The 72,089-nt window shown below is 36.1% G+C and overlaps 5 protein-coding genes across 5 annotated transcripts; 3 read left to right on the top strand and 2 right to left on the bottom strand.

Moving 5' to 3' along the window:
• Nucleotides 1-7,907: 7,907 nt before the first annotated feature.
• LOC104907412 (pentatricopeptide repeat-containing protein At1g11290, chloroplastic) lies at nt 7,908-10,837 on the top strand. The gene has a single exon (XM_010696338.4). It carries the CDS (start codon nt 8,060-8,062, stop codon nt 10,502-10,504), a length of 2,445 nt encoding a protein of 814 aa, XP_010694640.2. The 5' UTR covers nt 7,908-8,059; the 3' UTR covers nt 10,505-10,837.
• A 23,905-nt stretch (nt 10,838-34,742) lies between these two features.
• LOC125496628 (uncharacterized) lies at nt 34,743-35,153 on the top strand. Its single transcript, XM_057394050.1, has 2 exons — nt 34,743-34,856; nt 34,932-35,153. Exons 1-2 carry the CDS (start codon nt 34,743-34,745, stop codon nt 35,151-35,153), a joined length of 336 nt encoding a protein of 111 aa, XP_057250033.1.
• A 313-nt stretch (nt 35,154-35,466) lies between these two features.
• LOC125496956 (uncharacterized) lies at nt 35,467-36,521 on the bottom strand. The gene is made up of 2 exons (XM_048643081.2): nt 35,975-36,521; nt 35,467-35,826 (listed from the first exon to the last, which is right to left on the bottom strand). Exons 1-2 carry the CDS (start codon nt 36,122-36,124, stop codon nt 35,467-35,469), a joined length of 510 nt encoding a protein of 169 aa, XP_048499038.2. The 5' UTR covers nt 36,125-36,521.
• Nucleotides 36,522-36,580: 59 nt separating this feature from the next.
• LOC104907413 (nascent polypeptide-associated complex subunit alpha-like protein 1) lies at nt 36,581-38,923 on the top strand. Its single transcript, XM_010696339.3, has 4 exons — nt 36,581-36,761; nt 37,553-37,634; nt 38,199-38,332; nt 38,418-38,923. Exons 1-4 carry the CDS (start codon nt 36,702-36,704, stop codon nt 38,748-38,750), a joined length of 609 nt encoding a protein of 202 aa, XP_010694641.1. The 5' UTR covers nt 36,581-36,701; the 3' UTR covers nt 38,751-38,923.
• Nucleotides 38,924-69,708: 30,785 nt separating this feature from the next.
• On the bottom strand, nt 69,709-70,242 carry LOC125496627 (uncharacterized). Its single transcript, XM_048642141.1, has one exon. The coding sequence runs from the start codon at nt 70,240-70,242 to the stop codon at nt 69,709-69,711; it is 534 nt and encodes a 177-aa protein (XP_048498098.1).
• Between the last annotated feature and the right edge of the window lie 1,847 nt (nt 70,243-72,089).

Raw genomic sequence — 72,089 nt, 5'->3', positions numbered from 1 at the left:
CTACTCGCGAACAGTACTCAAACAAAATTGAGTAAGATTCAAGTCATGTCGATCCTCATATGTATATTCCCACGTAAAACTCAAGTGAACGATATGTCACCTTACATTCCTAGTAGGTTGGCATCAACGATTATCACTCCAAAGCTGCAAAAACAAAATCCAAGACGTAGTTTATTTTTTCGGTTTTTTCATCATATACCCCTGACAATTTTTTTTACACCATATACCCTTTCAACTTTTGAAATTCATCATATACCCCTTATATTTTCAAAAATATATCGACTTACCCTTTTGACTAATGGTGTTAGACTTCTGTTAGTCACTAGGCCCTAATCATCTCCTAACCCTAATTAACTAACCTAAATAAAACCCTAATCCTGACCCTAATCCTAATCTAATACACTAACTTGGGCCTTAATCCTAACCACCCTTACCCCACTGCACAACCACCCCCTCACCACCACCCCACTGCACCACCACCCCACTCCCCCTTCCCCCTGCTAAACCCCCTCCCCTTCCCCCGTCACCACCATCTCCCCTCCTCTTCCCCTGCTACGCGAACCCCCTCCCTTCCCCTTCCCCTTCCCCTGTCGCGAACCCCCCTCCCCTCCCCTCCCCACCCACCTGCAGGTCGAACAATCTAACCACCTCCCCATATATTATTGAAACAAACTCGAATAATCGAAGAAAATTTGCAGAAATTCTTGAAACAAACTCGAATAATCGAAGAAGAAATTGGATTTAATCGCACGATTGCAGGTGGGGGGGGGGGGGGTTCGCGCAGCCGGGGATGGGGTTCGCGCAGCAGGGGAAGGGGAGGGGAGGGGGTTCGCACAGTAGGGGAAGGGGAGGGGGTCAACGGGGAAAGGGGAGGGGTGGTGGTGGTGGTGGTATGGGGGTAAGGGGTGGGGGAGGGGTAGTTAGGGTTAGGGTTAGTGTATTAGATTAGGGTTAGTGTATTAGATTAGGGTTAGGGTTAGAGTTAGGATTAGGGGTAGATTTAGATTAGTTAATTAGGGTTAGAGGGGGATTAGGGGTTAATGACTAACGGGGTTTAACTCCGTTAGTCATTAAGGGTAAGTGGATGTATTTTTTTCAAAAGTGGGGGGTATATGGTGAATTTCAAAAGTTGAAAGGATATATGGTGCAAAAAAAAATTTGTTAGGGGTATATGGTGAAAAAACCGTTATTTTTTCCATAAATGATCTACAAAGAGTGTTGTACACTAAACATTATAAGAATTTATTCATCTTGCCACTTTGTCTTTTTGTCTTATAGTTATTTAGATTCAAGATTTGTGTATATAGGTAGCAATCGAGTTATTCAGACTGGATCATTTTAGATGTATATTGATTTCAATGCAAGTTGGGTAAATTCGAGACTAGGTAAAGTTTAAGTATTATGGTGCTTCAGATTGGGTCGGGTCATATTCAAGTTTAGATGAAATTCAAAATTGTGATATTATTCAGCCTAGGTGAGATTAATTTTAAAGTGGACCAAATAGAAATAAGCTAAGAATTTTAAATAATGTAATGGGTTAATAATTAATTCAAAATTAAAATTCAATATTTAGATATAAGTTCAATGTAAATTGCAAAAAAAAACATAAAACCATATAAATTTACGATATCTTTCCCATTCACAGTAAAACATTTGAGTTTATTTAATCAGCATAAGATCTTTCTTCATTAATGAATTTGACTATCAACCAAATTTGTTGTCTCATTGTATTTTGTGTTGCATTTGTATGTTTTCAATCGAGAGTTCCTCTACCACACTTCAAATATATTCCTCTAAAAACACTTCAAAAAAAAAACCTTCATTCTCCATTGATCTTCAAGCTCCAAGATTGCTCTTCACAAAGATCAAATATTTAAGACCAGACGACCTTGATATATTCCTAAGGGTCCTTAATCTTTCAATTTTAATTTAATTGTTTGAAGTTATTAACATTTTTTCATGATGTAGAAATTTAAATAATTCATGTCTTGTATATTCTGATCTCTCAGCTTCTTTTTCTTTCTTTCTTATATATATATATATATATATATATATATATATATATATATATATATTATTCATATGTTTTCATATATGGATGACCATTGACCACATGCATATTGCTTTCATTACCCTTCATATCTTTATTTTGCTCATCAAGATCTAAATAAAATGTTCTAAATAATATTAAAGACATATAATTTAGACAATTTGATTAGGTTCCTAGTAATTGATTTCTTAAAGAACATATCATAAAAAATTAGTCTTTTGCTTAATTAGTGTACCAACATAGTGTAGTTTTCAGTTTGCTTGAAAATATTGTCTGGTTATTTAATTGCACAATTCTAGAATTGAATCATACTTCCTACATTTCTTTTAATCTACACAATTTCCTTTTTGTTCCGTTTCTTTTTAATCTAGAGAATTTTGCTTTCTCTATTCTTGGTAACATATCTCATGTATTGTCTCCTCTTTTTCCACCCATGTCATTCACTTTTTAGTTTTCATCTCTCACTTTTCACTTTCTCTCCCCCCCCCCTCTTCAGTTTTCCTCTCATACTTTTGGACTTCCTCCTTGGTTCTCCCCCCAAAATGAAGCGAATTATCTAAAAAGAAACATATGGAGTATTAAATGAAGACCAACAATAATAGGCGAATTTGATCATGATCATATTCATACCCTTATCCTCTGGACTAAATTTGTGTTTCATTGACCAATTATGAAGCAATGAAGGGGAAATCTACATTGGATAAGTACTTAAGGTGTCCTTATGGTTTTCCAAATATCCAATTAGATTTATGAATCTTACTTCAAATACTAGTTGACGACATCTTTTATGAAACGAATTTCAGAACTAAAACATTTACAATGAGGTAGTCAAATCCGCATTCACACCGCGTTGACAATAAAAATGTGTCTATAATAATCCAGTTTTGAAACAACTTCTTCTAATTGTTTATAAGTGAATTCAAGTCTTGATCACTAATGTGATGTGATTTATGTAATTACATACAAGTTTCTTAGCCAACATAATGGATAAGAAATACATATTCCCTTTATTCTTTGTGACGATTAAAATAAGGAGTGTTTTTTTTTTATAAAAAAAAACGCCCACCAATCCCATTGTGTGCTCTACATCTAAATAATTGAGTAATAAGTTGGTAATTTTTAATTTTTAGCGGGTCAAGTACTCAAACCTAGTAAATAGAGTAGAGAGTAAACCATATCAGGTGACCATTGAGCTTTAAATTAACGAGTTAGCCAATAACTCGATTTTTTTTCCGGATTTTGTACATTGAATTTATAGTTATTATGATTTTGTTTATTTATTCATATTTTCGATTTGATACTGAAATTTTATGGTTGATTTCATGGTGTTGATTCTTTTTCCCCCCTTCACATCTCACCTATAATCAAATTACTATTGCTGATTACATGTTTTCAAATAGGTCCTTTTTCCTTCATACCATCACTCTATTAGCCTGTTGGCAAGGATGATAGAAGTATTATATCATTAGTTCGCACTTGGCAGTGAGTTTGGCTGCTGAGAACGTATTTCATCTCGGGTGCCCCACGACTCGATACAAGAAATTCGGGTACCTAAATCACATAATTTTTCAGATTTAGTCATGGACTGAATTTTCTGTTGGGTATATGGTTTATATGAAGCTCATGGAGGTGTATGGGGTGTGGAGATAAGGTTGCGTAGAAGAAATGCGTCAAAAACAAAGATTGACGGTTCGCCCGATCGGGCCCGCAACGGAACTTGGCAGCAGCTGATTTGAAGCCTCACTCGATGCATCGGGCCTACTCGTCCGATCGGGCAGCATCATCGATTACAACGCGGGAAAGAATCACACGTTCGGTCATAAAGCAATCTTGGAGTTTGGCATTAAGTGCCCGATCGGGCGCGGGTTGCCCAACCCGATCGGGCGCGGGTGCTTTTGTGCGGTTTTCGATTCCGAAAATGCGTTTTTCCAAGGAGGAGTATAAATAGATGCCCTAATACGTCTTTTATTATATTATTCATCATTATTCACATATTAGAGAGAGAGTAGCTATAGAGAGAGTTCTTGAGCGCTTTTGTAATCTTTCTTGAACGTTCATCGGTTCCTAGTGCATATTCGTGGTTTTTCTCCAAGTTCTTGGGTTTCCACGTAAAAGTTCTTGTGTGTTCTTTCTTGCTTTGTTATTTGTTGTTCTGGTATTGTTTGCTATTATTTCTAGATTGATAGTCAATATAACTTACCCTTTCAGCCAGCGGCGGATCCAAAATATGTATTAAGTGGGGTCAAAATAAAATTACTACTTTTTAGAGGGTTCAAACAATCAAATTAATCATAATATTTACAAAATTCTCAAATTATATAAGGAAAACATCCAAAATTTTCATATTTAAGTGGGGTCAACTGACCCCACTAAGGCCAACATACCTTCGCCCCTGCTTTCAGCTACACGCAAGACCGGAGTATGCGAATATGAACAACCCAAATTACAATTGTTATGGACACACACAGTATGGTAAGGAGGAGAGAGATAATCTTGTATGGGGTAAAGTAAGGAAAAGTACATTTTTTTTAAGGTAAGATGAAGTCCCTTGCAAGGAATGGGGGGAATTGGAGAGCCCTTTTTGCAAGGGATGAGACTCGACCCCGTGACCTCTGGAATCAGAGGTGATGTTAATACCACTATGCTATCACCTGCTGCTCAATTAAGGAAAAGTGCATGAGAAAGAGTAACGTTATGTGGGTAAACCATGGAAAAATAATAATATACAACATCTTACTTTACTTCAAAACAAAAGGAAAACGAGATGAAGTGGGTGAGTTAAAATCAAATAATAATAATAATAATAATAATAATAATAATAATAATAATAATAATATATTGTCAGAATTAAAAAAAGTAGAAGTCTAACCATAAAAAAAGAATTAAGGAAGTATGTATTTATAGTTTTATTACTTTCCTTTTAAGTATATAGCATACATGGTTTCATGATAAAAAAATTTGTTTATCGAATGTTCCACTTTTTCAAGGTGAAGAGAAGAAATTCTAGTTAGATAATGTCCTACAAACGATCATGCAACATTTAAGATCGATTTTATAATTAACATAGTGTCATAGAACTAACTTTTGCTTAATACTTCATCAGATAGCTATAAAGTTTAGGTAGAAGATGCTTATAACTTGTTTGCTTGATTATGTTTGATCTTGTTGTTAAATACTTCCTTCGTCACATAATAATCGATATAGTTTGACCTACACATAGTTTATGGGTTTTATTTAATTTCTTATTTTATTATTGGTAGTTGGTATTGTGGTATGTCTTTTAAATTATAATCAGTCGATGTGGGGCCTTAACTTTTAAAAAGATGAGCGCAAAAATGTGTTTCTTTATTACCGTTGGGGCCTTTTATGAGAGAGATAAATAAGTATAACATTAATAGCACCTTATCATTTTAAGGAGTGTATCAAGTAATATGGACGCACATATATGAAAAGCTTCAATAAATATTTGGTTAAATATTTCCTACACCTATGACTTAGACTCTTAGGCTCTGTTTGGTTGGGTGAAAGACATTTTTAGTGTAAAATAATTTTCATGGAAAACAATTTAAAATGTAAAACATAATTCAAAAATTAGTTTTCCGTTGTTTGGTTCTATAAAAGAAAAATGATGAAAGGAAAATGAAAAAGAAAGTAAAGAGGCAGTGAAAGAAGTGTCGAAAACATTTTTCCCTTCCTTTTGAAGGGAGAATGGTTTTCCATAATTAGAAGAGCAATTTTACTTTGAGAAAAAATAATTTTACACTTATTTGCAACCAAAACCGAAAAGAGAAGAAAAAAGTTTTATAAGAAAATATTATATGTCCTGTCAAACGGAGAATAGGTTTGATGGGACTATGGGAGTCTTGGTTTTGAGTATGAACATCAGATTTTTGGTAGATATTTGAGTCAGATAAGCGATAATATGCTGGACGAATGTCTTGTGAGTTGTGACTTGAGGGCCTGTTCTCCCCAGCTTATTTTCAGTTCAGTTCAGTTCAGTTCAGTTCAGTTCAGTTCAGTTCAGTTCAATTCAGCTCAGTTCAGTTCAGTTCAGTTCAGTTCAGTTCAAGTTCGTTCAGTTCGCTCATTCTTTATAACCATTTTGTTAAATATTATTTATGTTGGTATAATTTATTTTACTAATTACTCTTATTCTTATTATTATTTAAATATATATTATTACTATTTAGTATTATTATTATTGTTGTTGTTTCTATATATTATTTTTTTATTATAGCTTTACTCATTTATTACTATTATTATTAGGAGAGAACATGGTTTAAGTCAAAGCACAAATAAACCCACTTTTTTTAGCCCATAAACCAATCAAATCGCGTCAAGACGGTTTATGATGTAATTTTTGCGGTCCAACCCAATCATTATTTTTATTACTAAATATTTTTATATTATTAAATTTAATTATTAAAATAGTAATATTAATTTACTTATTCGATATTATTGTTATTATATATCATCATCAAATATTAATATATTAATAAAAATAATATAAATAATTATTATTAATTATCATTATTATCATTAATTATTATTATTATTATTAATTTATGATTATTAATATTATTTATTTATAACTATCATTCAAAAATATCCAAAATACTATTATTATTATTATTCATTATTACTTATCATTATAATTATTATTTAATATTCATATTATTCTTGTTTAAAATATTATTTATATGTTTATTACATTCAGTTTATTTCAATTTAATTTAATTCAATTCAATCCAATTCAATTCAGTTCAGTTCAGTTCAGTTCAGTTCAGTTCAGCTCTGATAAGTTCAGTTCAGTTCAGATCAGTTCAGTTCAGTTCAGTTCAGCTGTTTTATGCCGAAGAGAACAGGCCCTGAGTCTTGGTAACAACTAGCCTTCATATGCACGCGATGCATGCGTTAATTTCAAAATTTGTTATTCTATTAGATACTCCATTCGTATTTTATTTATGATTAAACTTAAATGTGAAAAATTCAACAGTTAGATGAATTTAGATATATTAATTCGCTAATGTAAAAAAATAAAAAGGTTGTGAGTGATTGTTAACATTATTTTTTGTGAATGAATATTGAACAAAAAGAACAAAAATAATGAGTTGGTTTAACTGAATTAAAGAGTATCAAAGGTAGTGAATGTTCAGACTTTTCATGTGCACGTTATGTATGCCATCTTTTTTTATAAGGTATAAATATTTTGTCCATTTAATTTTGGAAAAATTGTCAAGAATAAGTTAACCTTTGCGTTGACCGCTTTTGACGAGTCAACCTTCATTTATTCCAGTAGCAAGTAAAGCTTGTACATGAATTATCTTTTAACGAGTTTTTTTACTTATAACCTGAACAAACCCCTACAATTTTGTTCAGTTTTAAGTTTCTCACGGAACTTTTATAAAATTCAAGCAGTGCAAATATGTTCTAGAGAACAATTTAATGAGTTCTAGAATACACACCTGTTAAAACTGAACAAAATTGTAGGGGTTGTTTAGGTCATAAATAAAAAACTTGTTAAAAGCTAATTCATGTACAAGCTTTACTTGCTACTGGAATAAATGAAGGTTGACTTGTTAAAAGCGGTCAACGCAAAAGTTGACTTATTCTTGACAATTTTTACTTTAATTTTTGATTGAAGTATCTGATGCATATACCATTTTAAACTTGTTTTAAATGGCAAGTTCGAATGAGAATTTTTAAATGATTTGCTTTTGTAATTTTTTTCATTCTATTAATTAGATCATTAAGGGTATTTTAGGCATTTCAAAAAAGGACACCACACCTCCTCCTTTGTCTTATATAATAGAGAACTGTTTGGCTCAAACCAAACTCTGACCAAGACTTTATTTTCTTATGCTTCCATAGCCTCCATTACTCCACCACCGTTTCCGACTTCTAAAATCCCCACTCAAACTTTTAAAAAAAACTCTCACCAACAAACAAATAATTTGATTAGTATATGATTTCAATTCACTCCAGAAATAAGCAAATTCAAATAAACAAATGATTTCAATTTCAATGCAAACCTTATCTCTACCATCTGCATCCACCATTAATCCATCATCACAACTTTCTCTCTCCAGACCACCCCTCTCACAAAGAGTCTACATTCCCTCTCACATCTACAAACACCCAACTGCAATTCTCCTCGAACTTTGCACCTCCATTAAAGAACTACACCAAATTATCCCTCATATATACAAACATAACTTATACCATGAACACCTCTTTCAAACCAAGCTCGTTAGTCTCTTCTGCAAATTCCAATCTTTGGATGAGGCGGCTCGAGTATTCGACCCAATTGAGGATAAGATTGATGCTCTATACCATACTATGTTAAAAGGGTATGCTCTGAATTCTTGCATTGATGATGGGTTTTCATTCTTTTGTAGGATGAAGTGTGATGGTGTTGAGCCTATTGTGTATAATTTTACGTATTTGTTGAAATTGTGTGGTGATCATTCGGATATTCGGCGAGGAAGGGAGATTCAGGGGCACTTGATTGTTAGTGGGTTTGGGTTGAATTTGTTTGCAATGACTGGAATTATGAATATGTATGCTAAATGTAGGGAGGTTTCGGATGCGTATAAGATGTTTGATAGAATGCCTGAGAAAGATGTGGCTTCTTGGAATGCACTTATTGCTGGTTATGCTCAAAATGGGTATGCTAAGATTGCTTTGGAATTGTTTGTGAGAATGCAGGAGGAAGGACAGAGGCCTGATTGGATTACTGTGATAACAGTTTTGCCTGCTCTGGCTGATATGGGATATCTAGTTGTGGGAAAATCTGTTCATGCTTATGTGATAAGGGCCGGTTTCGAGACTTATGTGAATGTTTTAACTGCATTGGTTGATATGTATGCGAAATGTAGAGCAGTGGGGACTGCTAGGTTGATGTTTGATTCCATGGAATCTAAGACTGTTGTTACTTGGAATTCCATGATTGATGGGTATGTTCAAAGTGGGAATCCTCAAGAAGCAATGACACTTTTCGAGAAAATGTTGGAAGAAGGAATTGAACCAAGTGATGTGTCGATCATGGAAGCTTTACATGCATGCTCTGATTTGGGAGATATTGAGAAGGGTATGGTTGTTCATAAAATGTCTGATCAACTGGGGTTTGGCTCTAATGTTTCTATTACAAATTCCTTGATATCCATGTATTCAAAATGTAACAAAGTTGACAATGCAGTGGAATTGTTTGACAACTTAAAAAATAAGACTAGAGTATCCTGGAATGCCATGATCATTGGTTTCGCTCAAAATGGTTGTGTGAATGAGGCTTTGAATTATTTTAGTGAGATGCAATTAAGAGGTATTAAACTGGACTCATTCACCTTGGTGAGTGTGATTCCTGCTTTAGCTGAGTTATCCATTTTACGCCAAGCAAAATGGATCCACGGACTTGCAATTAGAACTTGCTTGGACACAAATGTATTTGTAAAGACTGCTCTTGTTGACATGTATGCAAAGTGTGGAGCAATTGAGACCGCGAGAAGGCTTTTTGATGACATGGATGAAAGGCATGTGACAACTTGGAATGTCATGATAGATGCATATGGTACACATGGACTTGGAGAAGCAGCACTCAAACTTTTCTCTGAAATGCAGAATGGTCCTATCCAACCAAATGAGGTGACATTTCTGTGCATAATATCAGCTTGCAGTCACTCAGGTCTGGTTGGAGATGGGAAATATTACTTTGGAATGATGAAGGAAGAATATAGTTTGGAGCCTGCAATGGATCACTATGGAGCTATGGTAGACCTTTTAGGTCGAGCTGGTCTTCTTGATGAGGCTTGGGACTTCATCCAGAACATGCCTATAGAGCCTGGTGTTAGCATATATGGAGCAATGTTGGGAGCTTGCAAGATCCATAAGAACCTTGAGCTAGGAGAAAAAGCAGCTAATAGACTGTTTGATCTAGATCCAGATGATGGTGGTTACCATGTACTGCTGGCTAATATATATTCTGCAGCATCAATGTGGGATAAAGTAGCTGAGGTGCGATCAATGATGGATAAGAAGGGGCTCCGTAAGACCCCTGGCTGTAGTTTAGTGGAGCTAAGAAATGAGTTTCACACTTTCCATTCTGGCAGTACAATGCATCCGCAATCACGAGAGATTTATGCTTATCTGGATAAACTTCTTAAAAGTATAAAATCCATTGGTTATGTTCCTGATACCAATTCTATACATGATGTAGAAGATGATGTTCAGGAGCGACTGTTAAGTAGCCATAGTGAGAAACTAGCCATTGCATTTGGGCTTATTAATACAAGTCATGGTGTACCTATACACATTCGCAAAAACCTCCGCGTTTGCGGTGATTGCCACAATGCTACCAAGTACATTTCACTCGTGACAGGCCGAGAAATTATAGTGCGGGATATGCACAGATTCCATCATTTCAAGGATGGGATCTGCTCTTGTGGTGATTACTGGTGATAAGTTTTCACTCTGAGGAGCTAAAATATTTAGACGTTATGGTGCGAAGCCATCTGAGGTCTTTGACATCTTGACATCTCATGCACACCTACCTTTTGTTGTATCTATATTATCTGTTTTCTCTAGGAGTATCCGGAGTTGCTTCTCTGGGTAAAATACTATACCACCAGCAACAATTTGAAGCATACTTATTAGACAGAATGGAATTATTTAGGAATTATTTAGGATCACAAGCTGATGATATTTGTGTTTTTATCATGTGATATATATATTGTGTCTGATCAAGGGATGTAGTGGAAGGTCTACAAGGGTGTGTTCCTTTGTATTAACATATTCTGTAGAGCCTTGATTGCGTTATTGGCGCAGTAGGTGCAGGTCCATGTGTCAGGCGCACATAAGCGCTCCTGACACGGTTTACCCAATCGGTGTTGTGCACATGTAAATGCGTGTTTAAAAGAAAAAAAAAAAAGAAACTTGCGTCTTACACAGGGTGTGCAATAGGCGCAAGACTCCGTATGAGTCACAAGTCGACATGTTAGGCGCACATTGGCGCGTTTGATGCTGTGTGGCCAATGTGATGGACGCACATGGCACACTGACCTCCGCGTTTGGCGCATTTGCCATCTTTTTTATTAAACGCGTCTGTATGCGTGTTTTTATTTCGCCTACGCGGGATGAACGCATATTACATTTGACTACCGCACTGTAAAAGGTTTTGTATTGAAAATTGTTTTGAAGTCGGCAACAATTCTTTAAAGTAAGAATCATAAACCTAATTGGATATGGGGAAATCGTAGGGACAAATCAGAGGATACAACACAGTCTGGAACTATGTTGCCGGTTGCTGGTCTTTACTAAATATCGATTCATGTCAATGTTTATGCAAAATAATAACCAAATAATGTTTTAAGCATCCTAAAGATAATTAGTCTAAGTTGGTTCAGGAAACACATAAAAAAACTATTTTTTAGTGATATGTTATTATGCAATCAATATGACAGGGAACCTAACAGGTTGTCCAAAGTAAATCGATTAATGTTAGAACAGTTCTTTAGGTATTTAATTAACAAAAATAACACGTGGGTGATAAAAGCAATAAACCAGGACAATCATGTAATATTCATAGAATAATCAGGCGGACATATAATAATGTATAAAAATCAATAAAAAGAAATTTAAAAGATTTAGAATATACAGTAGAACGATTTATATTACAAATCTCCATCATGAAAGAAAACAGTTAGTAACTTCAATATAAAAATAAAGAATTTATTTAAGGACTCTCGGGATTATATTGTGGCTTGGTTCTACGAGATTGACAACCTTCAGGACGAGCAATCGTGAAGCCTGAAAATTTGAATGTATGAAACCATGTAGGTTAGATGTATTTGTGTCTGAAAGTATGAGTTTTTGTAGGGAGGTTATGTGTTCCTTAGAGAGGTTTGTAAGGTATCCGTCGAGTGTTATGTGAAAAATCTGTTCTCAAATATGTACGGAAATCGATCCTATATATATATACGGAAAACGGCGTTGCACCTCCTGCGCCAGCTGCGTATGGCGCCGGATGACGTGTTAAGCGCATGTCGCGACATGTCCATTAAAAAGCGTACACGTGGCACACGTTTTGAAAAAGATAAGAAAGAAACTCCGTGGAGAATCCCAAGTTTTAATTTTATTTCATTAATAACTAATCTTAATTATTAAACTAAAAGTGATCCAAATTTAGTAATTAAAAATCACTAAGCTAATTTTAAGTATTCGTTTAATAATTTATGATTAATAAAGTGTATAAATCAAATTACTAAAATCTTGTAGTCATCCTTGCAAGAAATTTGGGTGTAAGACTTAATGTTTTCAACAAAATTCTGATGTCCCTTTGTTTAAGTTCATGAGCCTAAACCAGCAAAAGAAACTCAAAATGAGAAAATGAGCCCAACTTCAACCAAACATCACTATACAAAAATAAAAGAAAAAGAGGAACACCATCTTCCTCCTTTGTCAATGGCATGCAAGACCAGAACTCCCAAACCATGAATTTCTTCATCTTTGCGACCCAACACCACAACACCACCGTATAACCGCCCTCTGCCGCCCTTCTCCGACGTGAACCGCTACCACTCTGCCGGTTTAGTACCCCATCCAGCTTCTCCTCCCCTTACGTGAATGTGAGCAGTGAAGGAGACCAAACCTTGGTCTTCTTCTCTTGTTTTAATTTGGGTAAGTTTTGTTTATATGAAGTTATAATCCATAATTCATGACTTATAGGTTTAAATGACTTATTTACTAAACTTCCTTGTATTCCTAGAATTGAATGTCCATGACATACTTTTAAGTAATATTGATATTAATATATGTTCAAATTTGGTTTAATAAAATCACATATAGAATTTGAATTACCAATTTAGTAAATATTTATAGGTAGACTAATGTTATCAAGTTTTTAATTGTTTAAGACATAACATGTTTTAGCATATACTTATAAATTAGTCCAAAAGTTATAATCACTTATAATTTTTAATACTAACTCACTTACATGAGTGTAACTATTAAATTTTAAGCTTATAATATAGTAATTTGACTAAATGATGGATAATACTTTTAATCTGATTTCTAAATAATATTTACGAATTTTCGAGAGTTAAGTATATAAAGGATTCTTATAAACTATTACAATATTAAGATATCCTAGCAATTCGCCATGTAATCGCTAAATAAGTTGAGCTATATAACCTCTATAAATAATATTGTAAACTAAGAATCGTACTTAAAGAGCACTAACACTAATGTTTTCTATTGATTTCTAACTTATAAAATACTCGTATTGAAACTTAAAAGAACTCGTTCCCCGAAGCTCAGTAACGACGATATCAAGGACATAAGAAGAGGGTTATCATACTGCAATTGAAGTAACAACTACTCCTAGTACCTGCAACTCCCTTGAAATATATTTTATGAAATTAAGGCATGCTACTGAAATGGTAATTATTTATGAGCAATGTTTCTGAGTTACAGGATTATTATTCATACATGTTTTAATTAAGTATTATGAAGTTCATACGATTCCAATAAATTGATATGTGATAATAATTGATCACTAAAAATGATACCGTTTATGAGATATTACTAAATGACTCGAAGTTACTGAATTATACTGATCACTGTTCAAGTAAAAGAAACGTAACATGATAAATTACAGTTAAAGGACTGGTTGACTGTATCCACTGACTGACTGAAGGTCGTGGACGTACCGTACTGTTTCCAGGGGAACTGACCCACTACTGTTTACTGGTGTAGGGTAATGCCCGGGGTCCAGGCCCTTGCACAATGGTGCATACACATACTGGGAGACATCCTAGCACTAACTGATGTACATCAACCAGAGTAAAAACTGATAAAATGGAATGATAGAATATTAAAGTGCAAATAAATGAATATTGTTTTCTTAAATGTTTGAATTATTTTATCCTACTATTTGCAAATAAAATGGATTTACGCTGATAGAGTAGCTTGTTACTGAGCCTCGGCTCATAACGTTTTGTATTTATGTTTTAGGTACTACTGGGGACGATGGTACTGCGTAGTGGCAAGGGTTACCACCTTATTAAATCATCTAGTAATAGTGCTACTAACTTGTAAGCTAAGGTTAACTTAACTAGAATGTAAGACTATATACTTTAATATAAGTTATCGTTGTTATATTAAGTAATGTTAACGTTGTCTGGTTTCATAAAATATAAGATGTTTAAGTTAACACTATTATATCTCTTAATGTCTGAATATCTATATGATTGTAGCCTTGCACTTTCCTAACCGAAGTTGCGGCAGTATTGCCTCGACTAAGTAGGTATTCCACAGCTAATTAGGCCATCTTAAATGGTGAATCAGTGGTCGGGGCGTTACACTCCGCATCTCACGCAAAGAACTGCGCTTAAAGCAGGACTCTGTATGAGTTAGAAATCTAGCCTGGCTCCTGATGTGCCTTTGCCAGCTTTTCTAAAAAACACGTTGTAAAAGATATCTTTTATCCCTTAATTTCCGGAAACATGATTTTGCGGGATAAAATCTGATTATAACTATAAAAAATATCTTTTGAAAATAATTATTTATTAAAATTAATTAATTAATTATTGTTAAACAATTAATTGAGATTTTCAAAGGATTTGACTCAAAATACAATTAATTATCATGAATGATTCATTGGGCTTTTAAAATAGGACTTTATCACTTTTGAAATGATTTTGAATGGCTTTTCAAACTACTCTGCCTTTGAGTCGGACCAATTAAGACCACGATATGTTTCATCTTCGGATCCTTAAATGGGGAGACACGATTATGTGTCTACAGAAGCTCCCACTTTGACTGAGGTTCAGGAAATCGAAAGTCAAAGGATACGGTGTCGGGACGGAGAACGATTCTAAACGCTATGCAGTTTAAAACTGGTCTACATGCGCTGGTCTCTGCAAAATAAATTTAGTATGCAGGACAATAACTACAAAATTTGATTACTTGCAGAAGAAGATGTTAGCAGATAAGTGCAAACAACTCACATAAGCACATAATGATGTAATAATATAAACTCAGACTCTCTAAGGATGCATGAGACGCTATGCAAAGATTAAGGTTATACAAAGCTAAGGGATGACATGTCATGTAAGGTCAGGGCTATGCAAGTTTAGAATGTATGTAATGCAAGGTCAGGGTTTGGCAAGGCTGCAATGCAAGGTTAGGGTTTTGCAATGGTTAGAAGATGTGTATAATGATGGAATGATTAGAAATAAATAGAATGATTTTCGAAAATCGTTTTTTGTAAATAATCAGGGTCTGTAAACGAGGTCCGCGGATTACAACTTTTCGGGAGTTTGATTTGATTTGGAGGAACCACCACATATAGGAAGCTCCCACTTTGGGTGAGCTTGTCTTAAATTTGTCATGTTGTATTGATATGATATTGAATTGTAGTTGATCTGTCTTGAACGTGAAATCTATCACTGGGGATTGTTTATTGGAAGTTGGTATAGGCAAAGTCAGTTATTGACGGAAACCATGGGATTGTCGGAGAGTCCTTCAGGGAAAAGGAGAGCTTGGATTGAAATATAAAAAGTTCAAAAATTTTGTGACTCAAATGAATGTAGGTGGGAAAAGGCTTTAACGAGGCTAGGTTCATACTCAAGTCTATGTCGGGATCTAGAAAGGATATGCTCCTAAATTCTAGAAAATCAAATCATTAGACCATGAGTAATGTTATTTTTATTTTAGCGGTCGGACCTCGAGATGAGGATTCCTACATATCCTTGCATAATCAGACTATTCGTAGTTCCAAATTTGATTTCTTTTATTTTTGTTATATTTTATTTTGAGCCGTAACTTTTGCCTAGGCCGCCCTCTCGGGTTTTCGATTTAGCGGACTTGGACATACCGTGAAAAAGGAGTTAGGATTGATGAAAGGTTGAAAGGTTTGATGAATGATAAAAGTTTAATTGATTTGGCTAATGTAGGATCAAGAATTATAATTATAGGTTAAAGTTTGATGGGGTTGAAGGATTTGAATGAGGGGTAGAACTTATGTGCAAGCCCCCTAGCTTGTATTTTGCCTTTGGCTCTTTCTTTTTGCATTTTTATGCGTTTCTCTTTTGCTTTTGATCTTTTTTGTTTTGCACTTTGAATTATTTTCACTTTTTTTCGTTTTTGCTTGGCATTGTTTTATTTTGATGTAGTAAGGCATGCACACAAGTTCATATGGATTAAGATATTTGAAGTTTGAATGCTATTTGTGGAGCTTTGATTTTATATGGATCATTTCGCTAATGGAGATGATGGTTTATGGATGATGGAGGGAAGAGGGGAATAACTCTTAATCCAAAGTATATCCATTTTTCATTTTTCTTTTTTTTTTTATTTTAGATCTTTTTATTATTATTAGTCAAGTTCGTTAGGTGATTTAAGTTTCATCATTAAATTATAAGTATAAATAAAATGATGGTAGGCCAATGAAATGAAAAGAAAATGCGATTATTTTACTAATTGAAAATGAATGAAACAAGGCTGGTAAAGTCCTAAAGGACATAGACTCGACAGGAAATGAAATGAAGTATCTAGGGGAGGGACTCTCCGACTCAGCCTAGAAAACTGACGCTAAATGACTAAGCCCCAACATTATTTAGGCACTGCCCAAGTGGTTGTCGTTGTTGCTGACTTCTGCTCCAGGCGGAACTGGTAATCTACCGTCTTCAACCATATCCTGCAGATTATGCTTCAAAGTCCAGCAGTGTGATGTCATATGTCCATTTCCTTGACGATACTTACAGTAGGCATTAATATTCCATTTACTAGATCTTTTCTCATAAGCAGGGTCTGGAGTAGGGCCAAGAGGCTGAAGTGCTCCTTTTGCATGAAGCGTAGTGAAGGCTTCTTCTAGGGTCATGCCCAATAGAGTGAATGTCCTTTGAGGGCCTTGATAACCTCTCTTTTCAGTTGTTAGGGCATTGACGTTAAAGCTAGAAGGGTTACTATTACTCTTCTTGAAAGAGTTGTTATTGTTGGAACCCTTGTTTTTGTTGGCTTGTAGCTCTTGTACAATCAATAAGCCCACCTTATAAAGCTTTATGACACTAGTAGAACAATTGCTTATTGCTGCAATTTTACCCATACGCAGCAATATATCACGTAAAAAGAAAAAAAAAAGATAAAATAACCATATTGCTGCAGTTTCAGCCGAAAATCGCGGCTATATGGTTTCACGGATATTTTTTGAAAAAGTTTGACTATTTGACCAAACATTGTTGCGGTTTCTGGCAAGAACCGCAACAATACATTAAAATAATATAAAAAAATATTATTTTAATATATTGTTGTTGTTCTTGCCAGAAATCGCAGCAATATGTCTACGCCAAATCTAAAAAAACATGAGTTTTTTTTTTTCATTCATTGTTTCTCTCTCGACTCTCTCTCTCTACTCTCACACTCTCTCACACTCTATCTGGCAAAAAGGCTTCGGTTTTCCGACGAAAAGGCTTGGTTTCGCCCCTCTCCTTCACTTCTCACACTTTTTGGTTCGATTTTTTGCCCCTCTCCTCCGCTTCTTGCTTGGTTGGTTCGTTTGTAGCCCCTCTCCTCCTTTCACCGACGGGTTGTTGCCGCCACTTTCGTACTTTAGCGTCGGCGCCACCCTCTCCTTGTCATATTAGGTTAGTTTTTCATAATTTTTTTAATTTTTGTAGTTTTCTTAATTAATAGTGTTTTAAGGGAAAATTTGGCTTAAATAGTATGTAGTTTAAAATGCTTAGTATAAAGTATATATATGATTAGTTATAAGATTTGAGAATTAAAAACTGATTTTGTGATGATTTTGCTTAAGTTTTTGTATGCCTTAAAATGTCATACAAGATCGTTTTTGCTTAAGTTCTTGTGATGTTTTTGCGATACTTTATTTCAAGTGATATACAACGCCTTCATATTGATAGACTGACCAATGGGAGGGGAAGGGGATTCTAAGGAATGTTTGGTACTTGTTGTTTGGTGATAACTTGAAATCGCTTGATGAGATTGTTGTTTGGTGATGACTTGGAATCGTTTGAATGCGATTGTTTTTATGTACATCATACTACCTAAATACTCGTTCAAGACTTACTCATTAGGAGTAAGTCTTGAATAGTCCCCGTTTTGGGTCTTAAACGTCACATCTCATTTAGGTAGTGAATGTGTGTTAATTCTTTGATTCTAAATGAAATACGGTTAGTCATTTTCCTAATTTGTTCTCCGGGTACATATAAGATAAACAATTATTTTCATCGTGTACTTGGAGAACTGAAGGAAAATGTTACCGAATTTTACTTAGAATCAAAGATGATACATGCATTTACTTGTGGGATTGGACACTATAGCTACTGCATTAGGTACGTGGGTGTAATGGCCAAAAAAATTAGGCATATGTTAGGTGATGAGGTAATTGTTCAAATCTTATCCATTTTTGTAAAAATAATAGCATTAAATTTAAAAATTACATAATCTTATGCGCGTTGTCAAAAATAATTATTAGGTTACACCGACACCTAAAAAACAAAAGGGGATTTCGGGGGAGGCTGTTAGATGTTCTAGCCAGCAGCTTTTAGCCGGTTCGGCTACTCGTTATAGTCTAGTTGTCGATGATGTATCGTTCTTGGAATCCCTCACTGAATACTGTAGGGAGTTCGCGGATACGGTTGCCTTGCCGTCGCAAACGATGATGCTATTGGTGTTAACTTGCCGAGCTCCTTGTTCCATTATTCAGGAGATGCCACCGCTTATCTGACCAAGGAGGATATTGCTGAGAACCTAAAAGTGAAGATGTTTAATATTTCTATTATCCAAGTGTACATGAGGTAACAATAATCAAAGTTATGATTTTTTTTATATTTGATTGTATGCTAGTTGTATTTTCCACATAAAATTTACATTTGTCTATTTTTTTTTAGGGCAACGCAGTCTGACTTGGATGGATTTGGGGATACTTTTTTGTTTATTGGATGTGTTCGGAGATAACGCGGATGTGAATGCATTGGAGAATGTAACGACTTTCATTCATTGTGCTTTGACGAGATCCATCGTTCTTGGTGCTAGTATCATCTTCGCGCCAATGTTTCAAGAGTAATATTCTATCTTAATAGTTTTACAAATATTGGTTGTTTCATGACATGTGAATTTCATTAGTAATTATTGTTATTCAATCTTACAATAGCTATCGTTGGATGCTCCTTGTCATATGTCCCACGCTCAGGATAATTTATGTCTTTGATTCTGCTAGCTTTCACAAGTAGTAGAAGTTAAAGATTAGACTGCCTATGATAGCGTAAGTTGATCAGTTTGATATATTTCAAATGAATTGTAATTATAACATACAACAAATAAAGTGTAAACCATTTGATGTTGTGTTATGTAGTGCTTTTAGGAGGTTTCGGTTGAGTGGGAACACAAAGCTTCTTTGGAAGCGTGTTGAGGTATAATAGACTTATTTTATCCGATTAAAAGCCTATGTTATTCTCATTATATGATAAATTTCCTCATTTTCTTAAAACTTTTGATGAAGTGCCCACAACAACAAGGAGGCACCGAGTGCCGTTATTTTGTCATGCGTAACATTTTTGACGTACTCACTTTATATTCTGGTCTAGAGGATTTCGATGAAGTTTTTGTTCACTTAGTTCATTATATATTTTATATATTTAACTATTTGAGGCTCACTTTGGTGAATTATTTTCAGGTTTCTCGTACCTTTACCCATGATCCTTATACGGAAGATCAAATCAATGAGGTGAAAAATAAGTGGCAAGATACTTTCTTGATAATTGCATTGTGTAGGTTAGTTGCTATTAATTTTCTTTGTTTCTCTATCTTTACAACAAATACAATTTAGTGCAACTTGTACCAATCAACTTATGGGTTTATCCAATTTACAAACGAAACATACGTGCATAAAAATATTTTTTTTTAAAAATCATTATATTGCTGCGATTTCTGGGGAAAACCGCAGCAATATTATAGCGTATTGCTGCGGTTTCTGGAAAACCACAACAATATTTTATTTTTTTTATTAAAAAATACAGCATATTGTTACAAAACCGCATCAATACGTTGTATTTTTCTAATAAAAAAATAACCATATTGCTGCGATTTTCGCTAGAAATCGCAGCAATACGTTGAAATAACCGCATCAATAGTTTAATTACCTATTGTTGTATCCTTAATTGTTGCGCGGCCAAAATCGCCGAAATATGCCACTTAATGACCGAAGCAATAAGCATTTATTCTACTGATGTGAAAGACTCTATAGGTTGGAATTTAATACGTTCTCCGTACTTAGGTTGTAGATTATGGATCACCATTTAGACTTGGTCTTCTTAAGATGGCATGTTAGACATTTGTGCAACTTTTTCCCTCCATTTGTTAAGGAAGGTAACAAAGTCTTCGTTGGAGTTTTGTTTACTTAACTCCAACCTACGAAGGCCAATGGGAAGTTAAGTATAGTATATGTATTGTTTATGGAACTCTTCTCTGATGTAGTCCCAGTCATTCAACTAGGCTTTGTTTATCGATCTGAACCACTTGGATGGATGTGCATCCAAGGCTAAGGGAAAGACATAAGCACACAGGTCCTTGCTCACGCCGTTGAGAGCCATAGAGATGGAAAAAGATCTCAGATGATCATTCGGGTCTTCAACCCCCTTGATTTTTGGGAGGTTACCCAATGTTACCTTTTTAGGGAGCTTACCCCTTAGTTCAGGATCAATGATGTCATGGCCATGAGCCTTACTCTCGAGTGCGGGAATTGACTGGATGAATTGCTCGAGTTTTTCGAACCTCAAATCCGTGTTGGACTTGATTGGTGATGGTGTCGCCTTGTTCGTCTTCTTTAGTTAGCTTCTCCCTCAGTGCCTTAATCTCTTTGTCTTGTTCCTCAAGACGAGAGTTGATCAGTGTAAGCTGATCCATAATGCACTGAGTTGTTCATTAGGGTCCCCCATTTCAAATGACGACTCAGAAGAGTCGGAGGATTCATCTGAAAAAGCGAGGATGCGTTTGACGAGTCTAGGAGTAGGCTGACCTTGTTGCCTCTCTGTTGGACGTTCCTAAGTTTTAATCTCACGACTTGTCCCGAACGGAAATCGAATGGACCTCGTAAATTTTAAGAAACAACATTTTCGAAATGAAAAATAGAGATGAGAAATGGGAGATAAGAGATGAAGGTGAAAGTGAGAATGGGAATAGGAAATGATTAGAAATGGGGTATGATTATGGTTATGATGACGACATGGGCCTAGCTATATGCATATGCAGACATGGATTGGACTGGACTGGTCTATGAAAGAAGACTGAATGATTGGACTTTACTGATGAGTACTAGACTTTGCACTTACAATAAGCAGACTAGACTCATAGCAGGATAGACAAGAAAAGTTATTTCGACTTAGGGGATGAACTTTTATAGTCTATAGAATGACTAGGGTTTACATATAATGCAAACTAGACCTAGGGAAATTTATAGTCCTAAGACTGACTAGTGTTTATATATAATGCAAACTAGACCTAGAGAAATTTATCGTCTTAAGACTGACTTTTATAGTCCAAAGACTAACTAGGGTTTACATATGATGTAAACTAGACCTAGGAAATGAATTGGGCCTAAATGGACCTAAGATTTGGATTATACTGGACTTAGACTTAGACTTAAATTGGAATGGACTATAATATTGATTGGTACAAGTTGCACTAAATTGTATTTAGAATGGGTTGATTGGATTGACTTTTTGTATCTTTTGTTAGGAAAAAATGATGGATTAATTTTGAATATATATATATATATATATATATATATATATATATATATATATATATATATATATATATATATATATATATATATTTGTTGAATAAATGGTATGATGATGATTAGTAAATACTTTTTGAAAAAGGTAGAGTAGGAGGAGGTCTACGATTGATTTTGAAAATTGTAAGTGTATTTTTTGAAAGTGATTGAATATGTTAAGGTAAGATTGGGTATAGTTGATAGGAAAGATTAGTTGAATAGAAGGGAGAAAGTGGAAAGAGGTATACATGCATGACAACTCTAACTCTACAATGACCACTTTATATGAAATTTTTAGGACAGACCCGACCTTGCATGAAAAGAGTGATTTTTTTTAATTAGGTGAGACTTCTAAATGACCATATTTTTTTACGCAAATGCAGACAGACAAACATAGGACTAAACGTAGGATCGTCCATTACGACGACTAAATCAGCGAAAAGCGTGCGACGCACAGAGTGCGTGCCACGCAGCATTACTGCAGGCAACGTACATCCGTGCGTCTGGTGCGGGAGTGATGCACCAGGCGCAACTTAATGCGCTTGGAGCACTACTCCCCGACATGTTTTCCGGGGATTTAGGTGACGTATTGGGCAATTGACGATTTTTTATTGTTCATTAGAAGCGATTTTAGGAACGACGCATAATAATGACAATTTGACAATATAATAACAGGCAAGAATTGCAATCAAAAGCATATGTCAAATAACATGGATGCAAAAGTTCCAACCTAAAGTCCAGTTCTATGTTTGAAACTATTGGTCACGTTTAGGTTTAGTCTGAAAAGGGTCCATGACTAAATTATTGATCTCACACTTCGTACCCCTGCTTAAAGAGGTGGCCACATGTAAGACACACTCCAGTTCTCAAGTTAGGAACAAGAGAACAAATCCATGGTTTGGTAGGCTTGCTTATAACTAAGATTTTACACTATTGCTCAGAAGCTTCTTGGAAGAACAAAGAAAAACCCCTTCTCCCTCCCCCAGGGGTGACCTCACACATAGAACATGTGCTAATGTGGCAAGGTAGATTATCATGATGGTGGCTTAAACAATAGCCATGCATATGCAAACCTGTAATGTCATTCAAATGCATAAAAAGAGTATGGATCGTATTTTTCGAGTTTCACCCACTCATTTAATTTTTTTTTAAAATCCTCCCTAGTGGAGTCGCCAAATTGTAGGCGTGTTTATATTTCGCCTACACGGGATGAACGCGTATTAGATTTGACTAACCCACTGTAAAGGTTTTGTATTGAAAATTGTTTTGAAGTCGGCAACAATTATTTAAAGGAAGAATCATAAACCTAATTAGATATTGGGAAATTATAGGGACAAATCAGAGACTTATCCAATGTAGATTTTCTCGTTATGACTCCATAGATGGTCCAAATGAACCAAAGATAATTAGTCTAGGTTGGTCAAAATGCAAACCTGTAATGTCATGTTGCCCATTGTTGGCCTCTACTAAATATCAATTCATGTCAATGTTTATGTAAAAGAATAACCAAATAATGTTTTAAGTGCCATAAAAATAATTAGTCTAGGTTGGTTCAGGAAACACATAAAAGACTATTTTTTAGTGATATGTTATTATGCAATCAATATTACAGGGAACCTATCAGGTTGTCCAAATTAATTTGATTAATGTTAGAACAGTTCTTTAGGTCTTTGATTAGCAAAAATAACATGTGAGTGATAAAAGCAATAAAGTAGCATAATCATATAATATTCATAGAATAATCAGGCAGACATATAATAATGTATAAAAATAAATAAAAAGAAATAAAAAGGTTTAGATTATATAGTAGATTGTTGTATATTGAAGATCTACATCATAAAAAAAACAGTGTCCAATATAAAAATAAAGAATTTACTTAAGGACCCTCAAAATTATATTGTGGCTTGGGTCTGCAAGATTGACAATCTTCAGGACGAGCAATCGTGAAGCCTGGACATCTGAATGTATGAAAGTATGTAGATTAGATGTATTTGTGTTTGAAAGTATGAGTTTTTTAGGGAGGTTATGTGTTTCGTAGAAAGGTTTGTAAAGTATTCTTTGAGTGTTATGTGAAAAATTCGTTCTCAAATCTGCACTGAAATTGATCCTATTTGTAGGGAAAACGGTGTTGCGCCTCATGCGCCATCTGTGTCTAGCGCAGGATGACATGTCAAGCGCCTGTTGCGACATGTCCAGTAAAAAGTGTATATGTGGCACGCGTTTTGAAAAAGATAAGAAAGAAACTTTGCGTCTCACGCAGAGAATTGCGCTTGACACAGGACTCTGTATTTGTCAGAAATCCACGTGTCAGGTGAAGATTAGTGCACCTGGCACAGATGAACAGAGTTACGGCCGAGTCACAGACGTGCACTAGTCGCACCAGCCTAGCTCTTGACGTGCCTTTGCGAGCTTTTCTAAAACGCGTTGTAAAAGATTTCTTTCATCCCTTAATTTCGGAAACCTGATTAACTATAAAAAAATATCTTTTGAAAATATTTATTTATTAAAATAAATCAATTAATTATTATTAAATAATTAATATGGCTTTTCAAAGGATTGGGATCAAAATACAATTAATTATCATGAATGATTAATTAGGCTTTTAAAATAGGACTTTAACACTTTTCGAAATAGTTTTGAATGGATTTTCAGACTGCGATGCCTTTGGGTCGAACCAATTAAGACCACGGTATGTTTCATCATTGGATCCTTAAATGAGGAGACACGATTATGTTTCTACATAAGCCCCCACTTTGACTGAGGTTTGAAAAACCAAAAGTAAAAGTATATGTGTCGGGACGGAGAATGATTCCAGATGCTCTGCAATCCAAAATCACCATTTTTCTTCAGTACCTACGAAATAAGAAAAAGCTTCAGGAACAAGCTTGTGTGGAACATATTTCTAAATGTGTATAATGAGAGGGTGTGTGAAAGAAGGTTTCATGAGTTATTCGCCTGACTCATGTCGGAGTTATGTTGTCTCGATGTGTAATGGTCCTTAGACCTGGCGGTTATCCGTCGCCTTTTTAGTTGATGATGCTCTGGCAGTTTGTTTGTCGCCTTTCAGATTGATAATGGTCCGCAGACATGACGATTTATTTGTCGCCTTTTTGATTAATTATGGTCCGTAGACGTGACGATTTGTTTGTCGCCTTTCAGAATTATGATGGTCCGCGGTCCTGACGATTTGTTTGTCGCCTTTCAGATTAATGATGGTCTGCATACTTGGCAGTTTGTTTGTTGCCTTTGTTAATTTGAAACGATCCGTAGACCTAACGATGTGCTTTCGTTGTTAATTTGAAATGGTATGCAAACCTAACGGTGTCTTTTCCATTGTTGATACTCATGAGTACTTGTTGTCTCTTGAGCAATTTTTGTTGAAAATTTATAGAGTATCGCATGTTGGAATATAAAAATGACAAAATTGTATTTTTGTTGCGGATTCGAAAATCTGTTAATTTGCCGCGTGTAATATCGTAAAGAAAATTTGAATTCATATATAGTTGAGCATGTGCACCCTACTAGGCTAAGAAGGCCCTAAGGGTGCTGTATAGGACTGTGCGCAAGATGCACAGACCTGCCCTTGGCGTGGGATGCTGCGGTGAATGCAGAAGCGTATGTCAGGCGCGTGTTTTGTCGGTTCACCTGGTGCACTGGACGCAGGTCTTCAAATGACCTAACAAAGCACGAGCGTCCAGAGTTTCTCCCATTTGTCCTTCTCCGTCGTTTTCTTCATTTTTCTCTCTCTCTTAAGCTTGAACAACCATTGTTGAGATTTCAAAGCTATAAACTCGCTTGATTCTTGAGTGTTTCTTTAGATCTAACTTAGAGGAGTGATTATTTTCACTTGGTTGTCTCTTTTGTGAGTTATTTTGGGCGATTTTGCACGAGTTTTGTTAGGGTTTGGGGTTTGACTTTTTCGAACCATTTCAGACCTTTTTCCAGCGGGTTTTCCTGCCTCACCGACCATATTCCTGCATCACCAAGTGGGTTTTCTTCTCCTCTATTTTCTAATATGCTTTTTTTTTCGCGATTTTCCGTTGTTCCTCAGTGCCTATGGGGTGAAAATGTTGATCACGTTTGGAATTTTGGACCAAGTGATGTGCGCCACCTACGGCGAACTCCTACGAGTTTTGAGGTATTTTCTTTTTTCAGATCTTGTTCCTCACGAGTTTGATACTCATTCCATGTGTGAGTTCACATTACATTTGTAGTTCGATAATTCTTTATATCATGAAACTAGAATTATATTCTGCTTAATGTAGATTCTAAATCTGGAACTAAGAAACATGTTTAGGGAACTTTGAATTTGATGATAATACTTATATCATCAATCTTAGAATCAGAATTAGCGTAGTTTCCAAGTCTGGAACCTAGAAACATGCTTAGAGAACTTTGAATTTGATATTTATTTTTGGATCATGAATCTTAGAATAGGAATTAGCGTAGTTTCTAAGTCTGGAATATAGAAACATGCTTAGGGAACTTTGAATTTGATAATAATTCTTGGATCACGAGTCTTAGAATCAGAATTAGCGTAGTTTCTAAGTCTTAAGTCTGGAACCTAGAAACATGCTTAGGGAACTGTGGATTTTTTGCTGGTAGAAATCGTACTTTAGGTGACGATGTATGTTATTTTGCTATGACCTGTATGTTGCAACTCAAATGGATTCCTGAAATCTTATTAGATGTGATGGTAGTGTTTTTTAGGAAAATGAAATCTAGTAACTTATATTAGAGTCAAGGACTCTTTGATTTTTGTCTTATTTGTTGTTTTTGATCCGGTTAGTAAGTCGTTGAAGGATTCTGGTAGGGAGGATGGTGGGTGGTAGGGCTGCTCCGCATCCCAAGAAGGCAAGGAAGGTTGTGGGATGGACTTCTAAGCAATTGCGCCTTGATCTGAAACATCACGTGTCCCAACGACCACTTTCGGGTGTTGTGAGCATCTGCTCTGTGCCGAGTTCCTTTTAGGTTAAAGTTTAGGCACCCTTGTTGATTGTACTTGTATTTGCAAGACGAGGGTAAGACCCGTTATTTTGGCACCTTTGACTGGCTTAAGAAGGTCCGAAATATTCAAGATCGAGTAGTCTTACTTGAGCAGAGCAGGCTATCTCGCTTCATTCACGTCTACGAGAGCCTAGGAGATGTTCATTCCTCCTAGATTGTAGTTTGCGGTTTGTTGGAGTGGTGGTGGGATACTTGAAACTCTTTTCACATACGCCAGAGGGAGTTGACTATTACCCCCTAGACTTCTCCTTGATTTGCGACCTGTCTTTCACCAGCACCTCAGTGTCGTTAGGTGAGGCGTTGTCGTTCAACACCTCGCAGGTCAGATATTTTATCGACCCGGTTGCCGATGCTCTTCCTACGGGTTTGTCCTATGCTCCCCGCAAGGTTGCGGCTAGGGGGCTTTCTATGCTGGGGACATCCAACGAGCAGAAGGTGTGCATTCTGTTGTAGCTAGCTGTCTGCGGCCTGTTGCGTACTGATAAGGGATCGCGAGTATCAACGCGATTCCCCATGCCTCTCGCAGATCTGTCTCTAGTGTCGACTTATGATTGGGTCAAGTTGGGTTATTGCAATCTTCTGTCCTGCCTGCAGGCAGTTGAGTGATGGTGTATCAATCTCCCCTTTTGGTCCGTGGAGACTTATTGAGGTTTGATCGTGCACATTGTCTTTTATTTCGTTACCTCGATTTGACCTGATGTGGTATTGTTGCTACATATCTATTTTTTGAGTACTTTTCGGGCTTGGCAGATGCACTTAGCAGATTACATCATATTCTTAGAATGTCAAATGTTGTTCCTCAACTGTTGGTCCACAAGTACTTACTGATCACCAACGTATTCTCGTATGGAAGGAGGAACTAATTTCTCTCACTTGCAGAAGACAATGAACTTCACTTATTTTATTAAAAAATTCACTACTTTTGTAACTCCCCCATAATGGTTGATCACCTTTAGGTCATCCAAGGGTTTTCGTGGCTTTTGATAAAATCCAATTATTTAATATGTGACCTCATGAATTCGATTAAATTTACTAGTATTTTGTTTTTATTAACCTACAGATTATAATCAGCTTCTAGGAAAACGTTTATGGTCACCAAAAATAACATAATACAATAATCTCCATTAATATTCCTATTTACAGTTAGATGATTAAATTCAATTATAAGAAAAAAATCTTCTAGTATTAAGGAGTGGGAAATGAGGTGGAATGCTTAAGCAATTTACCTCCTACTCTTAATTTAAGATTAGGCAACGCTCAAGCCTGAGACTTAGAAGAGAAAGAATCATCTCTCTGAATATAGTGACTATTTTAATCTATCTAATGACCAGTTTAATCCATTCAGTAATCATATTCTGTAATCCATTCAGTAACAAGTTTATCCCATTTAAGACTAGTTTAATCTATTCAGTAACACGATCAAGTTATTTTTAAAACTGTCTGTTGTAATGAAAGAGAAGAGAAGGGATGACTAGGTTGGTGAGAGTTGTTTAGGGATAATGTTGGATTAGAGTAAGATGGAATGAGCTTTTTGGGAAAATGTAAGCTTGAATTTGTCTAATTTTATGTTAAATTAAACCACCTATTCTAATAATTTGTATAGCTTATATATATATTCAACTAACCCTAAATTTGTTAATTTGCTAGCATATATGAATGGTACACTCTTAGCCTTCTATAGTTGATTTTCGAGCTTATTTACTTTTCTATTTGTGTAAGCTATCTTTTCGTGAAAAAACTTTTGTAGTATTATGTTGTACATACCTTTGGGGCTTTGTCTTTGTGAGTATTAGAAAGTCATTATCCCACAAAAGTCTTGTGTAAAAAGGAGGTCATATAGTAATTAGTGAGTAAAGATGAACTTAAAGATGATTGATAGTTTCAATTGTCAAAAATTTTGGTCTTGCAAAGGGAAGGGAGGGGAATATAAGGAAATGGAATAAAGAGGGAAGGAGTGAGAGGAAAGAGTGGGAGGAATGGAGATGTGCACTGGTATACTATACAAGATGATACTAAGAATATATAAAGAGGAGAATAATCGTTAAACAATAAACTGAAGGGGGGTATCAAGCTAAGCTTGATCTAGTGGAAATGATTTCACCTTCCAACCTTGAGGTTGGGAGTTCACTCCCCGTTACGGAAACATGGGAAATGGGCTTCCTTTATTCTTCCCCCACCCCCAAAGTGTCTAGCATGCTAATACTGGTCGAGTTTGTAGGAATATAGATGCACTTAGCAGATTGCAGGAATCATACTCTTAAAACGTTAAATGTCATTCCACAACTGTTGGTCCACAAGTACAAACCGATCACCAACGTATGCTCGTATGGGAGGAAGAACCAATTTCTCTCACTTGTAGAAGACAATGAACTTCGCTTATTTTATAACAAATTCAATGCTTTTGTAACTCCCCCATAATTGTCGGTCACCTTTAGCTCTCCAAAGGCTTTTGATAAAATTTGATGTTTTAATGTGTGAACTTATAGTAATCGATTAATTTTACTAGCAGATTGATTTTATTAACCTATAGATTATAATTAGCTTTTAAGAAATAGGATCACTTAAAATAACTAAATATAATAATCTCTGTAAATTGCCTATTTATAGTTAGATGATTACACTCAATCGAAAGAAAAATCTTTCAGTATTTTAACATGCGAAAGGGTTCGATCTGATAGAGCCCTTAAAGAGTGGAAAATAAGGTGGAATGCTTAAACAATTGGATTTTTTTAATGACAATAATTCAAACTTTTGCCGTTCTATCGCAATAATACAAACTTTTGATTATTTTTAAATAATACAAATTTTTGCCTAAAATTTCTCCAGTAGGACAATGTGACCTTTAACATATAAAACAGGTAAAAGACAATTTAAAACACCCAAAATCTCTTTCTCTCTCCTCCCACCCCCCTACGAATTGAAACCCTACCATGAAACCACTAGACTCTCCCTCTCCCACACCCCAACCACAGACAACATCACATCTCCCCTCCTCCACCCCAAAACACAACTCCTCCCCTCGACTATCCATGAAATTAAAACACCACGTCTCTTTCCCCCACCCAACCACCTGTTCACCCCTGAAAACCACTCCCTTCACTCCTTCACCCCGGAAAACCAACAAACCCAACCAACTCACCCCCCGAAATCCATAAATAATACCAGCCACCCCAGCCTCGAAAACCATCCCCCTCCACTCCATCACCCTCGAAATACACAAAATCCAGCCACAACCACCATGATCCCCACCCACCAAATCTTATCAACACCACTCTCACCACCACGAACCTCAATTCACCCACAAAATAAAAAGCCCAAACCACCCTAACAAACTGCCAAAGCAAAATATCACCATCATTATTTCTGGATGGGGCTGATTTTGGGGTAGGACGGTGGGTTTTAAGGAGGGGGCTAATTTCTTGTGGGTGAAGGGTTGTTACAGGGGTGGGCAGTGTGTAACGGGTAGGGGGTGTCTGATTTCGGGTAGGTAAGGGGTTATTTTGGGTGTTGCGGCTGTTTATAGGTGGATGAAGGGTTGTTTTGAGGTTGGAGGGAAGCTAATTCGACTGGGTGAGGTGCGATTTTGGTGTTGGTCAAAGGATAGGTGGCAGTGGGGGGGAGGGGGCGACAATTGTTTAGGGGGAAGGGGACGACTCTGTTAGGGGAAAAGGGCAGTGGAGGGGTGGGGTCAGGGTTGGGCAAGGGAGAAAGACAATGGAGAAGGGGCAGGAGAGAAGAATGAAGCAGAAAAAAAAATGGAGGAAGAAGAAGTGCCACATAAGCAATTTACCTGCACCAACAAGTGACTAACCAGTCATGCCCTATTGCAGAAATTTTAGACAAAAGTTTGTATTTTTTTAAAATAATCAAAAGTTTATGTTATTGCAGGAAAATGGACAATAGTTTGTATTATTTTAATTAAAAAATTCTAAACAATTCGGTTGCTACAAAAAGAAAGGAATTATTCCCCTCAAAAAAAAAAAAAGAAGAAGGAATTAAAAAAGGAAAAACTGTTTTAAATAAGTCAACCTTTGCGTGGTCTTCCAATTTCAAGTCTAACTTTTGATTATTTCTGTTCAAGTTTACCTTACATTAGTATTAACTATAATTAAGGTTTATGACTACTTACCTGCACAATAGGTAATTAAATAGGTTGGTTGGAAGTCTGACTTTTATTAAAGTCCTCCACAACTAACAATACCCACCCAAGTAACATTACCCACCCAAAAACCCACCCACATAACCATACCCACCCAAAAACCCACCCACATAACAATACCCACCCAGAAACGAAAACCCCCAAAACAAAACAAAACAACTTCTATCTCTCTCCTCCATTTTATTTCATCAGAGAAACAACAAGAGAGAATTTCGGAAATTAGCGAAGGGATTTGCTGAAATTTGCGAAATTGTAGGTGCGTTTAACAGCGAATTGCGAAAAGGGTGAAAGTTCCCATCATCTTCATCATTGTAGGTGCGTTTAATTCCTTCTTTGAAGTTTTTTTTTTTCGATTTCAACATCTTATGATTTTGAATTTTAGTCTTGATTCATGGCTTATATTGTTGCTAAAATGATTAAATTTAGCTTATATTTTACCTCACATGTTGAATTTAGGTTAACTTTTTATTAAATTCATCTTTCATGGTTATTAGGTTGCAATGTCAGATAGTTTGTTCAAGAATGTAACTTTACGTTTCTGGCATGGAGGGAAATTTATTAAAGCTAATACTGGGGATGATATACCTAGGGGGTAAAGGCAGAACCTTTGAAGCAAACCCAGATGAATTATGTTATTGGGGGGTCCATGAGATGGCTACTAAAACTGGAAAATATGATGACATAGAGGGGGTTTGGTATCTTAGGCCAGGAGAAGCCATGGTGGTTGGGTTGACAAAAATTGAGGGTGATGCTCAGGTGTTTGAAGCTGGGGAATTAGCCATTAAAAATAGGTCAATTGACTTATATGTGCAACATAAAGGCAATGATGTGAGTAGTTTGAAGAATATTCCTGGTCCCCAAACAAGTAAGAATATTATTTCTTCCACCCAAAAACCAAAACCAATTCCTGTTCCCAAACCAATGTCTGATTCTCAACCCATTAAAAAAAAACAAATTAACACCAAGAAGGGGTCCACCTGATGTGGCAACTAGACCTAGGTTGAGGAGTGATGATGTGTGCATATTGTTGGACTTTGGCACATCATCTTTGACTGACACCTCACCCAAAGTAGATAAAGCTCCAAAACATGTTCTTTCTAACCCTAAAATCCCACAAAAAACACCAGAGAAAAAACAACAAAAAACACCACAAAAAACACCAAAAAAAACACCACAAAAAACAATAACTCAACCCTTAGTCACAGAACCTCCTTCTAGCAATGATTTTCTGGAAAATTATCAGTGGATTGACCCTAGACCTAATGACAGTCCATTGAGGTTAGATCAGCTGATAGAGCAGTACAGTGATGCATCTGAGGATTCATTATATGAACCAGATGAAACTTGGGAAGAAGAACAATATGGGGATGCAGATTTGAGTGAGGGAGGTGAAGATGAAGAGGAGGAATTAGGGCCAGAAGATGAAGAGGACCCTGGGTTAGAAGAGTCTGATTGCAGTGATGAGGAGTATCACATTGCTAGGGATAGAGTGAGGAGTGCTAATAACAAGTTATTACAAATAGCTAGGCAACTACAAAAAGAAGCTGCTGAAGGTACATTAAATACCCAATCAAATCCTACAAATGGTATATCAACTGTCACAAGGGAGTGTGGCTATGAGAGTGAGTACTTTGACAGTGATGAGGACCTAAACACACCTCCAGAAAGTGGTGATGAGGCAGAGGGAAGTGTTAGATCTAGGAGAGGAGTGTTAGTTAGTCCTCAAACAGATTTTAGTAAGTTTGAGTGGAAGCCAGGGCAAAGGTTTGCAACTAGGGATGATTCTAAGCAGGCAGTGGCAAAGTATTCTATTTTGCAAGGAAGGAACCTCACTTTTTTGATAAGCAACAAGTCAAGGAGGCAGGAACTTGGGGTGAGGTGTGTAAAGGGGTGTTCCTTTTACTTGTATGGGTCTTGGCATTCATTGAAAGCAAGTTTTTTTAGTCAGGAAGGTGAAGGGAGTGCATAAGTGTCACAGAAACATGAAGAAGAATAGGCAGTTAAAGGCTACATGGGTAGCTAAGGAAATGCTGGAGGTTTTCAAGGCTAGGCCCCATTGGCCAGCCAAGGACATTCAAGAAACAATTAAGAGAGCTTATAAGGTGCTGGTGAAGAAAAGTTTTGCCTACAAAGTGAAGTATCATGCCCACAAGCTACTTCATGGGTCAATGCAAGATCATTACCTCAAGTTGGGGAGATACATTGAAGCAATCAAGCAAACAAGCCCAGATACAGTCTTGGATTTGGTGGTTGACACAAGTAAGAAGTCAAATCCACCTACATTCCAGAGACTTTTCACTTGCTATGAGGGTTTGGCCATGGGGTGGAAGGAAGGGTGCAGAAGGATCATTTGCATTGATGCTGCATTTTTGAAGACCTTCCTTGGTGGTCAGATCTTGTCTGCAGTAGGGAGGGATGCCAATGAGCAGATGTTCCCAATTGCTTGGGCTGCAGTTGAGGGAGAAAATAATTCATCTTGGGTTTGGTTCATCACTCACCTCCAGCTTCCCTTGACTTGGGAGATGGTACTGGATTGGCCATTGTCAGTGATGAGCATCTTGTAAGCCTCTAAACACACTCTCATTATGTTACTAATTTATTATGTGAATCTCAATTACACACTAATGTTATTGCACACTAATGTTATTGCACACTAATATTAGCTTGCCTTGTGTTGCTATTTAGGCTATACTACATGCTGTTGCCACTGTGTTGCCAATGGCAGAGCACAGGCATTGTGCTCGCCATGTCTTTGCTCACTGGCATAAGCATTTTAGGGGAGATGACATGAAGTTAAAGTTCTGGAGCATAGCTAAATCTTATAGCATGGCTGACTACAATGAGTCCTTGGATGAATTAGAGAAAGAAAATAGTGATGCTGCAGCTTCTTTTAGGGCATATAACCCATCTTGCTTCTGTAGGGCTTTCATGAGTGATGAGATTAGATCTGATGCAATAACTAATAACATGGCAGAGACATTTAATGGTTATATAGTCAATGCTAGGACCAAACACTTAATCTACATGTTGGAGGATATTAGGGTTGCCCTAATGCAAAGACTAGTGACCAAAAGACAAGAAATGGAGAAGTGTAATTCAGTTTTATGCCCTAGGATACAAGCTATGTTGGATAAGGAGAAGGAAAAAGCTTCACTATGTGATGTTATCCCCTCAACAGATTTCATTTTCAATGTTAAGTACTATCTTGATCAGTTGATAGTAAACCTTGAGGATAGAACATGTACCTGCAAGAAATGGGACAAATTAGGTGTACCCTGTTGCCATGTTGTGGCCTGTATTGAGTTCCTTAACAAAGAAGCAGAATTTTATGTTGATGAGTGTTACAGAAAAGAGGTTTATCTGAGAACCTATGCTGCTGCCATACCACCTATTGAGGGTGAAAGACATTGGCCTCGGGTGGAATGTAAGTTGGATCCCCCTCCAATTAAGGTGGGACCAGGGAGGCCTAGAAGGAATAGGATTAGAGATCCATATGAGGATCCCAAGAGGCCAGGACAGCTAACAAGGCATGGCATGGAAATGACATGCACCTTGTGTAGGGAAAAGGGACACAATAAGAGGGGCTGTCCTAAAAAGGATACTGCACAGCCACTTGAACCCCCAGCTAAGAAACAAAGAGGAAGACCTAAAAAACCTACTTCAACTCTACAGAAGCATCAACATCCCACCATTCAGTCACTGCACAGCCTACACAACTAGGCAGGGGTGGGAGGATGATATTAGGTGGGATAGGAGCTAGAGGGTCAACAACTGGAAGGGGAAGAGGTGGTGGCTATGCTGCAAGAGGGGCTACAATTGGAAGAGGCAGAGGGAGAGGAAGAAATCAGGTATAGCTGCACTAACTTCTTTTTTGTCAATTTATTAATTCATTAACTGTACTAACTCTTTGTTTTTTTTGGCAGGTACCAGTAGGTGTTGGTCTACTGATTATGGATGATGGAGCCCAGATCATCAACCCAACTAGATCAAGAGGGGGTGGAAGAGGCAGGACTGGTGGAAGAGCCAGAGGTGAAGGGAGAGGCAGATCTGGTGTGAGAGGCAGAGGCAGGGGTGCAGTTGGTGGAGGAGGCACAGAATGCACCCAGTTAAGCCAAGGATCCCAAGTTGTTGACCCAACTCAGTAGAGTTGCTGTTTTGTGGACAAAGTTGCAATTTTTTGGAGTTAAATGTACTAGTTTTTGAACTTGCAATTGTTAAATGTATGAATGCTATGAATTTGCAATTGTTGCAATTAGTTAGGGATGAGACAAATTTAGTCACTTATGGTTTGAATGCTATGAATTTGCAATTGTTGCAATTTTTTTGAACTCATGTAAGTACATTTGCACTTAGCTTCCTGCTGGAAATTGAAGAAGACTTTCAAAGCAAATTTGAAGCACTGCAATATTGTTGTCTAATTATCTATGCACTGAAATTTTGAACCAAAGGTTATCTTTATTAATACCATCCAAAGTCAGCACAATAATACAAAGTACATTCATCCATCCACCAACCTCTACTTAAGGTAGTAAAAATACAAAATAACAAGCACAACACAATGAGAGCAAATTTCAGATTCTTCTCATTTGTGGCACTTTGCACCAAGTTACAACGCAATTGAGCATTTTCTTTCTTCAATGCAGAAATTTCTAATTCCAAGCTATGCTTCTTTGTTTGCAATTTCATGATTTTATTGTCCTTAAATGTCTGAACAACCTCCAGCTCAGCTATGTTAGTATCCTTCTCAAAAATCTGAAATTGAAGATCTTCATGGGCAGTGCTATCATCAATGATTTTGAACATTTCACATTTAGTATCCTACGAAACAACAACAGTGAATCAGGTTCCCAATTGAGAAATTAGGGAAAAATTAAGAAACCTATAAATTGACAAAATTAGGGAAAAATTAAGAAACCTACAAATTGACAAAATTAGGGGAAAAAAAATTGGGACAAATTGTACTTACTGGCCATAAAGGACAACCATAGAATCTGGAACCAACATTAGGCCCATTCTTCACTGTTCGCACCACTGCATTGTTCCCACACTTGCATTTAACCCTCCTTGAATTGGAGGAGCATCCTGAGCCAAAGGAAGCTTGCTTCCTTCCTGACATAATTTCGAGGAAAAAAAAGGAAGACAGAGGAGAAGAAATAGAGGGCTGAAGAAAATGGAAAACCGGAGAAAATGGAGAAATGAAGAAGAAAGAAAAAAAATCGGAGAGAGAAAATGTCCAGTTGAAGGAGGGAAGGGAGAAAGGAGGTAGAAGGAGTTAAAAAGAAGAAGAAAAAAAATTAAACCCAACGGTCATGGACACGTCAGCATAATTACCGGATACAACCTGCATTTCCAGGTTAAATAGTCATAAACCTTAATTATAGTTAATACTAATGTAAGGTGAACTTGAACAGAAATAATCAAAAGTTAGACTTGAAATTGGAAGACCACGCAAAGGTTGACTTATTTAAAACAATTTTTCCATTAAAAAAAATAAAATAAAACCAGAGTAGAGTGTCAAAATAGTAATTGAGGGAGGAAGGCAAGACACGACACGAGTATAAAATAGTAGGATTGACGACTCGCCTCTCTGTGGAGTCTCTTAACTTTCTTACATTTTCGGGGTTTTAGGGTTTTTGCGCTTCCTGTCCTTTTTTTCTCTCTCCTCTCTTTTTCTCACCGTTGCATCAACAGCCATGACTGCTCAGTCTCAAGAAGAGCTTCTCGCCGCTCATCTCGAACAACAGAAAATCGATGTATATTTCTATCTCCTCCTTTTTTTATTTTTTATTAATCTCTACTTTTTGCTTGAATCATTTTATGACTTTCCCAACTTCATGTGAGCTAATTCTATTTCTGTGTTTTAGGTTTTTATTAGTTTGGATGGAATTAAAAGTTTCCGATTTATTCTTTTAACCTGTGAAAAAATGGTTTTGTTTTTGTAGGTGTAATCTGTTGTTTTAGTTATCTTTTGGTTGGATCTCAGTATATGTTTACTCTGAAATGGATGAATTGTTGCTTGAGTATTGAATAAAGTTGAATAATGGAAGGAAAAATGAAATTGGGATGTGGGTTAATAGATCTCGTTATATAAATAGTGTATTTCTCTTGAATGTTGTGGGAACAAATGATTGTTTGCTATGTTTTTTTAATACTTTTGCAATGATAGTGAGTTATATTATTGAGTTTTGCATATGTCCTATGTTTGGATTTGGAAATTATCCGTCATTTTTTGTGTTTTTTTTTTTGGTGAAATATTATGTCGTTGAGTGTTATTTGAATGCATTTGAGTGAAACGAGGGGTCTATTGAAATGTTTTGAACCATGTAGAAGCTGAATGAAACAATTTTACTTGGTTCACAATTGCATAAACACAAGTTTTAAAGAACTTTGAAGGGCTTTCTTGGGTTTGGACGTATGTGTTACGCAGTTGCTCCTCATTGTCTTGTGATATTTTTTTTATATAGTGGTGGTTTTGTATATCGAGTGTTATACCTGGTGAAGCCATTGTTCATGACGGATATATTATCTGCTTTTGTTTCTGCAGCATGATGAACCTGTTGTTGAGGATGACGAGGATGATGATGACGATGATGAGGATGATGACAAGGATGATGATGAACTAGAAGGTATTTGAAGCTAATTTTCTGTATAATACTGGAAATATGAGTGTGTCTATTACTCTATTTTGCTCAAGTTCAATAGCAGCCTCTTATAGTTCTTGTCATGTGTATTCTTGTAGCTTCATTGGTGTGTTTCATTTCTGTCTAATCTAAATGGATGTTTGCTTTACTTCTAGTTCTCGCAGTGTGATTGAACTTTGTGTACTAATGTTTGTGTGCAATTAAGCTGGATGCATATCTATGTTAATAGTGTGATGAGGAAGTAGTAAAGTAAATTACTTTATCCACGGCCCTCCTGTTGTTGCTTGTTATTTGCCATTCTATATTTTAAGTCATGTGATGCTGTGTGTTCTTAGCTGTTTATTGTATATGCGAAAGAATACAAGCTGTAGTTGGGGTTTTTTACATAGACAAGTCAATGTGATTGTTTAATGGTCTTTGGTAGGGTTACTTTTCATTGCTGTTGCTAGTAAATTTATATTCTTTGCTCTAATCAATTAACATATCCCTGCTAGTATTGCCTTCCATTCTATTCTGATCAATTGACATATCATGTTCCTTGGTTTAAAGGGGCACTTGACGGTGATGCCAGTGGTAGGTCGAAGCAGAGCAGAAGTGAGAAGAAGAGTCGAAAAGCCATGTTGAAGCTGGGGATGAAACCTATCACCGGTGTCAGCAGAGTTACTGTGAAGAAGAGCAAGAATGTTAGTTTCTTTACCCTGGTGAACTTGTTTACAGCTGTTTTTGGTTGCCTTCTTTCTAACGAAAATATAATTTTTGTTGAATCAGATTTTGTTCGTTATTTCAAAGCCCGATGTCTTTAAAAGCCCAACATCAGATACATATGTTATCTTTGGTGAGGCAAAGATTGAAGATTTGAGCTCACAACTTCAAACCCAGGCTGCAGAACAATTCAAGGCTCCAGACTTGACCAATGTCATTTCCAAGCCTGAATCCTCTGCAATGGCTCAGGATGATGAGGATGTTGATGAGACCGGAGTTGAACCTAAGGACATTGAATTAGTTATGACACAGGCTGGAGTTCCCAGGGGGAAAGCAGTCAAGGCACTCAAGGCTGCAGATGGAGATATTGTTTCTGCCATTATGGAACTGACCAATTGATAAGATGGCTTTGTTTTGTTTTGATGATGTTTAGTTAGTCACTAGTGCTTCCTGAATCATGGTCTGATGAATTTTGAGAGGCTGTTTGTTTATTTTCAGCTGTTGTATCAGTATAAACTTTTGAGAATATCTTCTTATATGTGATGAAACAAAGCACTTGTTTGATTGGCGCATCGTTCATGTGTATATCTTAGGTGAATGGTGTGGTCTTTGGGCTATTTGTTTCAGTTCTCTCCAAGTTTTAGTTGAAAGTGTGCCAGACGTAAGGCAATATTGTCTGAACTTGTTTCAAGCCAACTGAGTAGTGGAAAAAATAGGGTCATTTGGTTTTGGTTTTGGTTTTGGTTCACATAATTCTATCCACTTTTTTGTATTTTTAAAATTCATTGTTTACCCTTCAATTTTTTGAAAATGCATTAGAATGTCTTTAGTGACTAGTGAAACTTAACTGCGATAGGGATTAACCTTTCACTTTCAGTGATCTAGTTAATTCATTAAGGGGGCGTTTGGTATGATAAAAGGAACAGGAACAGGAACGGAAAGGATTTGATAAGGAGTGGAAATGGAAATAATAGGGCCTTGTTTGGTTGACAAAACATATCATGGAAAGTGTAAATTTCTAGGAAGTATAAGTATATGAAGTTGTTTGGTTGACAAAATCATGAGAACTTGTACTTCCTAGAAAGTTCTACTTCCTCCAAAATGGAGGAAGTTACTTACCTAGGTCCCCTTAGGTAAGTAGAGCTTCCCATCAATTAGTAGATGTTGGTATGAGGTGTAGGATGAGTATTCTACACCAGCTCCAAAACGCAAGGCAAGAAGAATGAAACGCATCATTCAACATGCAAAAAATAATTGATTTGACCAATGTACATTCCCATTACATCTAGTGTTCATGTCGAAAATTCAAAAAGTAACTGATTGACAGTTAATGTTCACCATTTAATAACTGATTTGATGTCAACCGCCATAATTTCCCCGCACATACTGTTTACCACTTCTCTCTTTTCCACACTCAACCTCCTTGTACATTCTTTGCTTCGTGGTTGTTCATTAACAAAATCAAAATGTACAATGACAGCCCCCCAGCTGAAAGTAACCCAATTCCTGAAGCTGATGTCAAGTGATTAATTTGCAATCTTTGTACTCTGGTGTGTTGATGTTTGTTCACTTACAGTCCCATACCTCATAGTGCTCCAGGTGCCACAATTTAAAGTGATGAAATTCAATATGTTCACTGGATACGAGTCAATGTACAATATTGTTTTATTCAATATTCACTGGTTATGACTCAATGTACAATGTTATAGCAAGATTAAATAAGGATAAATCACAATGTACACTGATGGTCATTACTTTGATCACTGAAAATCCTCAAATATATACTCGTATATTATTGTACACCAAACCATATGCATTTGTACATTAAAAAAATTGTTTCAGCAAATAAATGAGAGAGAAAGAGAGTGAATGAGTGAGTGATGAGAGAGAAAGAGCTGGCCCACTTTCAAAAATACTGCCAAAAGCCAACCAAATTTTGGCTCCCCTAAAACCATCAAACGACATCGTTTTGTGCAAGGTGTAGGATGCTCATCCTACACCTCGGTGCAGGATGTTCATCCTACACCTCGGTGCAGGATCTAATTTGCGGCTTCCCATAGGAAATTCTACTTCCCAATATCAACCAAACACAATTTTACACTTTCTAAGAATTTCGAATACATGGAAAAAATAACTTCCTAGGAAGTATGACTTCCTATATACAACCAAACAACCCTAATTGTTACCTTTAGTAGTTGTTTGGTATTCTAGTGGAATGAAAACAATTGAGAGGTTTATGATTGAGGAAGGAAACGTGATTTGTTTCCACTAGTTTGATAAAAATAACAAATGGAGGGATTGTGTTTCCCTTCGGAAACGGTATTTGTTACTTGACACTCACACCAGACAATTAAAAATGAAAAAACTTATTTTAATCTGTTTCCTACATCAAGTTTTTCTATACCAAACAACCTCTAAATTTTAATTTTTCTTTCCCTAGTCACTCTCTTATTTTTCTCTTTCCCCTAACTAAGATGACAATGGATTTTGGATCCAGTCCTAAATTCGTGGATCTAGATTAGTCTTTTACAATTTGGATCCTTGAAATTTAGGGATTGACGGATTAAGGTAAGATCCAGATCATACGGTTAGAACACATATTTGAAGTTCGATTTGATCATAGGACCTGGACTCAAATAGTTCTGTTCATTTAAAAGGAATAGTTGGGGAGTGGTCACTGGGCATATTGGGTCGTTTTAAAAATAGTTGGGCATTTATATTCTCAAAGGACTCAAAAACTAAACTCCTTGTATTTTCCTCATGAGTTACCCCTTATCTCTCTCTCTCAAGCAGCCATAGTAAATTCATTCCCATTCTCTCTCTCCAACAACCATTTCACGAGTGCCTAAGGCCAACCCCTTTACTGACGACGACAGTCGTTACTCTTTATATGCAACTCTGCGAAAATCAAATTTTAATTGATGAATTCGTTGTTAATTAAATGAAAGATCAAATTTTAAGGTTTTTTTCATTAATAAATTTAAAATATGGATGTACGATTTTGCATTTTGAATAAGCTATGAAATTACCTTTTCGGTGTGCTCAATTCAACGAACTTAGTACCCATAATCATGAATTCATAGAACATTTTAATTATAAGAGCTATTTCAGATCATTATTGGCAATACATTGGAAAAAGGGAATTAGTAAATTTGATAAGTTCAGGAATTTGTGTAGTTTCTTTAAAACGAATAAGGAGCATGTGTTCTTTATGAGGTTTGGTAATGTATTTGTGGAGTTCAGAATTTGAATATTGAGAATTTTAAGCGTTTGATTTTGAGAAGGATATTTGACCTCTTGGGAATAGGATAAAAGTGGGAAATCGAAAAATGCTTCAAGTTTATCTGATGAAGATGTTTCTTCACTTGATGGCGGAGCTTACAAAATCTCATCACATAATCTTCTGGATTTTGAATGCCTTTCCCTGTATCGGGATCTTGATTCATTTTGGTTCTTGTAATATTTGAAAGTAATTATCATTACTTTTCCCTTGTAAAAATTCTGTTGTTAAAAAATCTGGAAGACAATTATTTTCTCCTTTATGTATTTTATTTGATAATAAAAAACTGATAGTATAGCTCAGGGGTGTTAGTGAGCCTGCCTGACTCACAAACTATTCGATCTCGGCTCAAAATTTTCTAGAGTCGAGCATAGCAAAGTTTGATTCGAGAAGTTCGTGAACAGGCTCAAAATATATTTTAACTATATTATTTTCCATATTATATAAAATAAATAAAAAGTTATACTTAAAGTGCGTACAATATTTGTAAAAAACTCAAAGTAAGTAATCTAAACCTATTTATAGAATATAAATAATATAATTTTTTTTTAACTCAAATTGAGTTTTAAGGTAAAATAAACTAGAAAATCTAAGCTCGAAAAAGATTGAGACTCGCTCAAATCCGAGTAAAAGTGTAACAAGTCGAGCCGAGCAACCTCAGGTTCAGGCTCAGGCTCGGTCTCGGTTCGGCTTGTTAATAACACCCCTACTATAGCTTGTCATTTGGTGAATATTTGTTTTAAAACATACTTTTGCAATATTTCTTTTGTTGGTTTGCAATCTTCTCAGAATAAAAAGGTTTTGTTGTAAATATCATCTTGAAATTTTGAAATAGAAAGGATAATAGATAAATTTTTTTTTTAATAATTGATTTTTTTTTTTGAAATTCAAGCCATAAGCCTGAGTGAAATCTAACTACATGTTCATTTTTTATTTCAGGTAATTTTTGTTTAAGAATACTTCCATAATCTATGTAAGATGCATTTGTTTCTACTATCATGAATGAATTAGGATTAGGGAGACCTGAGCATGGAAGAGTTTTGACCGTTTCTTTTTATATGCGTATGTTTGGGTGACCATAAGGGATGATTCTTCTATAATCTTATGTAATGTGTAACATCCCGATAATTATCTCTTTTTAGAAAATACTTTTATAATATACAAGTAGAGAATTACCCAAGTATTATCGACCGTGTGATAACGTATCAGATTATTCAGAATTTTGCAGCGGAAAAACAATTAACGAAACTTTAACTTTAATGCATCGTTAGCAGGAAAGAATCATAATAATGCATCGTTAGGAAAGAATAATAATAATACATTATCAGCAGGGAAGAAAAATATAATGATGCTGAACTAACTATTGAATGCAGACATATAATATTTCTATCCTATATGCCCTTCCTATACTACCCATTCTCACAATGCAGTAATATAAACTTTAAAGGCATGAAAAATGCAGACACTTTTCATGAAATAATAATAATCAAATGTCTAAAATATTCGACTAAAAAAAATTTCGGACCTATACGGTCGAGAAAAAAAAAATCGATTCTCAAAAATTTTCGAGAATGTTTCGAATTTTCGAAATTTTTTTTTTTTTTGAAAAACATTTTCGAACTCTTCTTTTTTTCGGACTATTAAAGTTTTCGGAAAAAAAATTTCCGACTAAAAATATTTCGAACCTAAAAATTTCGGAAAAAAAAAAATTCGAGTTGCACAAAAAAAATTCGGACCTTCCTATGATTCGAAAAAAAATTTCGAACATAAAAAAAAAAATTTCGGACATAAATTCCGGTCTATAATATTATAATATAATATATTTCTATATAAGTTTTCAAAATGAATAAGTAGGAGCAATCTAAAGTTTTCTTCAAATAACTAGTAAGCTAGTTAGTTAATTAGACGCCTATAAATTTGAAAATAACCTAAAGCTCTGATACCACTTTGTAACACCCCGATAATTCTCTCTTTTTAGATAATACTTTTATAATATACAAGTAGAGAATTACCCAAGTATTATCGCCCGTGTGATAACGTATCGGCTTATTCAAAATTTTGCAGCGGAAAAACAATTAACTAAACTTTAACTTCATTATAACTCAAAATGAATAACAAGTGTTTAGGACTTAAACAAACCAACTTGAACAACTCAAACAAACTTAAATAAAATGTATTCTCAACAATGCAGGATTTAAACTATACTAGTTACACATTCTCTCAATTCCAGATTCTCAATGATGCACATCTGCGAACCTGTAATGTCAATGCTATACTGAATCTGCTCACTATAAAGGATCATCACAGGATCAATAAGGCAATGCCATGATCACACACACAAACAACGCACGTAATCAGCAAAGCTGAGTACTACATATCAAACATAAGCATTCCTAAATATGATACTACATAAAATAACCTGCAGGGATAAATAATAATATAATCATATAACATTATGCAGATAACTTTTACTGAACTCTAAACTCTAAGCATCTTTTTATTACTTTAATGGAATAGTTATTGGGACGAGTTGACTTATCTACTAATGCCTTCATTAAGAAGACGAAATACGGGAGCTAGCACGTATTCCAGAAATGACCTGCGATATCGAGCAACCTTTGAAATAAAAGAGGGATGGTGATCAATTCATTCCTAGAAAAGCTATGGGCTACCACCATGTACTCCAACCCTTAATGTCCAACTCTAGACGTGCAACATTCTAAAGTCTATAACCTATTCTCGTTACACTTTACGTTATTTACATATTATCACTTGTTATGACACACATACAAGCAACACATAAATAATAATCAGACAGTCACAACTTAACTTCTTTTATCTTAGGATTTAACAAATTATCACAACTTACAATCCAAGAATACTTTCTTTTCAATCTCAACTTTCTTTACTTGTTAAACCTAGCCAACAATAATCTTACCTTAAAAAGGCATAACTTGTCAAACTTACCACAGTCCTCATAAGATAATAAAATAATACTTAACAAGGAATACATGAATAACATGATTCAACCTTTATAACATATATTAATTATTCATGCGAATTAATAACTAAACTTTCTTTTCATGCTTGCATCAATTACTCCATACAAACATACAATCTAGTATTCACAATAAATCTCAAATCACATGCTTGCACTTAGGCATAAAACATGTAAATCAAATACTATAAATCACATATATATGAACAAAATAAGTTCCTATACATGATACTAAAATTTATTTCTCCTTAAAACATGATACACATAGCACGTAATTATGTAAGTACCTCGTGTAAACTAGCCTGTAGGCCACTTTTAATCCTTTAAAAGTCCCCTACGAGATATTCTCCGCCAACAAAAGAGAGAACAAAGAGGCGCCGGAAATAACAGACCACGACAGCAGCACGGCGGCAACAACTCGGCGGTTTTTGGAGGGCTTGTGACGTTTCTTGTTGAAGAAGAAACGTTACTTGAAGAAGAAGAAACGAATTTGGAAGAGAAAAGAAGAAACCGTGGAAGAGAAAAGAGAGAGAGAATGTCGTGTGGGTGAGAAGGAGGAGAGAGAAAAAATATTCTTTTGTGTGGGATAAAATAATTGAGTAATAGGGTATTTATAAGGCTTCCCTTTTTGGGCTTAGGAAAAGAGATAAAGTTTAATGAAAATTGATGATGAACGAGATAATTAATTTGGGACGTTAATTATCACTATGACTCTTTTCCTTTTTATCCTTTTAGGATTTTCAATTCCATTGGACTTTTTTTTCAATATAAATTAGTATTTAAAACTTTTATATATCAAAGCATGCTTAATTAAAATATTTTCAACTTTTATTACATCATGAAAATAATTTCATTTGACTTTGAAAATTGTCAACCTTTTTAAATAGTCAAATCATTTTAAAACTCATTTGTGTTTAAATATAAATATATAAATACTTAAATATATTTATAAAATCCTTTAAAATTATGGGGGATTACAATCTACCCCCCTTAAAAGAAGTTTCGTCCCGAAACTTGACACGAAAACTCACATAGTTTCAAAAGTTTTAAAAGACTCGTGCCACTTGTGCACTTTTCCCAGTCTTAAAACACTTGTGTTACTTATGAACACCTTTTCTTATGCGGAGAATCTACTTCTTTTGCACTAACATGTGCAAATTTCCCGACATGGGCATACAAATGAATGAAAATTTCATAAAAATAGGCAAAATGCGCAAAATTTATCGTATTCTACCCCCCTTAAAGAAAACGAGTTACACCCTCGTAACTCACCTCAAGGAATAGGTCTGGATATTTCTTTCTCATATCATCTTCGGCTTCCCACGTCGCCTCTTCCGACTCGTGGTTAGACCAAAGACTTTACGATGTGGACATCCTTATTGCGTGTACTACGCACTTTCTGTCGAGAATCTTGAAGTCTTTCCTCATATGTGAGGCTACTATCGATCTGAACTCGTTCAGGCTCTAGACATGACGCTCATCAGGGATATAGCGTTTAATTGGAAATATGGAAATATCATGCATCTTCTCAAACTCCATTGCAGCACAATCTATAAGCTACTTTCCCAATACCTCCAAAATCTCATATGGGCCTACATACTTGCACTTAGCTTCCCCTTTTTCCCAAATCTCATAACGCCTTTAGTGGGTGATACTTTCAAGAACACCTTATCACCTATAGCAAACTCATCTTCGCGTCGTTTCAAATCAGCATAACTTTTCTACCTATCTTGCGCAGCTTGAATTCTAGCCTGAATTAGTCTGACATTCTTGACGGTCTCCTCAATAAATTCAGTCCCCAAGACTATATTTTCACTAAAGTCATTCCAGCAAATGGGACTTCAACATTTCCGTCCATATAATGCCTCAAAAGGTGCTATCTTAATGCTCGCATGATAACTGTTGTTGTAAGAAAACTCAATCAAATCTAATTGGTCCTCCCAACTATCTTGAAAATCAATTACACAGGCTCTCAACATGTCCTCCATAGTTTGATTAGCCCTCTCATTATAGCCATCAGTCGCAGGGTGAAAGGCTGTACTCATTTTCAATGTTGTCCTAAGATTTAATTGGACCTTTTTCTAAAATTTCGATAAAAACCTAGAGTCACGGTCAGAAATAATGTCCTTTGGAACTCCATGTAGTCTCACCACATGCTTAATGTAAGTCTTAGCGAGCTGTTTCTTTTTCCATGTCTCCTTAATAGGTATAAACACGACACATTTTTGGTCAATCTATCCACAATAACCCAAATGGTGTCATTTCCACTTCTCGCCTTAGGTAAGGCAGTCACAAAGTCCATAGAAATAGAATCCCACTTCCATCCAGGGACCTCTAAAGATTGAACCTTTCCAATAGGTCTCTTATGGTCTATCTTCACCTTCTGATAGGTTAGGCACTTAGACACATACTCAGCTACCTCTCGCTTCATAGTTGGCCACCAATAGATAACCTTAAGGTCTTTATACAATTTATCACCTTCAGGGTGCACATAATATGAAGTATTATGCCCCTCATCCATAAGGCGTCTCTTAAGGTCATTGCACTTCCGTGGTACACACCACCTCCCTTTAAACCTTAGACTCCCATCATCATGAATCTTAAAGTCGGCTTCCTTTCCTTGCTTCATTTTCTCCTTAATCTTATCTAGGTACTCATCACCAACTTGACCCTCTATGATCTCGTCGAAAACTGACACTCCCAAAGAAAGGGTACTAAGCCTCGCCTCACTTTCCCCAAGATTCAAAATTTCTAAGCTCAATCTTTGCATATCTCGACACAACTCCTCAGGGACTATCAAAGCACTCAAGCTATGACTCGATTTTCTACTTAGGACATCAGCAATCACATTTGCTTTTCCTTCATGATACTGGATATCTAGGTCGTAATCCTTTATCAACTCGAGCCATCTTCTTTGCCTCATATTCAGGTCATTTTGGGTGAAAATATACTTTAAGCTCCTATGGTCTGTGAATATCTTACAAGTCGCTCATAAAGATAATGTCTCCAAATTTTCAATGTAAACACTATGGCAACTAACTCTAGATCATGGGTAGGGTAATTTGCCTCATAAGGTTTCAATTGACGCGACGCATACGCAATTGCCTTCCCATTTTGCTGTAACACACATCCTAGACCATTCTTCGAAGCGTCACTATATACCTCAAATCCCTCATTCCCATCAGGCAGGGTTAAAACAGGTGCAGAGGTTAAACGATCCTTCAAAATTGAAAGGCTTCTTCACACTTTTCACTCCACTCGAATTTCGACTCCTTTTTCATCAAGTTGGTCATAGGTCTTGCTATCTTTGAGAAATCTCTCACAAATCTCCTATAATAGCCAGCTAGACCTAAGAAACTTCTAATGTCTGACACATTCTTTGGAGTTGGCCACTCACTCACAGCTTGAATCTTAGCAGGATCTACTAAGACTCCTTCCTTAGACACATAGTGACCCAAAAACGCTACTTTCTCCAAACGAAACTCACACTTAGAGAACTTGGCAAATAATTGGTTTTTCATCAATGTCTACAAAATAATCCTCAAGTGCTCATCATGCTCAGCTTCATTCCTCGAGTATATTAGAATGTCATCAATTAAAACCACTACAAACTTGTCTAGAAACTCATGAAAGATCCTATTCATTAAATCCATAAATATAGCAGGAGCATTGGTTGACCCAAATGGCATTACAGTGAACTCATAGTGACCATAACGCGTTCTAAAGGCAGTCTTAGGTTCATCCTGCAACGCCCTGAGAATTCATAACCTTAATTACTCATGATTGGCAGCGGAAACGGAACTTAAGCTGTGGGTTATGGGCCCACAAATTAAATAATAGCCTTAAAATGGTCTCTAAAAATATACATACTCTCAACTAGAGTAATAATGATTACTCATAATACATAGTATTCTAAATATCCCAAATATATGTAGAGTCGCTTCATCTCAACCTTTTCGGAGCATCTTGGCATAACTGATCCAGAGCTATCTTCATAATACCTGAACGATTTCATAAAATAGGGAAAAGAGAAAACACAGAAAATAACCTAAAATGAGTGAAAAACTCAGTAACTTTACTCTAGCCCGTAAAAACGGTTTTAGTTCGTAAATATTTTCACATACAGACACATACTACATTTTGGTAATTGTTCGGAAATATTGTCAGAAAACATAACTTGGAATAGTCTACCGGCAAGGATCATTTACGTGATCTTAGTTCATTGGCAAGTACAGGTTTTGGACATAACATGAACATTAACATTCAACCACTCTTGGTCCTTTACATCGTAAACATAATTCCTCCACCTATAACTTGCCCATTTACCAGCTCATTTCATAACTCCAAGCCAGCAGAACCATTCACATTTTACAAAACTTTCATATATCAATATTCCCGAACAACACCATATATATATACGGTACACATCATTATCATAACTTACATATAACATTCATGATATCATATACATCACAATTTATAGCATATCGTCACATGATTAGTATCATATATGTATAGTCATACATATATATACACACTATCATAAACATATTCTATGGACACAAATTATTAAATATGATTTATACGAGCAATCATATAAGGTGCTAGACATAAAGGTTACCTTATACGCTAATTCATTTCCTTTACTCCTTAAGTATCATCATCTCTTAATCTCCAAGAATCATCCTCCATAAAATCATAGCGTTCTTAACCAAACAAATAGACTTTCGGGTTCCATGAATCAGAATTTAAACAAAGGAACAGGAGGAACGTATAATATTTGGCAGCAATAACAGAAAACTTCCAGAGGGTCTAACTCTTTACTCCGAACTCCAAACCAGATGATTTTTGGGTCTAAATTCAATAACTTTTCGTGATCTACAACTTTCATGAAAGAAGTATATGCAAATTCTGACTGGAAGAAGAAGATATTGGGGAAAAATAGTACGACAACCTAAAATCAAAGGAGGAAGAGAGTGGGTATTTAGGGCCATTCATGGGTACTCAAAAAGAATAAGACACGTCAATGAAAATTCAGATTTTTATTTGATAGTATAAATGAAGGCTATGGTTATAATTTGTAAGTTTTAAGTGGGTGAGAAATGGTGAAATTAACCCACTATTTATAGTGGTTTTAGGAAGAAAAACTCCATTAAACTAATGGAGACTTAATGGTGAAGAATACTTGGGGAGCAAGGTCTTCTAGAAGCCTTGGGGAGCAAGGTCATGAAGCTTGAGGAAGAAGATGAGTTGTGTGGTCATGGTGATTTTTCATATTTAGGAAAATATTACAACTATATACTATATTATAAGTAAATCTTACCATCATAACATAACTATTAAAATAATTAAACTAAATGTAGCATATTTTAGAAAATAACCTTAACATTATCACTTCCAAAAAAAATATTTAGGATAAAAATTAAGCTAATAGACACAATTACTAAATAATAAAACTAGTTTAAAATTCAAGGTATTACACATCCTTATCGGCTACCCTCAATTGATGATATCCTGAACGTAAGTCAATCTTTGAGAACATACTCGCTCCATTCAATTGGTCGAATAGGTCATTTATTCTAGGCAAAGGGTATTTGTTTTTGATGGTTACATTATTCAACTCCTTATAGTCAATACATAACCTCATACTTCCATCCTTTTTCTTCACAAATAGCACAGGAGCTCCCCAAGGTGATGCACTGGGCCTAATATAACCTTTATCTAAGAGCTCTGGCAATTGCATCTTCAACTCACTCATCTCAGGAGGTGCCATTCTATAGGGTGCCTTAGATATAGGTGCAGTTCCAGGAACTAAGTCTACGGTGAACTCAACAGCTTTAGCAGGTGGCATACCTGATATCTCACTTGGAAACACATCCATAAACTCGTTCACTATTGGGACATTCTTAAGTTTTAACTCGGCTTCCTTACTCACATCCTGCACACTACAGAAAAATAGCTCACACCCCTTTCTCATCAATTTCCTCACTTGCATAGCAGAGATAACTCCAAACTTCTTAGGTTTCCCAAAACGTCTATAGGAGGTTAATTTTCCCAAAGGGTTTCTCAACACTACCTTTTGAATCTCACAATCGATATTGGCCTTATAAAGACTTAACCAATTCATTCCAAGAATCACATCCAGGTCTCCCAAGTTGATTCTATTAGGTCAGACGGAAAGACACAACCTCCTATCATCAAAGGCAGGTTTTTAAACAGCTTAGTACACCTTATGATTTCCCCAGTAGGAACACTAATAGACAAGTCAATTACTTCAAAGTCTACTAACCCCAGACTCTTTATGACAGATGACGATATAAAAGAATAAGTTGCCCCTGAATCAAACAATGTTTTAACAAGGACTGAGTTAATAGAAAAATTACCGTAAACTACGTCGGCAGATTTCTCAGCTTCCTTTCGGCTCATCACATACATCTTTCCCGCAGGCTTATTCTGGTTGGGGTTCTTACTTGCAGGTTTACTATAGTTCTGCTGATTATTCTGCTGACCTCCAGGCTTAGGACCCTGGTTCCCTGACTGGTTGGATCCTGACCTAACCTGGTTACCATTCCCTTGAGTCTTCTGATCCTTACCATGCTTGGAGTAACACTCATACTCCCTATGTCCCTTCTTCTGGCAGTAGTTTCAGACCACTAATTCCCCCTTATAGTCTTTCCCAGGATGGTTTTTGTCATAGAGCTTGTAGTGATGCACTCTCTCAGGTTTAACCTTGCGATTATCCTGGTTATTCCTCCCTTGGAAGTTCCCATTACCATTTCGGTTTTTCTTGAAATTCCCTTGGTTTCCCCCAGCATTAACATCCTTCCTCTTCTCACCTACTATCCCATTTTTCTTATCTCTCCTTGTCTGCAAACCATAAATATGAGAGGCTCTCCCATACACAACATCTAAGGATGTAAAGGTCTCACCTCCTAATCCCAATTGAATTTCATCAGTTAAACCTTGCTCAAACCTATAGGCCTTAAGCTCCTCAGTGGCTACAACCTCAGGTGCAAATCTAGACAGGGCTATGAATTTGCTATAGTAGTCAAAGATGGTTATACTACCCATCCTAAGGTTAATGAACTCTTGAGCTTTTTGCTTCCTCATAAAGACAGGGTAAAACTTCCCTCTCAAGACAATCACAAATGCTTCCCAATTGAATCCTTCAGCAGTACTCAGTCTAGCCCCATTCTCCCTCCACCATAGGTCAACCTCATCCTTCAGGTACAACACAACCTAACCTACTCTCATATTACCAGGGCAGTTCACTACCTCAAATAGCTTCTCAAACTCCCTAATCCAATTTTCTAAGAAGGTCGGGTCATATTGCCCCTTAAAGTAGGGTGGTTTGACTTTCGCTAATCTTTCGAACATTTCTCCAGCAGTCTCAGGACGCTCAACCTTCTCCTGAGTCAATTTCTCCGCCAAAAGGCGAATAGCAGCAGCTAGATCAGTACTGTTAGCCATTCTACTCCGGGACATGTAAGTCATATAACTCTACTTTAGGTTCTAGTATAACTTATATGTCCATCTGATAAGGCAATATTTGATTTGATCGTTAAAGATTGCATTAACAAACAATTTCTCACTAGTTTCAACATGAAATGTTCTCTAATAATCACATAATCATTCATGTAAAATATATTTACCTCAACATGAAAGTAGAAACAAGCAAGTAAGAGTATAATCATATAATGAAAATTCAAATAATAAAAATATTCCCATCACGTGCCCAGAATAAATTCTTACTCACTCATATAAACTAAATAATAACTTTTATTCTTCGATAAAGGGTATTTAATAAAAAGAATGTTATAGTATCATATTTTCCTAAAACAATAATTCTATAAAACTTCTCTATCATTGTTGGTCACACATCCAACATTATTTCTAAAACTAATATTCTATATGTATTAATCAGAGACATAAAATAAATCTAAGGTACTATATTGTTATTCGTATCCTTAGCTTCTTGATACTGATTAGGCATAAATGTTGCATCATTAGCTTCCTCTTCTTCCCCATCCTCGTCATAATCGATGTACTTCCTTTGCCTTTTGGATCTTCTAATGGGTCGAGTATCCTCATCCTCCTCAGGTTCAGTCTCTGATTCATACCTGAAACAAGCATGATAAATGTCTTCCCTAGTTTTTCCCCTAGCATTGTCAAGTTCTATTATGACCTCATCATCACTAGGTATCCCTTTCCTCAAGATGCAACGCATAGTCCATTCTAGATTCGTGTATTCTCTATCGTCGACAGGTGCAATGTCTTCGTCAACTTCATCGTCACTCAGGACGGTAAGGTTATAGTAGCTTCCTAGTCTGGCAAACATGTTTAGGAAACTACAATATAATAAACCATAATGTCTTAGTACTCTCTCAAACGTATTCCCAACAAGAAACAATAGGAGTAGTACAAATCAAAGGCAGGATATCATAACATTTAGCAGGCAAGAAAATATAAACAGCTAGTAGGGAAGAAAAACATTCATGCATCATCAGCAGGAAAGTATAATAATAATGCATCATTAGCAGGAAATAATCATAATAATGTATCGTTAGGAAAGAACAATAATAATGCATTATTAGCAGGGAAGAAAAATATAATGATGCTGAACTAACTATTGAATGCGGGCATATAATATTTCTATCCTATATGCCATTCCTAAACTTTAAAGGCATGAAAAATGCAGACACTTTTCATGAAATAATAATAATCAAATGTCTTAAATATTCGACTAAAAAAATTTTGGACCTATACGGTCGAGAAAAAAAAATCGATTCTCAAAAATTTTCGAGAGTGTTTCGAATTTTCGAAAAAAAAAATTCGAACAACTATGTTTTTTTTTTTCGAAAAACATTTTCGAACTCTTCTTTTTTTTTCGGACTATTAAAGTTTTCGGAAAAAAAATTTCCGACTAAAAATATTTCGAACCTAAAAATTTCGAGAAAAAAAATTCGAGTTGCAGAAAAAAAATTCGGACCTTCCTATAATTCAAAAAAAACTTCGAACATAAAAAAAAATTCGGACATAAAATTTCGGTCTATAATATTATAATTAATATAATATATTCCTATATAAGTTTTCAAAATGAATAAGTAGGAGCAATCTAAAGTTTTCTTCAAATGACTAGTAAGCTAGTTAGTTAATTATACGCCTATAAGTTTGAAAATAACCTAAAGCTCTGATACCACTTTGTAACACCCCGATAATTCTCTCTTTTTAGATAATACTTTTATAATATACAAGTAGAGAATTACCCAAGTATTATCGCCCGTGTGATAATGTATCGGCTTATTCAAAATTTTGCAGCGGAAAAACAATTAACTAAACTTTAACTTTGTTATAAGTCAAAATGAATAACAGGTGTTTAGGACTTAAACAAACCAACTTGAACAACTCAAACAAACTTAAATAAAATGTATTCTCAATAATGCAGGATTTAAACTATACTAGTTACACATTCTCTCTATTCCAGATTCCCAATGATGCACATCTGCGAACCTGTAATGTCAATGCTATACTGAATTTGCTCACCATAAAGGATCATCACAGGATCAATAAGACAATGCCATGATCACACACACAAACAACGCACGTAATCAGCAAAGCTGAGTACTACATATCAAACATAAGCATTCCTAAACATGATACTACATCAAATAACCTGCAGGGATAAATAATAATATAATCATATAACATTCTGCAGATAACTTTTACTGAACTCTAAACTCTAAGCATCTTTTTATTACTTTGATGGAATAGTTATTGGGACGAGTTGACTTATCTACTAATGCCTTCATTAAGAAGACGAAATACGGGAGCTACCACGTATTCCAGAAATGACCTGCGATATCAAGGAACCTTTGAAATAAAAGAGGGATGGTGATCAATTCATTCCTAGAAAAGCCATGGGCTACCACCATGTACTCCAACCCTTAATGTCCAACTCTAGACGTGCAGCATTCTAAAGTCTATAACCTATTCTCATTACACTTTACGTTATTTATATATTTTCACTTGTTATGAAACACATACAAGCAACACATAAATAATAATCAGACAGTCACAACTGAATTTCTTTTATCTTCGGATAACAAATGATCACAACTTACAATCCAAGAATACTTTCTTTTTTCAGTAACTGCAAGTTCCCTCTAGGTTTTCCTTGGGAGGGTTTTCTAGGGTTCCTAGTTTCTTCCTTGTATGTAGGTTTTCTCGAGATCTGACTCGAGATTCGTGTCACTGTGTTTTTTCTCACTTCGTCGCAATCTATAAGTGACAGGGGGGCCTTTAAAATTCATTTATGGCAACTAGTATTAAAGAACCAGTATTAAAACAAGGGGATGAAGGCAATGAGGTTGGGCTTGATGATACGAAAGAAGCGGCGGAATAGACGGAGGAAGGAGTGGCGGATGAAGAGGCTTGGGTGGAGTTAGGGTTGGTGGGTAAAATATGGACAAAAAGAAACATCAACTAAAATGCTTTCATGGCGACGATGAAAAATGTCTGGCAGCCATCTTTTGGAGTGGATATCAGTAGTATTGGAGAGAATATGTTTGTGTTCCAATTCCATCATTGGCGGGACAAGAAGAGAGTAGTAGAGGGTCAACCATGGCACTTTGATAAGCATGCCATCATTCTTGGTGATATAGAAGGTAACACAAGGCCCTCCGATATGCAGTTATTTGCCCTACCTATGTGGGTTAGGGTTTATAATTTGCCCTTTAAGGGGAGATTAAACACTAAAAATGTTGAAGCAATAGGAAAAAAGATAGGATCTTTCGTTAAGATTGATAATTCGGGATCGATAGGCATTGATAAATCCATTTGCCTAAGAATTCTGGTCGATGTGCGCAGACCCCTTCTTAAAACGGTGAAGGTTAAGATGAGAGAAGGTGAAGAAGGGCTCTTTGAGGTGAAATACGAAAAACCGCCATTATTCTGCTATTTTTGTGGGAAGGTTGGGCATGGCCTGAAGGATTGCATGGAGTGCCGGGAGGAAGATGACCCACAGCAAAACTTTAGGAGTAGGATGAAAGCTTCCCCATGGAAACGCATCATGATTGATGAAGAGAATATTAAACGAGTGCAAAGTGAAAACTATGCTCGGTCCCTTTTTATCACTAAACCAACAAGAAGGGACGAACTGCGGACGAAGCATATGATTACGGAGTTGGTAAACAAACTACAAGGGTGGGGCCTGGAAGAAACAGAAGGACAGGAGATGAGGGTTCTGTTGAAAGGAGTAAGGAGGATAGAAATGTAAGGACTCAGGATGGGACGTTTGAAGGTAGTGACCATGGAGAATCTGAAGCGAACAATCAAGAAGAGGAAAGTAAGGGGTGTGAATTAGTAAAGGGGGCTGGAACTGAGACAGGGGAGAAAGGACCTAGTAGCATTCGAAAGAGGTGGAGACGAGTGTCGAAAACGTAAAAGGAAGGGCCTTGAAAGAGTGTTGAGGGAGGAGGGACTAAAAGGAGGACAATGGAGGGAGAATTTCTAGATGATGACCCAATGGCTATTGAAGAGGAGGGAGTTAAGAAGAGAAGGATGTATGAGGAATCCCAACAGATGATGACGATGGAAAACTCAAGCAATCTGATTGTGGCGGACCCCACCCCTTGGGTCCTCAGTGAACAATGAGTTACATTTTATCTTCGAATTGCCGGGGTTTGGGAAGCATCCCGGCAAGTAGTGCGTTACGGCGCATTGTTATAAACGAGCATCCCCAACTTCTATTCCTCCAAGAGACGAAGCTGTGTCAAGGTGAGATGGATAGAGTTCGGCGTAAATTGATATACCAATATGTGGTAGCTGTTGATTGTGGTGGAGAGGGTAGAGGGCGTCGAGGGGGACTGGCGTTGCTTTGGAATCAGGAGTGGGAGGTGTCGATCAAAAGTTTCTCCTTAAACCACATTGATGCCATGATTCAAATGAAGGAGGGTGTAGAATGGCGGTATACTGGTTTCTATGGTCATCCAGAAGAAGAGAATAAAAGTATGACCACAACATTGATGGAACATCTGTTTCGAAATGACAACATGCCATGGGTGTGTGGAGGTGACTTCAACCTTATGATATGGTCAAATGAGAAGAAAGGGGGGGCCGAATTTAATTTTGCCCATGCAATGATGTTCCGAAACGCTCTTGACCATTGTATGTTAGAAGATTTGTACTATAATGGTTACCCCTACACTTGGACAAACAACCAAGGTGGGGAAAAAAAACCTCCAAGAACGACTGGACAGATTCTGTGCAAATAAGGAGTGGCAAGATTTATATGGGGGATCCTTTGTGACTCACCTAGAGAAACGCAAATCAGATCATCTCCCGATTATTCTTAGTATCAACGACCGCATAAACACAATAGGAACTCAAAAAAAGGAAAAACTTTTCCGCTTTCAAGAAATGTGGACGCGTGAAGAAGATTGTGAGGTGACCATTCTGAATTCGTGGTGGAAGGGTGAAGGGGCACGCACCTCAGCTGACTTGCGTGAATGGAGTAAGAAGCAGTTTGGGAATTTCGCTAAAGAGATGCGTGAGTGTAGAACTCAAATGAGTAACTTGATGGAAAAAGAGCCGACGGAGGAGAACGTGGCTATGATGAGGGCTATCGATGGGAGGATGGATGAACTGGAGGCTAGGGAAGAACTGTATTGGAGACAACGGAGTAGACAAGATTGGGTCAAGCAGGGGGATAAAAATACTAAATTCTTTCATACGAAAACAAAGCAGAGAGCTGCCCGAAATAATATAGCCAGCATTGTAGATGCTTCGGGGATCCGGTATGATGACGAGGAGGAAATCGCTGAGGTTTTTGTCCAACATTTTGATGAGCTCTTTAAGGCTAATGCACTGGTAGAGACCAACCCGGTGATCGAGAAAGTTACTCATAAACTCTCTACTGCTATGATAAAGATGCTGGATGAGCCTTTTATAGGTGAAGAAATAAGACAAGCGCTGAAGCAAATGCATCCGACAAAAGCTCCGGGGCCCGATGGTATGGGTGCGCTTTTTTATCAAAAATTCTGGAGTACTGCTGGTTCCGATGTGGAGGAAAAAGTCCTGAATATTTTGAATAATGGTTATGATATAGGTCCCTTAAATCAAACATACATAGCCTTAATTCCCAAAAAGAAGGTTTGTGAGTCTCTTGTTGATTTTAGGCCTATTAGTTTACGTAATGTGCTGTACAAATTGGTTGCTAAAGTGCTTGCTAATAGATTAAAGATGGTCCTCCCGGATATTATACATGAGTCACAGAGTGGTTTTGTTCCTGGCGTCTGATCACAGACAACATTTTGGTGGCTTACGAGTGTTTCCATTATGTGAGGAAAAAGAAGAAAGGGAAGGAGGGCTATTTGGGGCTCAAACTCGATATGAGTAAAGCATACGACAGGGTGGAATGGAGTTTCCTAGAGCAAATGATGTTGAAGTTGGGTTTCCCACAAAAGTTTGTGCATCTGATTATGGGAGGAGTCAAATCCACAACTTTCTCCATTTTGATTAACGGGCAGCCGACAAGATCTTTCTACCCCTCTCGTGGGCTGCGGCAAGGTGACCCTTTATCACCATTTCTCTTTATAATTTATGCTGAAGGATTATCTACCCTATTGAGAGATGCGGAGGCAAAGAAAGAGATTCATGGATTGAAAATTCGGAAGAAAGTAAATGCGATTTCTCATCTATTCTTTGCAGATGATAGTTTGTTGTTCACCAGAGTAAATGAAGAGGAAGTGGGACGGGTACTTGACATTCTTGCAATCTATGAGACTGCATCTGGACAAAAACTGAATATGGAAAAATCGGAGGTTTCTTTTAGCCGAAATATTGAGCATGAAAAAAAACAAATGCTTTAGATGAAGTTATCGTTTAAGGCAGTGGAAGAACATGACAGATATCTTGGTCTCCCAACCTATATTGGGAGCTCGAAGAAAAAGATTTTCCAAGTAATTCAGGAGAAAGTTGTGAAGAAATTGAAGGGTTGGAAGGAAGGGTACCTCTCTCAAGCGGGGCGTGAAGTCCTTATCAAAGCCATAGCATGTGCCATCCCAACTTATGCAATGCATGTTTTACTATCCCTGTTAGCATATTGAAGGACATTGAGAAGCTGTGCCGGAGTTTCTTTTGGGGCCAAAAGAAGGATGAGTCGAAAATGGTATGGGTGGCTTGGAACAAATTACATCACGCATAAAAGGAGGGAGGCTTGGGAATGCGCAATCTTGTTGTATTTAATTATGCCCTCCTAGCTAAACAGGCCTGGAGACTTGTGAAGTACCCAGACTCCCTTGTGGCAAAAACGCTCAAAAACAAGTACTTCCCAAAGAGCACGTCTATGGAGGCCAAAGGTAGCCCAGTCTCGAGCTACACATGGAGGTCGATATTGTCGGCTCGCAGCTTGCTTGCGAAGGGGCTAAGGAAAGTAATAGGAGATGGGCGCACAACGAATATCTGGTGTGACCCGTGGATACCTCATCTCCCGAACTATCGGGTCACACAGGGGACCCACCGAAGGAGCACCTACGAAAGTAAGTGAGTTAGTAACAAATGGTGGATGGAATAGAGTGGAAATGTGAAAGTGGTTCTCAGATTGGGAAATGGAGGAAATAATGAAGATTCCGATTCCTATGAGAAGATGTGATGATAGATGGGCTTGGAATTTCACGAAAAATGGGGAATTTGCGGTACGTAGTGCTTATTATGTTGAGATTCAAGCCAAGAGGAGAGAAAGAGCCTCCGCTTCTATGAGCAACACGGTGGGAGTTTGGAAGCGTCTCTGGAATGCGGATGTCCCGGAAAAAAAAAAAATTTGGCTGGCGTGCTCTTCATAATGGACTTCCAGTGAGAGAAAGTTTGGGCAAGAGAGGAATTAATTTGGATGAGAGGTGTCCAATGTGTGACGAAGAGCAGGAGACTATCACACATACACTACTCCTGTGTAGTGAGATAAGACAAATGTGGCGTTGCTCCCCTCTGCGAATAGAGATTGATGATGCTGTCCCTCACACGTTCATGGAGTGGGTGATAGAGAAGGAAAAAGTTATCAAGGATGGTGAATGGTGGGATCACTTGTGGAGTATTTTTTGGGATGTTTAGCTAAGAAGGAATGCGTGGCTATTTGAGGCTAGAAGAATTAAAGCGGATGATCTGTTAAACAGGGCGATGGGAGTAGTGCACGTGTTTCGTGTGAGTAAGGAGAACCATAGCAGGAAGGAAGTAGGTGCTAAGGAATTGCAAACGAAGTGGCAAAAACCACTTGTAGGGCACTACAAAGTCAACTCAGATGCAGCATGGTTCAAAGAGGGTTGCGTGGGTTTTGGAGGAATTATGCGGAATGTGGAAGGCGACGTGATGGTGGCAACTTGCAACCAGTTTGGGGGTAGTTTCACAGCGGAGGAAGCGGAAGCCATGGCAGCGAGGCATGCTTTGAGTATTGTGGTAGAAGCTGGTCTGATGAGGCTTGTATTGGAGTGTGACTGCCTTAAGCTTATTACTCATCTAAAGGAGGGCAAGAGGGAGAATTCGAGCTTTGGAAATATTGTCTTGGATATCATTGAGATAGGCAAAACATGCTCTAGTTTAGATTTCTCTCATGTATGTAGGGGGGGTAATGTAGTAGCTCATAAACTAGCTCAGCTTAGTCATTCCTTTGGTGAGCTGAGAGTATGGATAGAAGAAGCCCCTATAGAGGTAATGGATGATGTACGAAACGATTTTCTATCAGTTGCTTAATTAAAAATCCTTTTCCCGTTAAAAAAAAAAAAGAATACTTTCTTTTCAATCTCAACTTTATTTCTTTACTTGTTGAACCTAGCCAACAATAATCTTACCTTAAAAAGGCATAACTTGTCAAACTTACCACAGTCTCATAAGATAATAAAATAGTACTTAACAAGGAATACATGAATAACATGATTCAACCTTTATAACATATATTAATTCTTCATGCGAATTAATAACTAAACTTCATTTTCATGCTTGCATCAATTACTCCATACAAACATACAATCTAGTATTCACAATAAATCTCAAATCACATGCTTGCACTTAGGCATAAAACATGTAAATCAAATACTAGAAATCACATATCTATGAACAAAATAAGTTCCTATACATGATACTAAAATTTATTTGTCCTTAAAACATGATACTAATCACATAGCACGTAATTATGTACGTACCTCGTGTAAACTAGCTTGTAGGCCACTTTTAATCCTTTAAAAGTCCCCTACGAGATATTCTCCACCAACAAAGGAGAGAACAAAGAGGCACCGGAAATAACAGATCACGACAACAGCACGGCGGCAACAACTCGGCGGTTTTTGGAAGGCTTGTGACGTTTCTTGTTGAAGAAGAAACGTTACTTGAAGAAGAAGAAAAGAATTTGGAAGAGAAAAGAAGAAACTGTGGAAGAGAAAAGAGAGAGAGAGAATGCCGTGTGGGTGAGAAGGAGGAGAGAGAAAAAATATTCTTTTGTGTGGGATAAAATAATTGAGTAATTGGGTATTCATAAGGCTTCCCTTTTTGGGCTTAGGAAAAGAGATAAAGTTTAATGAATATTGATGATGAACGAGATAATTAATTTGGGACGTTAATCATCACTATGACTCTTTTTCCTTTTTATCCTTTTGGGATTTTCAATTCCATTGGACTTCTTTTTCAATATAAATTAGTATTTAAAACTTTTATCAAAGCATGCTTAATTAAAATATTTTCAACTTTATTACATCATGAAAATAATTTCATTTGACTTTTAAAATCGTTAACGTTTTTAAGTAGTCAAATCATTTTAAAACTCATTTGTGTTTAAATATAAATATATAAATACTAAAATATATTTATAAAATCCTTTAAAATTATTTGGGATTACATAAAGACACAAGCAATATTGTCTTACATTAAGAAAAAAAAATCTGAAATATAATTAAGGCATCCCAAAAATCTTTATAGTTGATTTTTGTATTTAATTTCAATTGGAAATTTGTCAGCAAATTATAGGCCTTTATTAATTGTAATACCCCATATTTTTTGTATTTATTTAAATAATTAAATATTTATTTTCCAAAATAAATATTTTAAGCAAAGGGTATTTTCGTATTTTTATTGGTTTTAATTTTTTTTTTGTGGGAATATTGTGCCAAAATTGGATTTGTTAAGGTTTTGGTATTAAATCCTAGTCAAAAAATTTCATAAAACCAAAAAAAAAAAAATTATATAGGGGGCCATATATTCCTACGGGATTTATGGTGATTGGAGGGAGTTTTGTTTTCCTATAACATCCAAATTTATGATGGAGGTGACAAATCTTGGTTTGATCCTCTAATTTATGGTGAAAGTTACAAACTATTTCATTTTTGAAATTAAGTACTACCTATTCTACTCCTATAAATACCCCATACCTTAAACCATCTTTTCCACACAAAAACTTTGAAGAATTCATAAATCTCTTACTTCAAAATTCTCCTTTCTCTTCCTACCTATTCTAGTTTTATATTTCTTATTCAAATTTTAATTTTCTTTGGTTTAAGAAAAATATTTTCATATTTCATACTCAAAAATATTATGCTCATGATAGTTCATTCATGTTTAAATTCATGATTAAGTTCATGTGGTAGATTGCTTATTGGTTGGTTATGAGAAAGGTCAAGTATAAGAATAAGTGAAGATATTAGTATTAGTTTCTGCAAGATCAATGTACGTTATGTAGCTAGATCTTTTGAAATATGATTTTATGTGATAAAGTTGTTTATTGATTTAATGGTTGGATTGGTTTAGAAATGTGGTTTGAAATGGTTACAATATTTTATTATTTATTCTTGGAAGTGAAAAGAAGGAATGATTTTATCAATCATTTTTATATAGAAGTTTTCTTATCCTGTTTAGAAAAATAAAATTACTTTTACAAGAAAAGGTTGATTGGTTTTCATGAACGTTGAATGTTCAAAAAGTTATTTATGAAGAAAGGAGGTTTATTCATGACTTACAAGTCATATTATTATTATTTCCGCTTGATTAATATCAAGAGATTCAAAGTCCACTTGTTGGCAATTATAGTTACCCCTTGATATAGCTCCGTGATGGGATGACTAGCTTGGGGGGCGTGCACACTTAGCAAAATAGAAGGGGTGATAAGAAGAGGAATTGTTTTCAGGATTATTTTTAATCCAAGTTGTTTGGAAAGATTTTGTTCTTAAAAGGTTATTCTTGAATTATTATTCAAGTGTTTGGAAAGAGTTTGTTCTTAAAAGGTTATTCTTGAATTATTATTCAAGTGTTTGAAAAGAGTTTGTTCTTAAAAGGTTATTCTTGAATTATTATTCAAGTGTTTTGAAAGAGTTTGTTCTTAAAATGTTGTTCTTGAATTATTATTAAGTGCTTGAAAATATTTTATTCTTAAAGAGTTATTCTTGAATTATTGGTGATAGAGTTTTCGAAATGAAAAATTGTTACGAACTAACAAATGTGTTACTTATCTAGTACATTTAGTACTCAGTTTTATACAGATGCGTATTTTCTTTTTTCTATTTGGCTTTGCCCTGTTTACCTTTTTGATAAGCAGATTTGCAGGTGAATTTTGGATGCGCATGGGAGCATACTAGGAAGGGGATCTTCACCTAGATTAGAGTGTTTCATTTATTTTGAGTATTGATACAATATTTACTTTTATTAATAAAGAAGTATTATTATTTTTTGTTAAAGTCTTCCGCTGCAAGTTATTTTGTTAGTTAGTAGTTGGTTGCTGAAAGCGTGTTAGTCACGTGGTGATAATACTCCCAAATTACTCAAATATTATTTACTAGATTATTTATTTAAAAGCAAGTAAATTGGGGTGTTACAAAGTGGTATTAGTTTTTCAGGTGTTGAAAAGATAAAAGTTGAACATTAAAATTGATGGGTAGACATAAGATGGACATATAGAGTTTCGCATTTGCATTCTAAATTTTTTTTTATTTAGTTTAATTGTTTTCTTTTGACGATTTATATAGATGCATCTTACTAGTGCCACAAAACGGTATATATATATATATATATATATATATATATATATATATATATATATATATATATATATATATATATGTATTTATATTTTTTTTTTGAAAGATGAAGGGTGTAGATATGTTGGGGTGACAAGCTCTGTCTAGGATTAGGAAGGCTCTCCCCGACGCTGTGGGTAACTTCCTTACCTGGGAGTTATAATCACCTTGGCTATTCTATATCTTGAAATCAAGTACACTTTAAAAATTTTGAAATTAATATTTTAAGCCATAGTGGTGCATCTAGTAAAAATCTTGAAATATATTTAGTTATTATATATTAGTATTACTTTTATGATATTCTTGTAATATTTCAATTCTTTTTGCTTTTATATGATTGTTGTTGGAAGTTGAGGAAAACGTTTATGTTATTCCTTATGTATGGGATAAGCAAGGAGTCATGCTGCATTGGCGAGCAAATAATAGTACTATGTGTATTTTTTTTACCTCTCGAAAATACTCAGGACAATATGATTATATGGCCATTGATGAGCTAGAGAATGCTATCAAGACAGACTACGTATCACAGTTTAAAGTTTTCAGTAACCTAGACATATATAGTTTTGTTTTGGTTATGAAACGGCCTAGTTGTCTTAAGAATATTTTGATATGCTCAAATATTCTAGTAATTGTTATAAATAAGGCCTCATATTTGGCCGTGATATATGAAGTATGTGATTGCTATGTTTTGAACTAGTTATACTTACATGTTTATTGAATTGTTTGGTAGTTACACAGTTGTTCTATGAATGTTAGTTGAGATTTATCCTCAAAAGCCCTTATATCTAGCAGAATGGCAGAAAGAAGGAGAAGGAGTATGAGTTCTATGGTTAGAAGGCTAGCAAAGAAAACTGAAAACATCACTCAAGTGATAGATAATCAAGAAACCAAGCAGAGTGAGACAAATAGTTTTGGTGAGATCTTTAAGAGGGTAGCAGTTGTCAAACCTCCGACTTACCATGGGAAAGAGGACCCAACTAGTTTAGAAAACTGGATCCAAGAATTCGATAAGCTTTTTGATGCCATAGTGTGCCGTGAAAACCTTAGAGTTAATAATGTTGTTTATTATTTGAGAGATGAGGCAAACCTATGGTGAAAACACAGAAAGATGATCTTTTAGAGGATCCGGACTTTGGTGGGAGAGTTTAAAGATGCCTTGAGGACCAAGTTTTATCCTGCGTACTTAAGGAAGTAAAAGGCTATGGAGTTCACCAATTTGAGGATGGGGACTATGTCTATTGATGAGTATTATAGCAAATTTTTGGAGTTAATGAGGTTTGCACCTGAGATAGTACCATCTGAGACTTTGAAGGCCCAAAGATTTGAGCAAGGGTTAACCTTAAATCTCCAAAATAAGTTGGGAGGAGTAACTTTGGAGACTCTTGATGAAATTTATGGTAGAGCTGCTCACTTATATGGGATTAAAGGAAGAGAGATTGAAGGGACCTCCTATGGGAAAAAGAGGAAGTATAACAACTATGGGAACCAACAAAGTGGAGATAATAAGCCTAAGCCCAATGTTGGATTTAACTAAACTGAGAAAGATAATAGGTACCTTAGTCGAAGCCTAATGGGAACCAAGGTAATGGGAAGAAAGCTGAGAGAACTTTTTTCTGCAAAAGGTGTGATAGAAATACCCTGAAAAGGATTGTCAAGGCAACTTGGTGATATGCATTATTTCAGAAATTGGGACACCGTGGTAGAGTCTTTAGAAAAGCTGGTGGAGAACCTGCAATCAAACCTGACTGAGTAGTAAGGCCCCTCAGAATGATCAATAAAAGTTAGCTTCTTTCAGTGCTGGTGTTAAATCAGGGATGAGGAATTAGTCTAAAGGTAGAGTTTTCGTCATGAACCGTCGTGAGGCGCATAATGTTTCTGAGGTAGTAGTTGGAACCTTTTTCATTAATTTCCAGTTTGTCAAAGTGTTATTTGATTGAGGAGCATCTCATTCATTTATTTCTAGCACTTTAATAGAATAGCTCCAGTTAAGCAGTCCAATGTTTATTTCATTAGATGTTGCATTGCCATCAGGGGAGATGCTTAATTTTACTACTTTACATAGTCAAGTACCTTTAGTGATAGTGGGGTGAACTTTCATCCGACTTAGTTGAGTTTGACTTGTCAGACCTCGATGTAGTTTTGGGATGATTGGTTGGGAAGATTCAAGGCTCATATTGATTGTGAGGCCCAGAAGGTGTCTTTAGTCGGTCCTAAGAAAGAAAGGGTGACTTATAGGAAGCTTGGGAAGGAGAAGGAATGAAGATAGTGTCTGCGATGAGAATTCAATCTTATGTGAAGAAGGGGTGTCCGTTATTCTTATGTGGAGTTCAGAGGATTGAAAAGGAAGATGGGAACAGGGAGATCCTGATCGTATCTGAGTTTCCTGATGTGTTTCCTGAAGAGATACCAGGTGTGCCACCGGTTAGGGATCTTGAGTTAACTATAGACTTGATGCCAGGAACTGGACCTATTTCAAAGGCTTCGTATAGAATGGCTCCCGCTGAGATTAAAGAGTTACAAGTTTAGTGGGAGGAGTTATTGGAGAAAGGGTATATAAGACCTAGTTGTCTCCTTGGGGTGCACCTCTATTATTTGTGAAAAAGAAGGATGGTAGTTTGAGGTTGTGCATTGATTATCGGAGTTGAACAATGTGACGATCAAGAATGAGTATCTGCTTCCGAGAATAGATGATTTATTTGATCAGTTGAAAGGAGCGGGGATTTTCTCGAAGATCGATTTAAGGTCAGGTATCACCAATTGAGGATTGCTTAGGGTGATATTCCTAAGACTGCAATTAGGACGCGTTATGGTCACTATGAGTTCACAGTGATGCCGTTTGGTCTGACTAACGCACTTGTAGTGTTCATGGATTTGATGCATAGGATTTTCAGTCCATACTTGGATAAATATGTTATTGTGTTTATAGATGATATTTTGATATATTCGAAATATAGGAGCAGTCATGAGCTGCATTTGAGGGAAGTTTTGTCCACCCTAAGAGAGCATAAGTTGTAGCCAAACTCTCTAAGTGTGAGTTTTGGTTGGATGAGGTTGCATTTTTAGGACATGTTATCTCAAAGGAAGGAGTTTCAGTGGATCCTGCTAAGATTCAAACGGTGCGCGAGTGCCCAACACCGAAGATGGTGTATGATATAAGGAGTTTCCTTGGGTTAGGTTACTATAGAATATTTGTAAAGGATTTCTCGAAGATCTCGAGACCAATGACTAGCCTGATGAAGAAAGAATGTAAGTTTGTTAGGAATCCAGAGTGTGAGGAAGTTTTTTTTTTCGGCGTTGAAGGAAAGGTTGACTACAACACCTGTTTTGGCGCTACCTGATGAAAGTCAGCAGTATGATGTTTATAGTAATACTTCGAAATTTGGGTTAGGTTGTGTATTGATGCAGAATCGGAAGGTCATTGCTTATGCTTCTAGGCAGTCAAAACCATATGAAGTGAATTATCCAACCTATGATATTAAATTAGTTGCAATAGTGTTTGCTTTGAAGATATAGCGAACTACTTGTATGGGGCAACGTGTAAGTTGTACACGGATCATAAGAGCTCAAATTATATTTTCACTTAGAAGGAGTTGAACATGAGGCAGAGGAGGTGGTTGGAGTTGATCAAGGATTATGATCTGAGATCCAGTATCATGAAGGGAAAGTTAATATTGTTGCTGATGCATTGAGTCGAAAGTCGAGTCATTTATTTAATGCAATGGTGTTGCGCAGTCAGTTATGTGTCGAGTTTTAGAAATTGTCATTGGGGGTACTAGAAGAAGGAGGTGTTGAAGAATTTGGGTTCTTTGTCAGTTCAACCCTCAATCTATGATGAGATTAGGGAAGGTCAATCAAAGGATGAAAAGTTAGAAAAATTCGAGAGAAGATCCAGGATGTCAGGTGTCGATTTCCAATAGCCGATGATGGAAGTATTCGGTTCAAAGGGAGGTGGTGTATACCAAGAAATAAGAAGAGTTAAGCGGAAATTATGGAAAAGCTCATAGCTCACCTTATTCAGTACACCAGGTGGTGATAAGTTGTATAAGGACATGAAGCAAATGTTCTGGTGGCCAAACATGAAGCAGAGGTAGCAGAGTTCGTGGCTAAGTGTCTCACATGCAAAAGGTCAAGTTTGAGCACAAGAGGCAAAGGGAAGGTTCAGCCTCTAAATTCTGAGTTGGAAATGGGATTCTATATCAATGGATTTTGTGTCTGCATTACCAAGAACTAAGGCTGGAAATGATACAATTTGGGTAGTGGTTGATCGTTTAACTAAATCCGCAACTTTCATTCCTATGAAGAATACTTGGTCGATGGATCAATTGGCTAAAGCATATGTGAAGTGGGTGGTGAAATATCATGGTGTGCCTAAGGACATTGTGTCCGATCGTGATTCACGATTCTTGTCCAACTTTTGGCAGAGTTTGCAGAAGGCTTTGGGTACTAATTTGGTAATGAGTACAACTTTTCATCCGGTTACAGATGGGCAAACAGAATGAACAATTCAGACTTTAGAAGATATGTTGCGATCTTGTGTTATAGAGTATCAGGGTTCGTGGGAGGACTTCTTGGATTTGATAGAATTTTCCTACAACAATAGTCATCATGCAAGTATTGATATGGCTCTGTTTGAGGCTTTATATGGTCGAAAGTGTAGAAGTCCATGCTGGAATGATATTGTAATATCCCGAATTTTTTGTAACTATTTTATAAAATTTATTTTGTTATAATAAGATTTTATAAATATAAAATTCTGAAAAATAAAGTAAAATCATAATAAATCAGATTTTTATGAAACTGTTTTATTTATTAAATCAGATTATTTTTATCTTTTAAAAAAATCCGAAATCAGATTTTTCTTGAATCAGATTTTTTTTTTCGTTCAAAAAGAAAGATAGAGAGAAAAGAAAAATCTGAATTTTTTTTAAATACTCATCTTTTAGTGAAAACCCTAGATTTACACACATATATATATACCCTAAACACCCAAAAATCCCCACGTAATACACTTTCTTCATTTTTTGGTAAGTTCTAAATTTTAGATCTAGAATCACCATTGTTGAATTTCGAAGGTTTCAACCAGAAAAAAAAATAATATATTTTGAAAATCAGACATCGCGATTCCGACGACTTGGCCGGAGTCCGACGCCGGTCTTCTTCTCTTTTCTTCTTTCTTCTTTCTTCTTTCCTTTCTTCCTCCTGCTTCTCGCTGCTGCGTGCATCAGTTCTTTAAAATTTTTTTGGTCAAGCTTTAAAAGTTTTTAATAAAAAAAAAAGGGTGTAGTGTAGCGGCAGAATGGCAGTAGGTGCCAGTGTGTTCTGTCACACATCAAACCATTAACCATATACAAATTTTTCTTTCAATAGTGACATGTCACGTGTTTTTAGTAGAGATTTTTATGTTTTTACCTTTTTCTGTTTTCGGATTTTGGTTCATATTAACCTTGCAAACTTTGATTAATTATTTTTTCGGGATATTATATCAAGTGACTAACGTTAGGTAATATTATTTGTTGTAGACGGAAACTTCGTAGAAGGCGACTTTTAGTTGACATTGCTATATTCGGTCAGCGTTTGAGGTAATTCACAATGTCCATCAACAACTAGAATCCCGTTAGGAATTGTATGTGCTATGTGTAATACATGTGGTTATGTGATTCCATGTTTATGTTAGATGTATATTATGTGACAGGAATAGTATAGTACTTTCTATGACTAAAATTATTATTATTATTACTATAGTACTATTATCCCTGCGTATAATATATATGTATCTACTGGTATTGTTATTATGAATTTGGATTTATAATGTACCTAAGTATACCATCGTATTAAAATTATGCTAATATTTTTTTTTTTTTTGATAAGCAAGCAAGTAATTTCATTGAAGATCAAAACAATACACCAAACCAATTCAAAGGATAAACGAACCAACTAGGTTGGACCCTTCATCACAAAGAACCGGCAAACCAATTTAGCTTACAAGAGCATAAGCCCCATTACAAACTATTAAACCATGTCATATCCCTTCTACTAATCTTCTGTGGTAGTAACTGTTCCAATTCTAATCTTGACTATTGCTCTTATCTGCTTCCCTGTTGCTTCCACACTTGGAATAAGTGCATTCCAATAGCTAGAGTTCCTAGCTTGCCAGACATAATATAGTAATGCTGCAAGCCCTGCATAAAACACTTGTTTCACAAATTTGGACTGTTTAGTCCTCTTTAGCCATCTGATAAGCTCTTGTAATGTGCTGCTGGAAGATGTAATCCCCAACCATCTCTTCAGGTCATTTAGACATCTCTCACTATATTCACATTGGAAGAATAAATGGACATGGTCCTCAGCTCCATTATGACATATTAGACATCTATCAGATGTGCTGATTCCTACTTGCGCCAGTTTTGCTGTTGTCTGGAGCTTAGATTGAACTGCCATCCAGCTGATAAATCTATGCTTAGGAACACTCAATCTGTTCCACACCATTTTATCCCAAATCACCTTCTGTTTATCTCCTTTGATTTTATCATAAACCTCTTGAATGGAATATTTAGGCCATGAAGACATCTCAGCTTCAGTAAAAATTATGCTAATATTGATAATGTACTTAATGGGTATAACTAGTGTGTTAATAATGTAACGAACGGTATTATAAGTTGATATATATTGTGACTCTATGAGGCTCTAATGATGGATATATTGGTTACTATGAATTATGTACGTTGATTATTATAATTCTATAAAGTGGTTAAGTTGTGAAAATATTTATCGTACTGAAGATGTTCCTGTTAATGTTAACGTGGTGCTTGATGTGTCGTAACCATTAAAAATATATTAATCACGTAAAGTGGAAATATTATTGAGGGAAATAGCCTGTGGACTTGGATCCTCCATAGGTGATGAACAATATTTGATTCTATTCTGTTACAACTCTTTATTGTCTTCCTCCTAATACTATTGGTGCGCATTGAGGATACCCATTAGATTAGTGAGGGCTGTGCACACTAGGGACATTCTGCAAAACGATATTGGTCATTACTCTTATTTATCTGGGTGACGACCCATGTTGAAGTAGGTGGTTACTGGGATTAGTCCCGGCCTACTGACGTTCAATTCCCTTCTAATAAATAAAATTGTTGTGTATGACTCATATAAACTTGAATAATTGAAATGGTTAATCATATTATATACTTGTTTGTATTATGTTATACTTGTCTGTATTACGTTATATTTGTCTGTATTATGCTATAAAAATTATTTTTAAAATATAACTATTATTATTTTAACGGATGGAGTTGTAATTACTTAGCTTTCGCTAATTTTTGTGTTTTTGTTTTCCTTTGTTCTGTTCCTATTTATATTGTGCAGGTTGGTGAAAGGGACTACGTTGCAGGAATGAGTGAACTTATAGTTTTTAAGTTCACCTAGTTTAATAAACATTATAGTACTGTCATTTGAGATTGTTTAGTTTTGGTTGTAGACAACTTAGTTTGGTTATTTTGATACCTTGGTTGTGAGTTAAATTTTTATTCTTAATAATTAGCCTTGCATTTATTTTATAACAATAGATGCGCCGGTAACACCCTAAAGGTTTGGTCAAATATTTTAATGAAAAGTGAATATTTTATAAAGTTTTAGAACCAAAGTTTTGGGGTATTACAGATATTAGTGAAATCGTGGTGCTTGGACTCGAGTTCTTCGAAGAGACGGCGAAAGAGGTGCAAGTGATTCAAGAAAAGATCAAGGTAGCTCAAGATCGATAGAAGAGTTATGCTGATTTGAAGCGAAGGGGTGAAGAGTTTCAGGTCGGGGAGAAGGTATTGTTGAAAATATCTCTAATGAAAAGGGTGATGCGATTTGGGAAGATGGGAAAGTTAAGCCCAAAGTATATCGGGCCATATGAGGTTCTAAAGAAGATCGAAAAAGTGGCATATAAGTTGGATTTGTCAAATGATTTAAGTCGATTCCATGATGTTATTATATCCATATATCTCAGTCAAGGAAGTATATTCCAGATATGTCTCATGTGCTGCAACCTGATACCATTGAATTAGATGATAGTTTGACTTACGAGGAAAGACTTGTAAGAATCCTTGATAGTAAAGTTAGAAGTACTTGGACTAAGGATGTAAGATTAGTCAAAGTTTTATGGTCAAACCATTAGATTGAGGAAGCAAGATGGGAAGTTAAAGCGGATATGCGCAAGAAATATCCGGTGTTGTTTTCTGAGGTTAGTTGTCGAGTTACGGGGTCGTAACTACTTTTAAGGGGGGTAAAAAGCGATAGTGTTTCGCGCTTTACTATAGTTATTGCATTTTAGGATATTTATGAGTCATTATATGCATTTTAGACATGAGCATTTTGAGTTAGAAACTGCAATTTCGGATTTTAATCCGTTTTTGGAAAGTGATTAT

This window comes from Beta vulgaris, chromosome 4 (assembly GCF_026745355.1).
Source record: "Beta vulgaris subsp. vulgaris cultivar EL10 chromosome 4, EL10.2, whole genome shotgun sequence".
Taxonomy (NCBI): domain Eukaryota; kingdom Viridiplantae; phylum Streptophyta; class Magnoliopsida; order Caryophyllales; family Amaranthaceae; genus Beta; species Beta vulgaris.
This window is presented reverse-complemented; position numbering and strand designations above follow the sequence as displayed.

Bases quoted from the DNA above. Each gene is read 5' to 3' on its own strand.
- LOC104907412 (XM_010696338.4), top strand. From the start codon at position 8,060: ATGATTTCAATTTCAATGCAAACCTTATCTCTACCATCTGCATCCACC.
- LOC125496628 (XM_057394050.1), top strand. From the start codon at position 34,743: ATGATATTAGGTGGGATAGGAGCTAGAGGGTCAACAACTGGAAGGGGA. The intron at 34,857-34,931 runs GTATAGCTGCAC...TTTTTTTGGCAG, and splicing joins GAGGGAGAGGAAGAAATCAG to GTACCAGTAGGTGTTGGTCT.
- LOC125496956 (XM_048643081.2), bottom strand. From the start codon at position 36,124: ATGTCAGGAAGGAAGCAAGCTTCCTTTGGCTCAGGATGCTCCTCCAAT. The intron at 35,827-35,974 runs GTAAGTACAATT...GTTGTTTCGTAG, and splicing joins ATGGTTGTCCTTTATGGCCA to GATACTAAATGTGAAATGTT.
- LOC104907413 (XM_010696339.3), top strand. From the start codon at position 36,702: ATGACTGCTCAGTCTCAAGAAGAGCTTCTCGCCGCTCATCTCGAACAA. The intron at 36,762-37,552 runs GTATATTTCTAT...TTGTTTCTGCAG, and splicing joins TCGAACAACAGAAAATCGAT to CATGATGAACCTGTTGTTGA. The intron at 38,333-38,417 runs GTTAGTTTCTTT...TTGTTGAATCAG, and splicing joins CTGTGAAGAAGAGCAAGAAT to ATTTTGTTCGTTATTTCAAA.
- LOC125496627 (XM_048642141.1), bottom strand. From the start codon at position 70,242: ATGTCTTCATGGCCTAAATATTCCATTCAAGAGGTTTATGATAAAATC.